Consider the following 72089-nt stretch of genomic DNA (forward strand, 5'->3'; position numbering starts at 1 on the left):
AAAAAATCCTAGAAGAAACAGTCTCCCTACATTTTCGTTCAGAAAACAGTGTGTCACAGAGTGACCAGCTAATTCAAACTCTACACGTCTTTTGCTCTGTGTGTACAACTTTCGCTTTTCCTACTGCAGTATAAGGCAACAAAGCACACTTTGTTGTGGTCACTTACATTCTGAGTGACATCTATGTTATCATCTTATTTTGAATTAGCCTTTTATTCTTGCCCTACTGGCATTCCTGAGGATCTCTGATTCATACTTTATTCCTTTGCTTGAGAAGAGCTGGCTGTCACAAATCAAAGCTACAGAGGTGGTATTAGGTCTCAGTCATTCAGGCATCTCTGCTGGTAGAAGTGGAAATGTGTAGACCCCTTATCAATGCAGAAGATATCACATCCCTCAGATCTCTCAACATTAAAACATAATTAAGACAGATAAATGTGGAGAAGGAGAAAGAGATTCATAAAACTAGGTGCAGGACAATTAGAAGGATACATTTGTACATAGGAACTAGTGTTTAAAAACACATATCTCTAAAGATATCAGGTGCATACGCTAGAAGGAAGACCTAGAGGTACACTGGAATTCATTGTTTCAGACAGAAAAAATGCAGCTGAAAAGACTGAACTGACACAGATTTCTAGCCTCTCTACTGGATCAAATTGAAAGCTTTCCCATTTTTAATTTATAGCCTGTACTAGTTCTGCTGTGTCATTGACTGTTATATCAGTCATGGGAACTCTTAGGAACTTACCTGCAGCACAGTCAAGACCTCGGTGTGGCTGAAAAATATAGCTCCTTTATCATGTGTCCAGGGATATGTCTAAGGGTTTTGAAGGCAAATACTTTATTTTATTTTTATTAAGAAGACTTAACTACATGTGTATTTTGCCTAGTCAAGTAACAGCCCCCATGTCCTTGACAGACCCTCATTGACCTTGTTCAGATGCACAGAACAGTTGTCAGAACGGTTTCCATTGGCAAGGGCTGACCGAACAGAGCATCTGAAACCTGTTCCACAGATGTCCTGATGCTGTACAAGGTTAAAATAAGAGGGCAGATCGTAAATTTGGTCATAAAGAATTTGCTCATTGGCACTGATACTGGCACTGTTCATTGGGCCTTCTCACTACCAGGACAATACTGTCACGGCTGCAGATGGGGTCTCTTTAGGCTTGTGAGCAGGTAGAATACACATTACTTTGTCTGTGATGACCTAAAGGTGCTAGCTTGTTGCTGCCACATAGAGCCAGCTGTCCAGACAGAGATTGTACCCAGAAGCTGAGATCATTTTCATAAACTGTGTGAGCAGGTGTACAGATGGTTAAATAAAGTGGGTCCCAGCTTTAGAGGGTTCTCTTAGAGGCTGCAGATCTGTTTTCCATGAGACTTATTTATTTTCCAGGTATGCTCTGATTTGCCTGACATGAAGCACTAGCATGCTGCCAATTTAAATAAAAATCAACATTAAAAAAAGAAAAAAAGCGAAATAAGGTAGTGCTGGGAAGGAATTTCCATGAAACTGCCAGATAGAGACATAATGACAAACACTTACGACTCCAAAAAGAAAAGAAAAAATGGCAAAGGAGAGGAGATGTTTCTTGGGCACAGCACCAGAGTGCTTGGCTTGGAAGTTAAGTTAGATATGACTGCTGCTGTGCAGGAAAGTATGTAAATAAATGTAAAGAATATATCTTAGACTCCATGTCAGCAAAGAAAATAGCCTCATCAAGTTTCAAATCGTGACTTTCCATGCACATTCTTGCAAGCTCTTTGGCTACAAGATCATAAAAGGTCTGAGGCATAAATAAGAAAAGTCAACTTGAAGAAGAAAAAAAACCCAAACAAACAGGATAATAAATACCTGAATGACTTTTTGTATTTCTCTCAAAATATTAACGATGGTATAAAAATATCTTTCTCAGCGTCTCTGAAACCCTTGCTCTAAGAAAAGGTCAGTAGAAACAAATTTATTTTTTTTACATAACGTGCTCTTGCTTCTAGCCAATGGTAATATGAAAATAGACTCAAGTGATAAACAATTGCTTGCTGTGAAAACATTACCTCAAGAAATGTATAAACGAGACAAGACATTCTGAAGTACCAATTCATTAATAAAAAAAAAAAAAAAGGTAAGGGCACAGAGGAATTTAGGAACATTTAGTCCTGTATTTTTAATATATATTTCTCATCTCATAGGATACTAGCACACACTTCAGAAATAACAATAGCTCTCTCCAATTAGGTATTTTGCAGGTAGAAAGTGCTTGGGGAGTAAACTTGAGATTTATTATGTTACACTGGGATTTTATTGCTTTTTCACTCTCAGGCACATTGGAGCAGTAGGAGTATCTAAAGGAGTCACGCAAGAATGCAGTCAAAAAAGTGCAGTCTGTGCTTGCTCTTGAAGTGGAAACTATGATCTTTATTCCACTTCCTCCAATTTTCCCTTTAAATCATATCTATCTGGAACACTGCTATCTAGGTGGAGGAAACTCATTAACAAATATTTTATTTTATTATCCTTTTTCCAAACTCCGAATTCAAACTCATTGCTACCCCTCACTCTCTGTCTAAGAGAAGGTGATGGCTGGACCCTGTACACTGGCTTGGCTTGGCAGAAGTGGTAGTGAAACATATTTACTTCGCCTGGCAGAGTGGTGGTTATAATGCATTTATGCTTTCCATCTTTCAAAAATGCTCCCTTCTCAGGGAGTTTGGCTCAGATATTGGTTCTTCTCAGGTATGCAGGCAGAGGGGACTGTCTCCTGCTCTCTGCTCCCCGAAAGGAACGGCTGCTTTATAAAACTGAGCAAGCTGAAGTTAATTGTTGAGTAAATCTTCAGACTACTTCACTCTGCACAGGGATGAAAAGGATGTGGAAAGCTATGCTTAGCAGCACCGCCTGGTGGTATTGGCTTTTGGCAGTTACTTAGCGCAGACCTGTGAAGCATCCTGCCTATGTCGTGTAGGTAAGAGGGGAATTGTATCAGGACAGCAGATGGAAACAGTGCAGGGTTGTACTACTGCTCTCAGCAGTGCCTTTCCGTGGGGAAGTGGGAAAACAGACTGCAGGCATTTGAGGCTTTGCACTGCGTGTCCTGTGAAATAACAGAGCCTCCTTCTGTGAAGAAATGTGTCCACAAAGAAACACAGTGCCAAACGTGTCATTCCTGAGGAAAAAGCAGATGTTTCAGCCCTCTTCTCCAACCTGATAAAGAAATTATTGTCAAGCAGGGTATGATGTTTTCAGAGAAGTAAAATCTGGAGTCTTTCAGCACCTTCAGAGAAAAAAATAAGCAGGCTAAACTCCTGTGAATTACACATGATGTTTGCTACTGACTTCTACAAGGCCTGTGAGTGACAACTAGAGACTAGGACCAAAACCAAAGATTATCCACAGAAACTCATTTTTCCTTCAAAGAAATGTTGTTTCAGGGGAAGCTTTATAACAACAAGGAGCTTATAACAATAAGCCCAAATTAATATGCAGCTGTTCTGTCGATTTACTGATAGATAACCATAGAGAAAGTGGCAGCCTTTAGCTGAACTTCACCTATGGTGAAAATTCTAAGTCAAATGCTTTTTTCCTATTTTTTAACTTTCTTCTTAACCATTTCTCAGGATGATCTATTCACAGAAATGAATGATTCACAAAACGTAACAACTTCCTTCATAGTCTATCCTGTACGATTTCCATGTGCCATGTCATGAAAGCTCTGTGCCAAAACCCAGAAACTGCAGAAGCCAGAAATGTTGAAGAGAAGGACTTACGACTTCCTTTTCTGAGGGAATGAGTTTCCCAACACCCATGGGAGTGAAGCAGCATCTTCCATCCATGAAGCACATCTCTAGAGTCAACAGTTCCTCTTCCTACATCCCATCTCCGCAATAATTTCTGGCTTAAATGCATTTCTTAGAAGGCAAAGATGATGATAATGAAATTATTTCTATGATCACAGAGATGCTGGATAACTCTCCTGGATTTGGTAGACTCAGAATGAATTAGTCTGTGCTGCCCAAAGGAGTTTGTGATGAACGTGGTCTAATCGCATGGGCACTCTGAGCTAGGAACTCTGTCATCTCCTCCTCTTGGTCTTCCAGTGCTCATGAAATAATTAAAATTCACTTTACCAAAAGGAAAGCTAGAGAAAGAATGAGTACACAGAGAGTCCAGAGCACCAGTCCCTGCCCCAGTTAAATATTAACTCAAAATACTTCCTCTTCTTATTGCTCTGTTCCAGGTAAACATCCCCCAAATCATTTGAGAGCCATTTTTCTTTCTTTACTTGTCCCAGACCAGACACAACATTTTGCGTGCAGCTCAGATCAGTTAAGGATTTGCTAACTTGCAGCATGTCACCGATGGTGAGTCAAGGTGTTATGAATCGAAAACAACCATCAGGTGTCCCTATTAAAGCTTAAGAATAGAAAGAAATGAAGACATGTATGGGTGTAGTTAAGACACACAAATAAAAGCTTTCACAGCCAAAAAATAAGATGCCAGAATTTGAGCTTTGTCACAGTAAGCGATAAACAGTGGGTTTACTACATTTACAGACTGACATGCACCTTGGTGAATTTTTCTAGATGTTTAAGCTTTCCTTCTGAAAGTAAAAAATTTTTAGAGTTGCTGTAGCTATACCTTGCCTGGAGCAAAGAGTCAAGCAGTAATAGTTTTCAGTAAGACATGGGAACTGTCTGATAGCCCAGCCTCAATTCCCCTCTTAGTCAGTATTTTCATATTTGCCACCTTGCTTGCTGTAAGGTACTCAGCATCACAAACTATCAGAAGTTCAAAGATTTCCATTCTGCCACTATATCTGCAAAGTCAAAATATATGAATCCACAATGACCCACGTTCCCCTCTCCCCCTCCCCTATAATCCTTTCCAAAAATATGACATCTCAAGACAGACAGCTCCACTCCCTAAACATGAACCACAGCCCTTGTTTTTGGCTGCCGGACTCTACATTTCCCCAGTTCTACTGGGACTTGTCTTCACACAGGTCTCCAACCAGTGCCGGGTTGTTGGAGTTTTTGCCAGAGATTCCTTTTCTCAGAGATCTGCAAGTGCTATGTGTAAAATTACCTCTCAGCTGGTTCTGTCGGATTCACGGGGTTCGTTTAAGTTCTTTTAATGGCAAACTTCTCTACCCCTGATCTTTTGACATGAACCTGGTGAAGGGAGGGATGAAATCGGCAGCTGCATTGGCACACCTGAGGCTGGAATCTCTTGTAGGAGTATCGGAGGCAGCTCAAGGCGACTGGGCTGCTCAGCCGCGGGCAGGACAAGGCAGCCGGCAGCAGCCTGGGAAACTTCCATTTCCAGAGCACAGGGCTGGAGAGGTGCATGTGGCTGAGGAACACACCGCTGAGGCTTGCTCTTTCCTTTGGATGTAAAACTTTCCCAAACTGATGATTTTTTTTCCTAGCAGCTGTTCTCACGTGTCCACTCTAATGAAACTGTTCATGTTTCTTACACTCTAACATGAGCTGCGGTTCTCTGAGAGGGTATCGGGGGAGTGTCTGGTTTTTAAAGATAGTTCAGAACTTTTGGGCAAGATATTTTTCTACAGGAGCTGAAATGGTGAAGTTGATTCTGAATCTAGTCAATTGAGGTGTGACTTTGTAATGAGAGAAGTCAGGAACCTTTGAGCAAAAACAGATTTCCGTCAAATTTGAAACATTTTTGCCAAAATTAAGTGTGAAAGACAGTTCCAACAATAATCTTCTGTCAGCACCACAGTACTGTAGTGTCTTGGCTTCAAGAGTCTCCCGTTCAGGTATTTATTGCATATATACAATGAAAATTTACTACAAAAAATAGGCTGACTCTACTGTTAAAACAAAGCATGCATGCACACACTTCTATGAGACAGGGAATTAAAAAAAATATTTAGGTCACCACCTTTGCGTGCCAGAGCCAGAACCAGCCGTTATAATTTGAAAAGCCCGAACCAGAGCCGTCCACTCATCTCTGCCTTAGCGCAGCGCAGACACTGCCGGCGTTCTTTGAGAGCTGCTGTGAGGTTATGCAGATACGGCCGCTTCCCTCTGCTCTTCCCTCCTGTTTCGTGAGCAGGGTTCCCTGAAATGTCAGCGCGGTTTAAAGCTGTGAAGCAGTGCGTGCTGCGGGACGCGGAGCAGGCAGTAAAACAGGTGTCATGGTTTCCCGTAATCTTTAAACTTCCACAGAACGGGGTTTTCTGTGTTTGTTTGTTCTCTCCAGGGTGACTTTGGTGCTGGGTTGGGGTTTTTTTGGTATTTAACGTTCGTGTAAGCGTTCGGAGGCGGGCAGACCCGCAGGCTGAGCTCCAGGAGCCGGTGGGAGCGGAGCGCGGCCGCCGGTGAGCTCCGTCGCGGGGAGCGGGAGGGCGGGGGGCAGCGCTGACCCCTCCGGGGAGGGCAGCTGCGGGGCGGCGAGGAGCCGGGATCCCCAGGCCGCCTCGGCGGGGCTCTCCGGGAGTCCTTGGACGCTGGGCCCCGCGGGAGCGGAGCGGCGGGGCGCGGGGGGGCTGCGGGCTGGCCCCGGGCCCCGGGGGGCGAGCGGCGGGGGCTCCGCGGGGGGGGCGGAGAGGGGGAAGGCGCTCTCCCCTCGGCGGGGCGGGAGAGGGGGGGATGCCGGACCGAGGATACTGCGGGTTTCTGAACTTCTGTGCTCCGGGTGGTGTCAGCCGTGAGGGATGTCTTGGGTTTTTTTCCTTTTTTAATAAATAAAAAATATATTTCCACTCTTGGATTGGTGCTTGTCTATGGTGGGAAGGCGTGCGGGTGCCCTCGGTAATTGCTGAGGAGGATTAGTTGCCTGGCAGAGTCAGGATCTCTCCAAGCCTGTCTCGGAGACAAAGCTGCTGTGGCATTGCTTAAGGCAAAGTGCTTCAAACGGCCGTTTTATAAAGAAGAAAATCGGAAGGCTAAGAAAAGGTTTGTGTGATACAACAGCTATGTTTTAAGTCAGCAGCTCAACTTTTTAGAAGAATTATAATTTTCCAATCATTCCTACTCTTTGGAATAAGTCAGTTACCTTTTCTGCTGGGCATTCATTGCCTCACGTTTATTGAAGGCGACACAAATATTTGCAGCAGAAATTTAGTAAAAAGTGAAACATAGAGCATGTTTTTAAAAGCTGTTGTGGAGCATAACCATCTAGCATTAAAATCAGGGTTAAAACCCAGATGAGGCTACCAAGTTTAAATAGTATTTCTCCTGATACTGAGCCTTTTTTTCTTGCATTTTGATATCAGACTTGTGTGAAGTCAAGTCATACTATGTGAAGAAAAATATCTTCCCTTAATAGTTTAGCTCAGAATTAGAGAAATAAACATCTGCTTTGTAAAGCCAGCTAAGGAGTAGCTAGGGATTTACTGAGAAAATCTGCAGAAGCAAATCTTTTGTTGAATTTATATTGGTCTTACACAGAAATCTCCAAGCAGAGTTTCTGCTACCATGTCCTTAAAACTCTACAACTCAATGCAAATGCCACATACTGAGCAACATTTTCAGTATTTTCTAGGTTTCTGTAGCTGAATTCCACCCTCATCCCCCCCCAAAAAAAAGATAAATGGGTCTATCAAAGGAATAGATATTTGTCTACACCACAGTGTAGTTAATCCAGGGTTAATTTGGATAATAACATGAAAAACTTAATAGTGGTTTGGAAAGTTATGACTGTTCTCTTAGGTGAGTATTTGCGAAAGGCGTAAACCTAGATTATCTGCAGTTATCTCTGATATAACTATGTGGGCAGTAGGCTGCATGGGAAGCCAAAGAAAGGCAAAGGGAGTCTGTTGTGAGTAAAGGAGGAACAACCAAATGATTTCTTACCTCTCCTAGTGGTAGGCAGTGGACCACACACAAAGACCAAGGAAGATTATACCTGACAAGCAGATGTAACATCACTTAGCTGTGACCTGGCCTTGAATTTTTGTCCATCAGATTGGTAACGTGGGGGAAAAAATACAGAGCTGTACATATAGTGAAACAAGGGAATACAGAAACTGATGTAGAAATTCCTCCGGTTCTGTGATAACCTCCTAGTGGGTTAAAATAGGACAGACTCGAAGCAGGCCAGAGATGAATGTTTCTGCGTTCTCATTTAACTTGGTGTCCAGTTCATTGCTCATTCTGAAACTTAGTACTATGTTCAAGTGATGGGAATTATCTTATATCCACTCTTATAAAAAGCCATGGAAACTGTTTAAACATATGTGCTGTTTCACATTCTTCAGCCTCAGTGGATGTAAATGGTTAATCTAAGCAGTAACGATTATTTTCCTTTTCCAGCACTGGTCTTGTTATCACGGTGCAGATGGGCATGTTGCATGATAGTGGAAGGGCCTGTCTCAGCGGTGCTTTACAGAACTGAGGCAGATATCCTGTGGTCCAAATTGCTTCTTAGGTTCTTAGGCCAAGTAGGTGGATCTCTGCTTAAGTACTTTCCTCCTCTTCTGCTCTTCATTTGAACACAGCTACCCTTACCAAATTGTTAGTACAACCCAGCCCTGTTTATGAACAATTTATTTTATTTTATTTTATTTTATTTTATTTTATTTTATTTTATTTTATTTTATTTTATTTTATTTATTGCTTCCTAGAAATAAGATAGAAAGTTGTATCATTTGCCAGAAGGGCATGGTTGATACACAGGTAAAGTGGTATTTCTCTCACACTTGTGTCAGTAAATTAAGTTGACCCATTCCACAGCTGCTCTTCACTTGGACTGCTTAAATAATAACCCTTTGCCTGGTAATGTATGGCATGCTGCTCACAGCAAACAGACTGCAAATTTTCCAAGGGAAACATGGTCAGGACATTTTTGTTAACATAGCAGTGTCCCAGCATCACCAGAGTCCTAGCATGCCCATTCAAACTCATTTATATTACAAGGCAACAGTTTTATTTAGGTGGAAGAGGACCAGGTTAGACAATGCTCAGAGCATAATTATTTTAGACAATTTGAAGGCAGAATTTTTTTTAAGAAGCTTCAACAGTGAAATCTTTGCAAATGCCAGAGGAAACGTGAGAAGGAACTAATTAAGGTTTTTCAATATTTCTGAAGTAGATAATGAAAAGGTTAATCAAAAGCAGGATGAATAGCATATTTCAGCGCAAATCACAGTCATTTCCTTGGAGAACAACCTTAGACAAATAACCAGTTAACTTTTTTTCAGTTTTGTTGCCACATCAACAAAAAATTAAAAGATAATTCTTAGCCTTTGTAAAGTCAGAGTTTAGCGATCTCATCTTGAAATGGATATAGTAAGTGTCATCAGTGTTCTCACTTACTCCCTTGACCGGGTTTCTAAACTGATTCAGAAACCCAGAGGACTTCTGGATGTCCCACATGCTTACATAACTCCTTCAAACAAGTTTGAATAAATTTCAAATTTCTGCTCTTGAGTTATGGTCTTCAGACTTGTCAGTTCAGGACTCTTTTCCTCTCCCACATCTCTCTTCCTCGTTTCTTCTTAATTTGCTGTCTTGCACGTTTTGTTTTCTTTTTTATTGTGTAAAATAACTTCTTTCCACGAGAACAAAAAAGGATTCAAATGTATCAGTCATTTACAGAATTCATGCCTTTAATTATTGGGATTCAAAACACTCTTCAATACCGGAGAAGTAATTTTTAAAAAGGAGTAATTTCACGGATCATTATTCCCCAAGCTACCACCATGTGCTTCCAAACCAGAAGAACTATGTTCCATTTCAGTCTTCCCAAAAGATGATGATGAATATCATTCTCTACCTGCTGATACTCAGCATCCTGCACTGCCTGAAACACGCTTACTTCACACGAGTTGCTGAAAGAGTGACAATAATTCCTAGCTGAGAAAGGACGTCAGTCTAAAAGCAATAAGCATATTTTCCAATAAGCATCAAAGTATTAGTTTTTATGAGTCCTTTATAGTAGCACAAATAAAACAAATCTAAGAGCTGAACCAGAATTAATACCTAGTTTTAAATGGATTCTTGCAAGATACTTGTCCAAGATACCGAATGTCAAGAAGCTTGCCCTTGTTCCAAACATCACAAATGCATTTTTCTCTAGTCGTAGGCTGTCCTCTTCCAATCTACAGGTTGCTGTTTTCTTCTCTGCACTCTGATGGTAATACTTTCAAGCCATATATTGGTTTAAAGGGAGTCAATTCAAATCATAAATAACTATTTTGAGAGAGATACAATGTACTAGAGAGGAGATAATCCACTACACGAGAGAAATTATCTAAACCAAGATATCTCTACCATATTCACTTCTGGCAGAAAACTAATGAGTTCTCTGGTAGGGTTACCTTTGTCTTTTCCTGAACATAGCCTTTTTTTGTGCCAGAAACTGTCTCAGTCAAGCTATAGGAATCACCAGAGTTTCTTCTATTGTCTTCTTTTTCATCTTAAGTGTGTTCAAGCATAGAGAGCTCATTTTCAAGAATCCTGAGGTACAGTTGCATGTGCAAAAGGGAGGCATTCAGTCAAATGCCTTAGAAGCTGGCTGGAATTTAATCTGATACTTCTTTTAATTAACGTATAATCAGCAATGTCCAATAAGTAATAAATATTGTAATTGTCAGAGTTAAAAGAAAGTTAAGATTACAGTTCTGTGTGAAGAACAATCAACTAATTCCCTAAATATATTCAAAGCTGTATATGCTATTTGAACAAGCAGGATACTAGAAGTAAACATGCCGGTATTTGTTTATTTTAATAAGGAATAAAAATCAAATAACTACTTAAGAACTTACAGTTTGTTACTATGAAAAAAGTGCCTAAAATCTGTTAAAGGCACTGTAAAAACTCCTACCGACAACAGCCTGTGTCAGAGTTCATGGTTGCCCCTTACAAGCACAGGTTGCTCCCATTACTCTGTGGTTTTTCCAGTCTTTATTAGAGCCCTTATGACTATGCAGCATTGTAGTTGAGACCATAGTGTATTTTTAAGATGTAGATTGAATCTCAGTATAGAGAATATTTTCTGTCTCTGGATCTTTTGTTACTTTACTGAGGTCTAAGAAAAACTTCGTAAGTGTCTGCATTTTGCAGATGGACTAGCTAAGCAACAAAGGACATAAAAAAACATGCCTGATGTTGGGCACCGAACCAGTGGCCGAAGCAAGAATTAAATCCACATCTAGTTTTTCTATAATATAAGCAATGGAGAAAAGGGATCAAAAAGCAATGAGACGAAAGACGCCTTTCACTAACTAGCAAGATAAGCTTCTGACTCAAAATAGTCCAAGTTCATGCTAAAATTGGTACCAAACTGCAGAACCTTGCAATGGCAAGATGTGAGTATGCCCTTCAGACAAAATCTGAGCATATTAAATGTACCAGAGAAAGTGAGAACAGTAGTAAATGACACCAGATCTAAGTAAATCAATAGTCAAATTCTACAGCTGGCTTTTTCTGTGTAGGACTCAGTCTGTAACTGGATAGAATTGAATGAAAAAGTGAAAATTTTTTTGTTATTTGATTAAGCTGTCACCAAGAATTATTCCTTCAGAATGCATAAACTATAGATAAACGAAGCTACTCTTCTTGATCAGTTTTGCCTCTAGTAAAAATGTGTTGTCTTACTAAAAACAAATCAGCGTTAGTATGCACTCATTCCTGTAAAAGTCCCTGGCAGTTATGAGGAAGAATAAATTCATGGTATAAATTCCATCTGGTTTAAATGCTTAGTAACAGATAAGATATTTACTAAGAAATACTTCTATATACAAGAAGTTAAATTAGACAGCTTGTATAAACACTTCAGTAGTGTAATTGTTCAATAGATACATGAGAAATATTAAAGACACTCATTAAGAATCACAACTATTCTATGCATATCTTGACATAGTTTCATTACGCAGTTTGATCCAGACCTCCCGAAGAAGCCCTACTCCATGTCTTAAACATCTGTTCTTCCATACTTCAGCAACCAAGGAGACGACTTCCTCTTTTCTCAGCTTTCGGCATGTTATTTTTAATAAAATTCACTGTCATGGTGAATTTATGCGCAGCTGGTTTCTGTGACCTTAAGCGATGAAAAATTACTGCTTTGAATTTCCCCTGTAATTCCAATTCTTCACGTAACAGAGTTTTGATGACTTTACTGCAGATGGTGGCTTGCCATGTCATAGAGGAAAGGACAGGATGGGTTGTAAGCATCAGTGTTCAGCATGTTACCCCGAATTACAGAGCCATCATAGGTCTTGCTACACTTTCAGGAGTTTGTTTCCTCATCAGAGTTTATGGGAAATGAGGTACAAGGGTTATGCAACTAGATCATTAGGACCCGTGAGATTACATCGCTTTGTTTATCTCCATGATGTCAACTATATGGGTTTCGCTTTTGTAGTTGAATTTAGGTGTGCCAAGAAGTTTCCCTCACTGACTCAGCCTTCCATTTTTGTATGGTGATAGCTTGTCAGAGGAAGTGCAGACACAGAAGAGATGTATTAAAAACTTGAAACTTCAGAGAGTATCTTTTAGCTTTCACAGTTTGCCACTGAAAAAAAGTTGATGACACACTTGTGAATAGTCTGTCCTTTCAGGGGGAATGTTAATTAAATTATAAGGCTTTTTTCTACTCATTGGCTGAAATTTAAAAGGTGATTGATGTCAGTAATGTTGGAGGCAAGTACTGATATAATGCTCTTTAATAAATCAATTTAGGAGTTAGAAAAAAAGAAGGGCTTATTAGGTTTAAAACTGGTCTTTTATATCTGACACTCCACTTACAAAAGTAAATGATTATCCTGTTCCCAATTCTTTCATTAACTGTTGATCTTACATTTTCAAACAGAAAGAAATATGATTGTTTTATTGGCTGAAAAACTCTCATTTGCTTGTTTTACAAGATAGCACTCATTTACTTCATCGAAGGTAAGCACTAAACAGACACAATTTTTTTTTCCCTGTGTAGCTTTATACTATTACATGACAATCACTCATTAACAATGGGAAGTTATACCAGTAACAGAACCAGTTAGGGGTTTTCCACTTTTTTAATTCCTGAAAAGTATGTGATCTTGATATAATATATATAGACATCATGTTTCTAATGTGTCTTATAAATGCCTTAGTAAGGCATGGTTTCATGTATATTTGTGAAGAGAAATTGTTTTCACTGCAGTAGCTGGATTTATCTTGTCTTCAACAATACAAGTAACTGTGATCATATACCATTCACTTGGGTTTCGTATGGCACAAATGGTATTTCATCATCAAAAGATACTTTCCCATGCCATGGCTTTGCTGTGAAACATAAAGTTTGTAAAGGTCTTGGTGGTCTCTGAGTTAAATGCATTATGCAAGTGTAAAAATTACCTCCCTATTTGTACTCAGGGAACATGTTGTTGCAGGCAAGTTTCTTCTCTGTAGACAACAGGAAACTGCTTTTTTTAAAATTTGATTTTTAAAAGTCTGTCCCTGCATTTTATTTTCATTAATTTTTCCTATTTCTGGTAGCTTCCTGGATCCTCTGGTCTCAGCAAGTAAATTAAGCATTTATTACCCACTGTCTTCCTTGTATCTTGAACAAGAAGAATGCCGCTACTGTTAACTTGATGCTATTGAAGAGCCGTGGCTCATCAACACTTAGTAAAGACTAAAATCTGCTTAAAGGGTGATTTTATTCTGAAATGCACAGAGAATTTTATACTATATAAAGGAATTTTTTACTTCACCCCAAACTGCAACTCTGCTTTAAGATACTGTATTTATTGACATAAATATCAAATTTGCTATAGATGTAAATTTGTCTCAAATTAGGATTAAAAATTAGGATTAAAAATACACAAGTATCTACCTCTCACTTTACTGTTATTTTTTTTAAAGTGGAGTATGGGTGCAACTGCAGGGCAGTCTAATCTGAAGCTGCTGGACTCTCAGCAGGGCTTACTGAACTATTTTGGGCAGAGTACCTTTATATACTTGTTCAGATCCTGCCAGCCTGAAGTTGCCCTAGGCAAATAAAGCAGAGATTCAAGCTACAGTTGCATAGGTGAACTGGTGGGAAAGAATAATCTAAGGAAGAATATGTCATCTTTACTTGAGGAAATATAGGATTACATATGTAGACAATTAAGGATCTTGAAGGTAAAAACTGATTTTGTTCAGTGTATTATGGAAAGTGAGTGTACAGTGTAGAAGACAGACAGTTTTGCTGCAGCAGCTGGAGCTATTGAAGAAATGGGCATCTGCAGCAATAACTTTGTCCTCAGGTATAACTTTTAGCTGAGAACACTGTAAGTTTCTTGTAGCTTCAGCCATCTCAAAATGGACACACAAGATTAGAGGTGATTTTGAATTTAAAAAAATTAGATCTAACATCACTGTCTCATATTTCGCATATTCAAGAAATCATAGAACTGGTGAGGTAGGAAAAGACCTCTGGAGATCACTCAGTCAAACATCCTTCCCAAAGAAGGATCTGCTCGAGTTCATTGCATGGGGTCACATCCAGCTGTTTTTTTGGCATCTTGAGGAGATATTCAGAGAGATGGAGATATGTGTAGACTCCACGATCTCTCAGGGCAATCTGGGTCCAGGATGTGACCACCCTCACAGGGAAAATTTCTTTCTTGTGTTCAGATGGAGTTTCTTGTGTTTCAGTTTGTGCCCGTTGCCTCTTGTCCTGTCACTGGACACCACTGAGAAAAGTCTGGCTCCTGCTTCTTCACTCCCCTGCAACCAAGTATTTATACACATTGCTCAGATCCCCCTGAGCCTTCCCTTCTTCAGGCTGAACAGCCCCAGCCCTCTCAGCCTCTTATATGTCGGATGCACCAGGCCCTTCACTAACTTCATGTCCTTCCGATAAGTCCCTGTCTCTCTTGTACCTGGGAGTCCAGACCTGGATCCAGCACTGCAGATGTGTCGCCACAGCTAAGCAGAGTGGAAGAATCACCTCTGCTGTCATGCTGGTAATGCTCTGCCTAATGCAGCACGGGATGCTATTGGCCATCTTTACTGCAAGGGCACATTGATGGCTTGTGTTCAACTTTTTGTCTACTGGGACCACCCCGGCCAAGAGAAAATTGGACAGTGGACTTGCTGAGAGGAGAATAAACACATTCTAAAATGGTGTGTCTTGGATAATTACAAAGTTATTTAAATTATAATGGAGTTATTACGTTTTATTACATCCAGTTGTTTTATGTACAAAATCTTCTGATGAAAGGTTTTCATGAAATTCAGATGATCATTAAACAGTAACGTACACTTAGATACCAGACTGAACTAATGATATTTAAATTATTAGTCCACATATAGTTAATTTTCTCTTGCTACTGCAGAACTAAGTCCTCAAGTCGCTGAAGAATGAGTGAATTTCAGCCTTCCTGTCAGAACAGTACACCAGGATTGTTTAACAGGTCTTGGAGTGGATGGCACCATTACCAGGTTGTCAGTGCTGCAGAGACAATCATCTTTCCCTCTCTGATTGGGATTATCTGTTCAACAGGCTTAGCTGGAAATATCCTGTTCACAATAATAAGGTATAGAATTGAATACAGTTTGCAATAAGATTTATTGCTGGAAAAATAAACAAGGACTACACTAAGGAAGTCAATTGGCCACCAAAGACAAGGATAGCCAGTTTTTCATGTTTCATTTAGTCACTGACATTTGCTTCTCACTAAAATAAAAACTAAATCATGACTACAGATAACAGTAATGTGTGCCTACTTAGCCTTTTCTGTTATGAGAAAGCACTTAAATGCATGCTTGACTTCAAACATATCCAAGGAAACCAAAATACATGCCTTCTTCCCTGGCTTCCATTACAATTGGCAGCAGTCTTCCCACTAGCACATGTAAAAGCAAAGAATGAACTTTAAAGTTTAGTTATGGTACTAGCCAGGCGTAACAGTGTTTTACAACATGCTTTTGATCATTTGAAATACAGCCTTTTTCTCCTTTGAAAACTGCATTTCTACTTCAGATTATTCTAATAGCAGAGCTGTATCTAACTTTTGCCTATCTACAGCAGCTTCCGAGAACCCATTGCTTTTTTCCACCATCACCTTCTGGAAAAAGGGTCTTAGTGCCAGTCAAGGATTCTCACATGACAAGAATTAATACCTCGAGATATTTTTGTTGTATTCTGAGAAGGTAAAATTGCTGAAATTGCTAAAGCATTTGGTCATAAAATTTCACCCTGTCCTCCTTTATGCAAGAAAATACCTTCTAGACTCTTAACAAGAGATTTCTCTTTCTGTATAATAAACAATTTGCTGCCAAGTGGCTGGTGCTACCACAAACTCCCAATCCATCAGCATGTATCTTGAAGAAATCACTTTTATCTTCAGTGCAAATTTAACATAGAGGTTTATGACAACATAAGGATAATATATGCCACACTATACAAGGATTAATAGATGGACTCCACCCCTACAAGCTGTGCTTTTGAAGGAAAGATTTCCAAAGGCCAGCCTAGGACTAAGTGCCTGTCAGTCCCTGAGCTGTAGTAAACTTCTCTTGACACTACCAGAAATCCAGTGCCTGGTACACTCAAGAATGATATAGTTTGTAATCTGAATGCAGAAGAGAAGAAATGTGGAAACAGTATGTCTGAAGTGAACATATAAAGGCAATATGAATTTTTAAATGTATGAATGAATAGAAAGGAATGAAGAAGTCATTGAGTTTCTAAAAATTACTTGTAGAGTCTCTAAAATAATAGAGTGGAAGGAAACTGAGAAGTAACAAAGATTTTTTCCTTTCTGGTGAAAAGCCTTTGTCTAGCTTAAATAAAAATATGAGAGACAGAGGGAATAGACACAGACCATGACTTGGAAAAAGAAGAAAATAATTTAAACCGTATTTGTGTTCAAAATTATGGGCATGAACATTTATACACAGGAAAAGAACTTGTAAGTAGTGCATTAAAATGTTAATGTGGTGGCTACCAACACTAAAAAAGACAGCCACAAACCTCAGACTCTGTAGATGAATGTACATTTAAAATGTAGGCACATTTGAAAAATAACCATGTCATATTCTTACCTTTCACTAAACAGATATGATTCTGCTCAATGGCTCAGCTTCTGAGTTGTGTCTTCGCTCTTTATTGAACACATCTGCTCATGCATACATTTAAATTTTGTTAGCATTATAGAGTCTATTCTTTTAGGAGAGAAAGAAGCTAGATTATCTCTCTCATTAACTAGACAGCTATTTAGTTTCCAGCAGCAAATTTTTTACTGGTAGTAGAACATGGTAAAGAAAGAACCTTGGAATTTCAACTCCCCAATTTCATCTGTAGGTCTGTCAGCTAGGGACAAACATTTTTCACTGTGAATTGAAATCATATTATCTGCATGTTACTGGTAGAAAATAACTAAAATCCTAATGTAAGTTACATGTAATATATGTCTATATGCTGAGATTTAATTTAAAAATTAGTAACTCAATGACTTTTGGCTGTCCCTCCTTGTGGTAATTAATTTCATCCCTAGGGAATAATAGAAGGAGTTAAGATATGTTGCTATTTAACTGAAAAGAAAATGGTGGAGAACATACTTCAAGAGTCCGTTGTCAGCCAGAAGTACCCAACAGGCTTCATCCCAGCAACGTAGAAAAACTGATCCCCACAAGAATTTGTGTTAACCTGCTGACTTTGGTGGACCAGCTGGTGGGAGAATGGCTATGTTTTTGTGTAGAGGGGGGAAATGTGATCCAGGCAACCCCAATTAGCTGCATTAGTCTGACTTTGTATTTTTAAGGAAGGGTATGTTACAGAAGAGAAAAGGAATCAAATACAATTTCAATTATGTGTAAGTATGGTTTTTCAGATTAACTTGCTTTTTAATAAGATAACTAATAACAAGTGCTATTAGTCATGCTAAGACACAGCATTTCCTAATGTAGAGATTGCAAATAAGAGTCACAACACTTATTACTTAAATTTTCAGTCTTTAGCTGGAGAAGATGTATTTGCAACTGAATGTAGTCACCAGCAGAAAATATCTACAACCGCTACATACAGCTAACCTATCTAGAACAGAGATTTAATGTTATCAGATTTTATATGTTATCATCTCGGAAGTCATTAACTCAGCTAAAGAACAATCTAATGAGTTCAAGAATTATAACATGAGACAAAAAATAGCTAAATGGTGGATAGTACTAGGCAATGTTGATCAGAAACGAGTTTCCTGAAAAGATTTTTCTGGAGAAATAGGTTAACATGGAATTTTCAGGGACTGATTGTGGGGCCAGCCAGATCTCGTATTTTCCCTCAGAGACCTGGGGCAATGTGTAGGAGTGTGTCAGTAATATTGTTAATGACATACGCTGGGGAGATGTGGCTGATGTGAAGGAGTGTAAGACTGTCATACAGAAAGAACCAGATGAAGAATAGAGGAGGGACTAGGACAGTCTAAATGAGGTAACATTTGATGGCACAAAGCACAAAGCCATAGATTTTTTTCTTATTATTATGTTTGCATAACAAGGAACCACTGTTGTCTGCTAGAAAACAATAGAGAAAAAACTCCTGGAACTACTGTGGGCTGTCAGTAAGCTAAAGGTTTGTGAGAAGCACGCACAGCTGTAATACATGTAAGGCTCTGCCTTTCCGGGAGGGAAGGAGGGAAATGCTAATGCCATTCTCCAGGCTCATAACAAGGTCTGAAATACAACTCTCACCAGATGTTTCCAGGAAAGATAAGATATTCAGACTGGAATAAGAGAATAAAAGAAGAATTACTAGAACCAGAAGAATGGAGAACCATGAAAATTCACCTAAATTGGGGTTTGGTTTTTTTTAAAAAAAATCTCAGATGTGTATGCTTGCTCACTAGAAATCGGGCTCCCATACAGCAGAATGGCTAGACTGTTTAAATTAAAGGCCAAAACTGTTTCAAGAGCAACTGGGTAGACCCCAGTTAGGAGGTATTAAATGCTGATAACTGGAAGGTGATTTTTACCTTCTAGAACAGTGATGTCATGTGAAAACTTTCAGTAGGAGTAGTGGAAGTAAAATCATTATTTCTGAGATGAAATTACTCTGTTATGTGGAGGTCTTTTCTGATCTTGTTGCCTTTGACAGCCAATGACTCAGTTCCGTGACAAGGGTTAGCTGTTCCAATCATAGGTTCCTGCTTTTCCTAAATCTATAAAAAAAAACATGCTAAGCTGTGGGGCACTGGGTTCATTGTTTATCTCAGCTGTTCTGTTCTTTATTCCTCTCTGAGATGGGAAAGCCAAGTGTCTCTGCACTGAGACAGCATGCTGACAGTTTACTCTGATTTTTATGATTCTGTTTTAGATTTCTTTCAGAAACAAACAAACAAGCTAATGTTAGAAATGTGGGACTTCCCACGATGACATTTGGCACAGCAACAGACACATGTCTCTAAGTGATGTTATCTGGCTTGACTGTGAGATTCAGTTAAACAGTAATGTGTTTTTAGACCAGAATATCTTGGACAAACTTCTGTAGCTATTGCTAATCTACTGCAAAACATTAGATAATGTTGTTATCCAGCAACAAATTAGATAGCTGAATTACTTGGGAGTATTAGTTGCTAGATAGGGTTACATGAGGGAAGACACAGAGGTATAGATATAGAACAGAAATTTCTCTGTGCAGTTTTTGATAATGGGTACTGAGAGAGATTCGATCTCACGTGATTTTATGGGCCTTATCCAATTGTACAGATGTGAGCAAAATTTTTTCAGCCTAATTTTGCTTGCCCAAGCCAGTCATCTGGGTCTCTCCATGGAGAGGCACTACTGAGAGTAATACTTATCATCTTTGTCGTATACCTATCTAAGACAGTATAGATTTCCCCCAGAGTTCTGCTTCTCTGCAGTGACTGTAGGAGCCAAGCCCACTTGGAGACATCAGAGGTCTGAATTTCAAACTGATAAAATTAGCTTAGAAGAATCCCACCCTGGATTAAAAGGAGAAAAGACACTAGAAGTCTTTCCTGAGAAATATTGAGATGTTTTTCAACCACTAGGGGAAAATAACATCTACAGAAACGGTACAAGAGGGAGCACAGTATGTGCTTACCACAAAAAAAAGGGCTACAAGATAGTGTTAAGTAGGTATAGGACTGCTGCTGTTGGTCCTCCTCTTCTCAGGGACCAAGTATCTAGATAAACTCCAAGTGAAAGCGGAAGGGAAGTGGACTAGGGTTAACGTCAGAGCTGGAAATCTAAAAAAGCTTCCTCTAAATCATGCTGGTTTGCTGGGAACAGTTAGATTTTTGTAAGGGAGGACAGGGCTAGGTAGGAGGATGACTTTAAAGCTGGTGCTACTTGCCATTGCAGGTGTACCCCATAAGGGATGCCATTTTCACCTTTCCTATTTGAAGAAAGGGTATGTGCTTGTGTTTTTAAATGTGTGATGCCTATAAATCAACTTGTCTTTGACCTGAAAGATCACTTCCAAATTAATACTTAAGCTTCTAGTTAATGAAGATTCTTTGTCCAGGAGGGTATAAATAAATTCTGATGACAGCACATAATGCAGTCAGAGAGGATAAATAATGACTGATGACAACACATAACTCACTTGTCATGTTCTTTGAAGTTGTTAATGGAGTGACAGTCAGTATATGGATTATCATATTGTCATGTCTGCTCGATGCTTCTTTTTTTAATGGATTGTGATCATTCAAATCCATTTTTAATGAGTTTAATCTGTGGAAGTAGAATTAAAGAGAAGGTAGGACTAAGCACAGATATGACATATTCACAGGTTTTGCAGAACAGCAATTGTGCTTTTATACATTTTTCACAGGGTATTTCAGAGATACAAATTAACCTGACTTGGGTGGAAGGATGAATTGACCAGCTAATATCTGTGGCTTGGGAAACTGCTGAGAAGCTTTCTCATCTGTGGCAAGAAGGTAGAAAATGCTGAAAGGATGAAATGAAAGAAGTCAAAATTGAGGCTATCACTATTATTTTCCTGGCTTGTTTTGGGTTCTTTTTCCTTTCTAAAGTGATAGTTTTAGCAGAAGGTAAGCACCACTGCCTTAATAAAATAGAATAAAGTCACAAAGTATGAAATGTGACCAAAATTATTTGAGATTATAAAGTTTACTGCATAAGCTACTATTTAAATATTGTGGTTCTGAGGTATCACAGGAAACTGTATGAAAATCTGTAAGAAAACACATGTCCTGGCCTCTGGACACTGACGTAAAATGGCACCGTTTTCTCAGCCTCAGTGTAAAGCATAAGACAGTGGATATTATCACACTTTCCTTTACATCAACCATGGGACAGCTGTTCAATGTATGTTCTTTGTTGGTTAAATTTAGGATAAAGTATGCAAGTTTAGAATTTGAAATTCTCATTCTGAGACCAAAAGAAATTTCTAATTTAGTGTTATTTATCCTGTTAGTGTGAATGAAATAAAGCAGATAAAGGCCATTTTAACTTTTTTGTAAATGACATGTACTGACAGTTTTAAGGTGTTTTGAAACCTACATGTTTGAGCATAATGGTACCACTTGACACCTTGCAGGAAACACAGTTTGGGGCTTTTCTTTTTCTGGAGATTTTGCATCCTCCAATGTTCACAAAGCTAAAGGCACTAGAAGAAAAAGATCACATAAGCATCATTCTCTCCACAATCTCCAGTCATTAGATGTTTGGCTTTGGTTTCAGCATCATAACCAGATGACAGTGAATCATACTTCATAAGTTATTCAAAATGTTTGAAAAAAATATTTTTTTCTAGCTCATTCCCTCTAGCTTAAATTTTTTTCTTTGGAAACATAGTTATTTCATAGCTTGTACCATGCACTGAAGGCAACGTGAAAAATATGAAATTAAGAACTCTTTTCACACAGATCCTTTTAGGAAATGATGGTCATAGAGTTGAAATTCTGAATATGGTTTGTGAGCGACCAGGTGGAGTTCTCCCAGCTGCAGGTTCTTCTGTGTCTTCCAGTAAGAATGACAAATAAACTGTTATTTTGTAGCAGATTGAAAAATAAAGTTATTAGAGATGCTGAGAGAGAGCCTAGACAAATAGCTTAGACTAAACACCTAATTTGTTAGTGAGTTTAGGCAAGGTGATTTCTATATGGAGACTGTGGATAAGGACATTTTTAATACACTCCTGTAATTAAAAAATATTTTATAAATATCAGTGCTTTTCGAAATGCTTAGGGCTTCTTTCCTCGATTTGTGTAGAATAAGGCAATTTAAAGACAAGAATTCTTTCAACTGCACGTATAATATTCTTCCAAGCCTAAATCCGGGGGTGTACTAAGATGAGGATTACGTTTTGGTAAAGGAATCTAGAAAAGCATGTGTATCACATGCAATATACACGTTATGAAACTGGCAAAACCAAACTCTCAGTACTTAAATGAAGACATACAGTTGTGCTCCCTATGTATACATCAGCTTCATGAGACTATCTTTAAATATTTGACTGCATTTTATTTTTTTCCCAGAGGATCATTCCTCTTTCAACAGTTCCCTTTTTACCTTGAGTGCTCAAGAACGTCCTGCCTGCGTCTTTAAGAAATATTCAGCCCTGGGTCAAATGTATTGCAGGAAGGCTCTGATCTCTCCTCCTATTTATGCTAGGCTGATATTTCTAGAGTTTCTACGTCCAGCAGACCTGTGTTTACTCTCAACACTTTATAGTTTTCCAAGGAGAATATAGATAATTGCACTGATGATAATAAATTAAACAGCCCATTCAATTCACTGGAAAGCAAAATTATGAACAATATGTTATTGTTAAGCCTAAAATGTTTAGCTTGCAATATCTAAACTCTAAAATAGTGTTTCTGATGGTGTACTTATTCGTCCACAGTTCCAATTTGAAGTCTGCTCTATCAGCAGTATGCATGGAAAGCAATACATCAACTATGTCAAGTAATTGTCTTCATGACTTCTAATTATTTTCAGAACTCAGAAGAAAACTACCCCAGATATCTACATCTGCAATCTGGCTACAGCAGATTTGGTTCTTATCATTGGCATGCCCTTTCTCATTCACCAGTGGGCACGTGGAGGCGAGTGGGTTTTTGGCAGCCCTCTTTGCACCATCATTACCTCCCTGGTACTCCCTGGACACAGGCAACCAGTTTACACGCAGTGCCATTATGACCACAATGAGTTTGGACACATATGAGGTTTCAGATTTTCATTCTGTACCCCAGGACAAGAATACCTGACTGTGTTTATGTAAAGCTGTAGTAATTCAAGAAAAAGAAATGCCGTCAGTTACAATTAATGGTTTTTTGAAAACTGCAGGAATATTTTTTCTGATGTTTGTGGAGGTGGCAAAAGTATTTTAAGTTTTGCTATCACATCTTGCTATGAACAAAGCCTTAAGGCATCCTAATCACCATCAGTATTGCTGTTCTGGGGTTTATCTTTAGAGGTGCAGCTTGTATTAAAGGCTTAATGTCACCAAAATTAAATTTCTTTTAACTATTCTTGTTTAAGATAAAAAAATTGGCTTCCAAGCAGACTGCAGAAACCTACTGTATTTGTTATTTTTTAAAACATTCATTAAAATGTAGTAAGAGTACAACAAGAATTTTAGATTTTATCATAACTACAGATTTCAAATACAGCTTCTGTATATTCCTGATCTGAAAGAAAAAGTGACCAACTTCAGGACAGAAAAGTCTACTTTGGACCAAAAAGGTCTTCTTTCACACATCAGAAGAAGAGCATGGAGGAAAACAAAAAGACAAACTTCCCTGCATAGCACAAGGCACCAGTCAATCATTAAGAAGACATTCAAGAGACAACTTTGAACTTAAGAGCTCGGATAAATAAACAGAGCCAATGGGAAGGATGTTTGCTCTTGGATTTGTAGCATACAAGATAACATGCTTCCATGGAAGCGGAATGTAGTCACTAAAGACAGGGAGAGAAAAAATATCAGAAAACAGAAAGCAGAAAGTTGCAGATTGAAAATTAGAAATAATTTTGAAATTGACAAGCTATGGCTATCATAAAGAAGCTACACTAATGCATGATATTAAAAGTCATATTTTGGCTGACATAAAGTTAAAAAAAGAGCCAAGAAATTATCAATTCCTTTGAAGTTTTGTTTTAACAGCACGGTTCTTATATTTGCATATCAATAATATGACAAATTACAGTCTTTTCCTATGTTCTTAAAGAATTTACACATAGCACTGTCTTTAATCGTGCTGTTTAGAGAAAATTTTTTATGCAAAAGACAGTAAGTATTAAGGCAGAAAAAAGACATGACATCTTAATGAGGAAAGACAGAACTTAGTATAAAAAACAGTTTGTGTCCCAAGTAAAGTCGTATCTTAAAATAGACATTTGGTGCTTTTCTCCAAGTTACTGAGGGTAAGGCTGTGCTTTCTTTTCTGTTTTAAGGCAAGTTTTTCCATCTCATATACACTTGTCTAGGAAAAACTCTTCAAATTACTTCTCTCCGATTTGTTTTCTCAGTGCTAATATCAATTATGACACTATAGCCAAGAGAGGCAAAGGCTTTTCAAATAACAAGCTCTCAAACCATCTAGTGCTTGACAGTTTTGGAAAATCACCTGTGAATCCACCCAGGAGCTTTCATTAAGCGAAGAGATTAATTCAGCTATTTTGTAAAAAATCAGCAGAGTTCACGAAATTTTGTTTCACTGTAAAATCATCTCAAATTCACAATAAAAGCAAAAAGCATAATTACACCTTAGTAAGTGCTATGGCTAATGCAGCATTCGAAAGCTTCATGTTCTCTTTCACATCTCTCAAAAATAAAAGTACTTCTAAAGAAAGACAGGAGCAGGTCAGACCTGGGAAGGCAATTCCAGAAGCAGTCTGGGCTGAATAAAATGACTACCCCATGCAAATTAATATCTGTCGTAGTGCTGGATAATGTTTTTGTTCCCTAAAATCCTCTACTTCATAATAGGAGTGAACTATGTCACGCAATAGTCCAACAGAGACTTCAGTATTTCAGGACTTCTTTTTGCAAATCAAATTTCTTCATAAGATCTTAAGAAGTGGCAAAAGCAGCTGTTCTCTCCGTGGAGCTTTAGGGGTCAATTTGTGAGGGGTACAATGTATAAAAGTTTGCTTTTCATTACTCACTTTAAAATGAAATAAAAAACACTACAGAAAGCTGTAAAAATCACGCAAGTTGAGTATGCGTATTAAAATTTATGAGAAAGATTTCTAAAATAACATTAAACATTTTTTTTTAAAAACAGATTCCTGTTATGCCACAGGCCAACTTTACATGAATTAAACCTCAATGAAACTGTGGTAGCAGAACTTTTGCCTATCCGTCAAAAGAAATCTTCCTAAGCAGCAACCCACACCATCTGTTGTCTGGATGAGGATGCACATAGGCACCTGGACAACAATCATGATATAATTCACCCCCATGTACATCACAAGTAAATTGACTGTTCAAGAAAAGTATATACTAGTCTAAGGGAAATCAGAATTGTGTACACTGCAGACAGCGTGTCCTCAATCCCAAATATTGATATACTCTTATGCTGCAGTCTCTAGTGAGGCAGGAGCGATGGTCAGGTGGGTGAAAAAGGGGTCTGGTGTGATGTCCTACGCAAACATTGTTACCTGGAATGTTCCAATAAGTCGCTTGACTTAAACTGAATATGAACATTGCAGTTAGAAAAGTTAGTGACTTGTTTGCAATGACAAAGGAACTTTTCAGCCTATGACATTTAAAGAAAAGGACCAAGACTTACATGGAGATTCAGAAGTCACATCATTAGTTATTCCTTAATGGCATACAAGGTGCAGTTGGTAGAACCTATGCCAGACTTTCTTTCTGTGGCAGTAGGCTGTGAGGTGCATCTCCTTCCCTGTAGCATGACTCTACTGGAGCATGTCATAGGAAAATGCCACCATTTGGGTCCCTTCTTACAGAGTGCACCTGCTTCTGACTACTTCTTCTGCAAACTTTCATTATAAGAAAAGGTGTAATCCTCTTGATAGGGGTTCAGTTGTCTGTGATCCAAGGCATACTTTTGGTATGGCACAGCTGTATAATTTGTCTCAGCCTCCTAAGAAGATTGTTAAATGTTAAGCTGTGTGGAAGTACCTAGAGTGGAACCACGTGTGCTAAGAAAGGTGAGACTGCAGCCAGAGATAAGATAGTTGAGGTGAAGACAGTTGGCAGCTCCAAGGTTCGGGAAGAGAAACACTGGCACAAAGAGGTATAAAATACTGACAAGAATCAGGGAGTCCAAAAATGCCCCTTCAATCCCATTGACAGCTGTACAAAGACTCAAGGGTGTATTAACACTTAGCCTAGGAGCTGTCTGTTGTCTGTTGTCTATTATAATAGTCAATAAACAATTGCTTTTTGTGAATATCCTGTTTGCAAAGTGTCTCCGTGCATGGAAAAAGTTCCCTGAGCAAATTTCCTGAAGTCTCAGAGTTACATAGGGTATAATTTAATTTTGGTGGCTGCATAAACCTTGATTTAGCCTATTCTCTTCAGGCTTCAGGCACATAAATGGAGAGGTGAAGCTGGGAAAATAAATCTGGAGTAAGCAGCTCCACGACGGCTGAGAAGAAACAGATAGGTGTTCCAAGTGTTTGCAGCAGCCAGTACTGGCAGGCATAAGTAAATATGTTCCAGGTTTACCCATTGTTGTAATGTTGCTCTAAGAAATAATTGACAAGGCAGTATCACTGGTAGGGCGGGGCCATATCTCTATGAATGTTATAGGCTTTCAGTTATTTGAAACCAGAACCACCTAATTTGACGTGGACTAATCCATTTACTTGTTCTTCACACTCCTTTTTCGGTCCCTCCTTGCTGCACTTCACACGCGGTCACAAACAGCCCAGCCAGAGGAAAAAGTAAAAGCCTTTTAAAAGCTCAGTCTCCGGAGCAGCCCTTCATTTGACGTTGAGCATTGTGCACTTTGCTGCTGCTTGGAGAAATCCTAATGGTAGTACATTTTAAGCCAATATAGATAATAGATTAATAATTAACTTTAATTGGATAATTTATGTTGATCAGTGATATTAATAATAATAGTGTTAGTATACTATACTGTGACAATATGCAATGCACAGTAATAATGTTAGACCATAGGATGTCAAATATGATAGGATAAGATATGTCCAGAGGCAGGAAGAGAAAAAGAGAGAAAAAATCCAAGCTGTAAGACATGTTTCGCCTCTACCTTTCCTATATGCTTGACAGAAGTATGACCACGTATTTATGGATTTGCTAGAAATCAGAGAAGATGACATACAGTTAGCTACAACATTAACTAGGAGCACATGCTCCCATTAAATACTTTCTCTTTGAAAGAGTCACCTTGGCTTTCATGATCACACCACATACCTTTGGTGACGGTTGGTCTCACAGACGTTTCTCCAGGCAGCACTGTAACAGCAAGTTTGGCAGAAAGGCAAAAAGAAATGCAGTAATAGGCATGGGTAACAGGCACCACATACCTGGTGCCTTGTGCTTTTTGAGAGCTCTGCAGGCTCCATCACTGTGCTTTCTCCAGCTCTCTGTGTCAGAGACACAGCTCAGACACTCCTGTTATTGTTTGTTTCAGGTAAGTGTTCTTCAGACTTTTCTCAACAAAACCCTCTTTTATTACTGATAATTACTTTGTCAGATGAGAACATGTGTCTGCCTGCAAGTTCCACACTCTGTCTGAAATGGAAATAACCCCTGATTTTCAATATAACACATTTTCCCCAATGTACCATTCATGTTTCATTTCAAAAATTTATCATCAGACAACAGGCAAAATTGAAAATTACATCCAAACTAAAACTGCCAATTGAAACCCACCGCTGCGAAAGAATGGAGACAAAATCTTCTTGATAAGTGTTTAGGATGAGATTAATTTCTTATTGTCTGGACAAGGGTAAGCTACTTCTCCACGTGAGTCAAAATACCAGCAAGCTTGAATAAGTGTGAGCTCTATCAAGAAAAAGAATCATTTATGTTGAAATGAATTTGTAGGGATGTTTTCATTCCATCCAGTCTAATCACTTACTTTTAATCTTTAAGTTCATTAAATTACTTTTTTTCTTTTGCTCAGATGAATATTAAAAATGATAATTAGAAACCCAGGGAGATTATCCTTTATAGTCACATACCAGTATATGAAAATGTCCAGAGAAATAATTGATCCAGAAAGTGTGAAAAGCCATCTTACAATACATAACGAAATACACATATATGCAGGCCAGATTTAAAGCATGTTTAGTAAACTGCCCTTTACTTTTGTGAGAATCGTTTGAGAACTCAGCTGTGTACCCAGGAAAACGATGTCTACACAGCAAAGGGAACCAGGGTCAGCCAACTCATAGGCAATGACAGGCACCCCTGGAGCTGGAAGATGTGGATTCAGCACCCATCCCAGGCTAGAGGGTCCCTTTGCACATGCCATTCCATCCCTTAATGATCTTCAACGTCCATTAAAGCAGTTGCTTTTGTTATAAACTACACTGGTCTGATAACCGCTAGACTGCAGCTGCTATCAGAATGAGTTACATTCACTGTTGATAAGTTTTGAGCTGCCCTGGGCTCTGGTTCTTTGAGCAAAGGCCGTGTCATCCATTAAGCCACACGTCACACGGTGCCTTAAGAGCCTCAGCCTTTTGCATCGCTAACAGCCCTCTCTCTGAAGCTCTGTAGCCGGCTTTCTGCTGGCAGCTCTGCGCCCAGTCACCCAAGCTGCCGCAGCAGCCTTTCCCAGAGCCCCTGGGGCAGCACTTTTCCCTTGTTCCCACGCTGTGGATCTTGCGCTGTTATCCTCCCGGCCCTGCACCTGCAAAGCCAACGGCATGGTTATGGTGGGTTCTCATGGGAAGTGACTGCCACCAGCGTGAGAATCCACCCCTTCTTCCCCTCCCTTTTCCTACTCTGTGGTCAAAGCTTCTGGTTGATGTTAGTGGACCCAAAAACATGATTGCCCCAAAACTTCACAGCAAGTTGGCATGCAGCGTCAGCTAAGTGTGCTCACAGCAACACAAACCGCATCATAGGAAGGAGCAACTAGTAAGAAGTGAGTCCTGATAAAAACTGTTGATATTGTGGAAAAAACATTACAGGGGGATCCGTGTATGGCGCTGGAGAAGAGACCCAGAGAAGGTTGCTTGTCTGGAGACCCCTCCATTGCTTCTCTTCCCAGCTGGCCACTCGGGACAGCTTTACTTTTCCACACATTTTTTGCTTTGATTTTTCCCTTACAGTAAATATATGCTGTCAGCTACAGACCCTGGTAACAAATCTCTGTGCATGTGAACTTGCCTCAAAAAGCTTTGTGCAATGCACTGTTCTTAATGAAAGAGCTAATAGGAAATAACCAATGTTTTTGTGGTCAAGTACCTTGTGAGCTTAAGCAGCTTGAAACAAAAGAGAGGGATCAGTGAAACCTTCATGCTAAGGAGAAGCATAGGAAAGCATTAAGGCGTTTTCATGTCACTCAACTGCAGGCACTGGATAAAGTTCTGACTCTCATTAATGGCAGGCAGAGGAGTGTCTAAGAGGTCACTCACAGGTGTATGGAGAGCACAGCAAAGGATGCAAAATCATGTTCTGTCACCTTTCTTGCAACCCACGGGAAGAGGGGTGGCTGGTTAGGTGCACTTCTTACTACACATCAGCTACTAATATCACTTTTCTGTGCTTCCCTCATGCACCCTACTTCCATCTTACACACTTTAATTGTCTCACAAAGACTTCCTTTAATTCACAGTTTATTCACTGTTTTATTTTTTCTTTTTTGTAATGTCCATTGTAACTTTCTTTTGTGTTCATTCTTTGGAAACATCTTTGCTGCCAGTTCTAAAGAAAGTTGTAGTATTGCTCCCTTACTTTGCACGGAGATGTTGTTCACACAACTTGAAAAATGACAGCAAGCTCAAAGCATATATAGTATATCAAGCTACATGAAGAATAAGAGGTCAAATTTTGTGTAAGACAGGAGTAATCACAAGTTTTAAGAACCTGAGAAGCCTGTAAATTACTCTCAATTACAGTGATCCTGTAAGCAATATCAGTGTCAAAAGCTATTTCCAAGAGGCAGCCAGTGAAATAGGAGAGGTAGCTGTACCAAGAATGGTACAAAGCAATTCTACCACTGTAAATGTAGAGGACTTCTGGTCTTTCTGTCACCATCACGGGTATTGAGAATAACTTCATGAAATTAGACATAGCTTTTCAAGATATCGTATGCCATAAAAGCCTTTTGCTGATTCTAGCAATAATGGCCACTACTTTAACCTTATTTAGTGAAAAGAACTTAGTGGTTGCAAAGCTTGAATAATGAAAGAAATTTGTTTCATCCTCCTATTCAAGCAAGACTGAAAATAATTTATTATCACGTGAAATATGAATCTTTCTTGATCTTATGCACTGCTCCCTGATCTTCATTGGCCCAAGGCCAATAGTATCAAGCAACTGCAGGCACCTTGTTCTGACAGGCTGGTGAACCTGATCTGTGAAAAACAAGTACGCGACCTCAAACAACATTCCAAGGTCCTGCAGGCAACACACTGCAGGAACCTACAGGCAAGGATCTTCTGATTTGTATCAGATATTTACATCATGTAAAATACGTAAGTATGGCTACGTATTAATACAGATGTAGCAACACAGCAAAGGAGTGACAGGTATTGAAAGTCACTGCTGTCCAATGAATGATATTTCTGCTTATTTACTGGTACTAGTACTGGACTATTTAATCCACTGTCTAATTATTCTTGAGATTTCAGCCTGTTGAACACATTCTTAAGCAGCCAGTCACTTACTAAACTTCTGTTCTCAGCTGCATTGAAGAAAAATCACAGCAGCGTTCCTTGTTTTAGACGACTAGATGTAGATGCATATCAGGGTATCTGAAAGAAAAATGCAGCATTCAATTTGCACGCGTTGCAGTTGGTGTTATATAGGCCTATCTGGCTTCTTGTGTTTTTAACAATGTAAGTCTAGAATAACTCCACCAAACGTTGTTCCTTTATTTCTAATAATTTAATCAGCCTAATACTTCTCTACACCTGTTTTTCTTTCATGAAATGCTTTGAAGAAGGATTCATGTTATTATGAAGACTGTTCTTTGCAGGCTTTTATTGTGTTTTTTCTGCATTTTTCTCACTTGTCCTGTGAACAACACAAATAATTCACTGATTGAGAAAGAGTCTTTCATTCCTAGCTAAGATATATCTTGAGAGCAATAGATAATTAATCTCTAATGGCCCTTGTTCTGAATACACCAAAAATACTACTTTCTGGGAAAAAAGTCTTCTGGAAGAATGATGTACTTTTCAAATCAGCTTTCTTAACTAGGTGAGAACAAGTGCTATGAGATTCCATGTGTAGATGATAACCCTTTAGAAAAAGAGTGCCTTCTTAGGCAATACCTGGAACCATCTTAACATTCATATTACAGTAGCTTGGACTGTCTTGTTTTGTTGGGCTGACATTGTTTTCTGCTCTACAAGCACTAAAATTCAGTGAAAATTTCACCAGTATTTAAACAATTCTTAGTTTTATCTTTTCAACTGTACAAGCTTTAAATATGCTCACGTGAAGTCAACAGGATGGAATTTGGTAGAGAAGCTGCTAATAGCCAATCACTAAGAAAGTTATTTTCAAGTATTTTTTAAATTCCTGTACAAATTGACTTTGTCATAGCAGCTCATAAATCACTCATTTTCAGTTGATTTCCAAAAATTACAGTTTCAAAAGATTTCTGTGACTATGATTCAGAGTCTTCATTCTTTTTAAAAGAAACTGAGTCAATCTAATTCCCACAACAGAGACGTGTTTCACTTCTACTACACAAAACTTTTCCAGTGTTATGCACGATAAAAGACATGTGTCATATAGTTGAAGAGGACAGAATTAAACTTTTGATCCATTTTGTAGAGGCTGGTCAAAAATTAGATGTTTTCTGCTGAAAAAAAAAGCCCAAAATCTTCCTCTCTCCTTCTTTTTGCGTAAAAATTTGACATTCAGGAGCTATCATTTAGCTATGCTACTTGTTAATAATTTAAGAATTAGGAATTGATAAATAGGTGAACTGAGCTTTCTCCATAAGTTTCATCTCACCCATCTCTCTTCAGCATCATGGATCCTCAGCCAGTTGGTGGACGCAGGGCCAAGACAGAAGCATAAGCCTCCAGTCACTCACAGTCTGGGTGCAATGGGTACAGCTGCCACTAGCAGGGCTAGGACCTCAGTGGTAGACCTCTCTTCACATATCAGAGGGGATCACAGTTGATCATATCCTTAAGCTGGCAGAACTGTGATGAGAATCATCTGTCTACCAGGGTCTAAACTAGGACACTCCATTGACAAGCGCTGTATCTGCTGCAGATTTCTTGTGGAGCACCAAAAGGGAGATCGGTTGGTGCTGGTTTCTGGTTGTCTCATGCATGTCTCATGTCTCATTTCAAAGCCATCACAGGGTAGTGATGCAGCTCCCATCAGACTGAATCACAGAGCACAGTGAGTTTGGCAGACGCAAAGCAGTACGAAGACCCAGGGCAATGGAAATATTCAGCCTCTGTTGCATACTCTCTGCACCCAGTACATTTTGGCTAGCCTGGAGCTCGTCCCAGTATGCCAGATTATGCGAGTACAAAGGATGGAAAGAAAAAGGAATAAATTAATTGTCAGGTTTCTTTACCTTTGTTCAATTTATTCCAAGATGATCTGACACTATTCTTCACAAACAAGTAAGCTGTGAATCAGTGGCCATGTTAGTAGGCGGTCTGATCTCATCTGGAAATGAGAAGGTGTACCAAAATGCAGTGGACTTTGTACCTACCCTACTCACTCCTGAAAAAAATAGAGGAAAATACACCCCCCTGTAACTTCCCCTTTTTTTTATGACATGTGAATTGATGAATTTAATATTTTGCTTTCAACTCAAAGATTGTCCACTTTAATCCATTTTGATCGGATAGATTAAAGTTCACCCCAACATTTTACAGAACGTAAAGGTCATGAAAAAGAAGTTGAATTTGTTTTGTATTATAAGACACTGCTAACTGAAGGTTACTTCTAAGGTAGTGAAGTCTTACAGTTGTATCTTCAGTTATGTGGAGACTAAACATTTAAATTACATCTACAACAGACTTGAGCACTCTTAGAGCTACTATATATCAGAAAGTTTAAATAGCAGTCTTGCCTGTATTAAATTATCGCCAGTTCTTTTCCAGAACTAACTTCATCTCACATGATGTCTGTTTGCTTCTTGTATGTCTGAGTTTTTAAATTTTATCTTCTACAAATTAATCTATTAGAATTTATTAAAAAATCTCATCGTATTAATTAAATAATGCTGTGATTGAAAACATGATCAATTATAACAACACTTGTTGAATATTCAGGGGATCACTTGAATAAAAGCCATTCAGGCATGTTGTACTAGAGAACTTTTAAAAAATGCAATTTCCTTCCCATGCGATGGCTATTCTTAGATTTTTTATTTTGTGGTCAACAATATTAACTTAAATATTTTATTATTTTTCTATTATATTGCTGTGTTACCTGCTTTTACATGTACATTGCTCTTGTCCAGCCATTTTGCATAACCCACTTGAGAACAAGACCAAAGACAGTTCAAGTCAATTTATGTTTATGGGTGGCATTATTTATTCTGATGTTTCCTGTGTCCGTCTACTCAAAAGTAATAAAATTCAAAGATGGTTTGAAGAGTTGCACTTTTGATCTAACCTCCCCTGATGATGCTCTCTGGTAAGTTTTCAAGGCTCAGAGGATCATGTTGAGGATACCACCGATTTTGTCTTTGGCACCCCTGACAGGCAGATGGATGGATGGATGGGTGGATGGATGGATGGAAGGAATAGAATTAAAGGCTGAAGATGTGCGTTGTGTCATTCAAATCACTGTACCTCACATGGTACTGGTAATATGGAGGCAGCCCCAGTGTGATCAAGTTCAGCAAGACAGCTCATATGTAGCAAGTGTAACAGTGAAAGATTTCTGTTTCTCCTTACCTTCTCTTTCTGCATTTAGGTAACTTGTTCCCAGCTGGGGTCTCATTGGCTTTTCTGACCTGCCAGACTGTCATGTTTGGAAGATATACATCGCAGAAGACATTAAACACTTCTCAAATTGCGTACATGACTTTCCAGTATCTCATGGTCAAGAAGATTCCTGCCTATTTGTTAATTCAGGCTAGCTTGTTGAGTGATGACTAGCAATGGACTTAAAAGAAAATTTTAGAAACCTTACACAACAGAGAGCAAATTCTGGCTGATACTGGGTGGTTTTATTTTAGCATATGCTTTCGTATAAGGAAGGTGTTTTTGGAGTGAATATCCCAATTGTCTCTAATTACCACACTTGAGTTCACATTATTCAGCAGTCTCAGAGCACCCGATCTATATGCTTTTCAGGTGAAATCAGACTGGAAAAAGTGCTCCGGGAATTCAATGAATGGACTCCAACCATTGTTGTGCACTCAGTCCTCAATCCACAGTATCCAATTAGAGAAAATTCGAAGTTAAACCCCCTAACACGAGTATAATAGGTGATGTCCTAAGCACCAAGTACTTCACTCTAGAGATTTTCACTTCTCATTTGTACTACTTGTTAATGTACACAAAGCCTAAAACAGTGTATCATCTGAGCCTTTTTTGTTCCAGCCTCCCTCCCCACCTTCTTGCCCCTACATTTGAATTGCAACCAGATTTTTAATGGAATTAATTCTAACTCCGGAGCACCAGAAAGAGAGAAAAAAAGGTGAAACAGTACAGTTAAATATTTTAATGTCAGCAAAGCTTGATGATATTCACTGCTGAAGACTTAAGATATTAGTAAAAATACTCCCTGAAATATGACTGATTATTTTCAGGAACTTGTGAAGGACATGAGACCCAAATAGCCTGAAATAAATCAGAGAAAATAGGAGAAAAAGAAAAACAGGGTTGAAAGGATTTTGGGAATTCAGCCTAGTCCATCCTCTCTCAGATGGCATGACCAGTTGTGTGAGGCTTCTTCAATTCCACATTAGAGGTTTTAACATAGATAAGTGTGAAGACAAGTAAAAGGAGACTCTGGTAGATTGAGTTAAAAAACAGTGAACTTCAATAACCAGGACATTTATCTAATTATTAAGCTCTCAGTCTGTAAGGTGATAAGAGAAACTCGATGTCTATTTGACAACAACAAATTATGACAAAACAATCTAATTTCCTCCTTTGATGGAAGTTCTCCAGTTGCTAAAGAATAAATAGAAACAAAATAACTTGAATTGTAATAAAGTACCAGCCAACCAACTAGGAAAGATGATGTACATTAGATTACACTTACAACGCAAGAACAGTTGAAAAAACTGTGCTCAGAAGATGGTCAGCCCTGGCCTACTGTCAGACTAGCAAAGTATCACGAGACTAAACAGTGTCCTGTATAAATGCGCTCAAGAATTTTCACTCATTATACAGGTGCTGGAAGAAGCACACACATACAAATTCATAAAGCCAAGAGGTATAAAATTGTAGTTATCTTCATGTAGTCAACAGTATTGCTAGAAGTGCTGAACACAGACTTTTACACTTCAAAGTGCTTGCAGTTCTAGGTATTTGCTGCTACCTAAAATAGGCTCCACATATCACTTATCAAGAATCGCAGATCAGAGGCCACTTTATTAAAACTGTCATTTATAATTTTTTAGATTTATAAGATGGTCTTTGTCTAATCACCTTGTCTACCCTTTTTTTGCATTTTCTTTTACAGGTATACTCTTTATCATACTACAACAACTTTCTTTTTTCCTTTACCACTTATATTTATTTGCTATTTTATTTTTTTATGTTACACGTGGGAGATGTATCAGCAAAACAAGAAAGCAGGAAGGTAAAGTATTATTCATGCTTCTTCCTATTTCACATGCTTTGCTCAGACTGTAAAGGTTTTATATGCAACAGGCCAAAAGGAACAGTCCTAAAACATTTAGGCACTGCATCATGTAACTTTCAGTACTTCAACCACTGCATTAACTTCCCAGGAAACAGACTAGGGACAAGGTTCAGGGGAGGGAGCAAGATAATGCAGTTAGAAGGAAACACCGTGGAGAAAGTAATGGCTGAAGTTCTCAGCTTACCTGAGGACTACAAGAAGGCACAACTCAACCCTGCACTTCTGGCTGCAGGAGGCCACCTGCCCATCCGGGCCTTGCGGCTCCAAGCTCTCAGTTCAGGCATTAGGAAACCCTGGGAGAACATGGGTGCCAGGTCTGGTACCAGCTGCCATGCCCCAGGGAGCTCCAGGTTGGGTGCCTCCAGACTGCATTGCCCCTCCTGTGGGAAGGGACTCCAGGCCCCACAAGGAACCCTAGTCACTGTTCACTGCCTGGGGAAGTCTAGGCAATAAAAGAAAATTGACACATGAAACAGACAAATTACAATTTCCCAGTTTTTGTGACAGCAGCTTCTGGTCAGCATGTTTTGGTTCTAGAACTACATGCGTTGGATTTCAGCTTGAACCAACTTTCTATGAAAAAAGAAATTGATTTCCATTTTAGTGTGGTTTTTAATTCCTCAGGTAGAAAGGTCATTTGCTTCTTTGCTCTAAGTCTCTTTTAAGCTCATAACAGTCATGTTTTAACCGGACGTTTCTGTTCCAGTTGTTAGCAACAAAAATGTAGTCATAGATGAAAAGGAATGCAAAGGTATATAGCTCCCATGTTGAAAGAGAGTAAGGATTTTTAATGAAAATAATTGTTGATATTTCATCAAATACACATAAACAATTCTCAGTGGCTCCTGTGTGTGGCATAAGATCAAATTCAGCCTAAGCGAAAGAAACAATAATGTGCAATCAACAAGATAATGAAGTTGTTGAGAGCTGGCCTTTACTTGTACTGTAGGTGAATTTGTACTTATATAACTGCCATTCATTAGTATACTTAATCCATGCCATCATTTCCCACCTTGACTTTGCATGCTAGGGATCCTTCTTTGTTTTGCAGTTACAGCACCAGTATCCCCAGGCAAAGAACCATGAGGCTCACGAAGATGGTGCTTGCTCTGGTCTGCGTGTTTGTGGCAAGTGCTGCCCCATTCCATGCGATCCAGCTCATGAATCTTCAAGTTTCTCAGCTGACCCTGACCTTCTACGTGAGCTACTACGTCTCCATCTGCCTCAGTTACACCAGCACCAGCATTAATCCGTTTCTCTACATACTGCTTAGTGGAAGTCAGGATGGCAGAACGGGGTGTCAACATCATCAAAAACACCCTCAAGTCAAGTTTTTGAAAGGAGGGTCTTCTCCCAAGAAAAATGCAGTATCTGTGTGTAGAATTTATCGACTGCAATAGATTGGCCTGATCTCACTTCCATCGTGAAACTGTGACTCAGAAGTGGCTTTGCTGCTGGAATTGCACCTTGTCAAGCTGATCTAAGAAGAGGATCCGCACCAATGTTTCAAAAGTCAGGGCTCCTAGAGCAGGGATTCTCTGCAAAAATATTCTTCATTGCTGTGCCATTGCCTTTTTTAAGGATGATTTGTACATAGACGAACAAAATGCATGGAGACAAAAGTGGATTTTAAAAAAAGTAGTCCTCTGGTAATAAGAAGGTAGAATGACTGTGGCAGGCATTTGGGATCTGACACTGTATGTGAAGTCATGGAAACTGTAAGTTAATGACCTAAACAGACCTAGTTACTGATGACTCAGAAGGGGGTAACTATGGATTTTTATCCTATCTACAGCTGTCTCATCTGGCACTCGCTTCTGCAGCTATTAAAGGCAGGGGAGAGACATAAAAGACCTTTTGGAGGAAAACTACGTTTGAATTAACCTTTGTACATGTCCTTGCAAACAAAGAAGTGAATTCGCATTTTGTGTCATTGGAAATTATTAAACCTAAGTTTTGAAAATAACTGTGTTTCAGGGATGTCTTTGCTTCTCTTTTCTCAAAATCCCTGCTTCCAAGACAGCCCCAAGAAGGGTGTTCAGTCCTGAAAGAGCTCAGTGCTGGTCTCCTGAGTGCCAAGAGGAACTTGGTGCTTGCCCCAGGTGCACTCTCATTCATTTCAAGAGGGGTAGAAGAATATCTGCTTGTTGTCAACACTTAATCCACAAGATTTCTAGTAGTGGGATGTAATCAAGCAATATTATTAGGACCTTGCCACCTAATACAGAAAATTGGTGGAAAAAAAAATTCTGGTGAAAAATCTAATGTTCTTCAGAGACATTCACAGTTTTGGTATTCACCACACTGTGGGTTTATCTGTGTCATGTTCTTTTCTCAGACCACTTTCTCTTATCTCAGGATTTCACTTGTCACTTTATTGGGTGAATACAACATTTCACCAGGACCAGAGTTTTTATGGCTACAGTATTCTTATTATTCAGAGAACTGATGAATCTGAAACACTTACCATACACCTTCTCACACTTGCATTTAGCTCCCAGCTTGTTGTCCCATCCCAAATAGGCCTTTTATTCATTTATTTGCAGCACTGTGGAGGTCAAGTTTTATGATCCCACTCTATGGTCTAACAACCCATGCAGGATCTATGACACAGGGAAGAAGAAAACGTCTTTCACCAATGGAAGGCTGGGCTGCACATTCCCAGACTGTGGGCTGAGATGCTGCCCTGTCTTCCCCTGCCATCACATGGCATCTGCCAGTCCCATAGGGTCTCACACATACAGAAAAAGGAGTTTAAGTGATTTGAAATCACTATTCATAGTGTAAAGCCAAAGCTTTACATAGAAAATGCATCATAAAACATTTGTGATGGTGTTCTTGTAACCATAGTTGTCTAAGTGAATACTCAAGATAAACATTCTGAGCAGAGAAAATGTCGTCATGAAACTCCACAGGATAGCTGCCAAATGATAAGATTTCAATATGTAAGGGTTTGTTCAGATCTCAAAAGGTTGTCTGCTTTTCCTAGCTGTATGAATTAGTCTATTTAAAGTCTTATATATATCTACAGGCTTTGTCATTAAAAAGTAATAAATGCATAAATAAATAAAAAGTCTGCACTCCAGATATTGCCAAAATATGGCCCTGCTAAGTGCAAGTTTGTTAGCTCACTGTTCCAGCCTGTGCCTGTGTTTGTCACCTTTTCTTCTGAGTGACAACTGTCACTTTACAAGTTTCAGGTCTTTTTCTTCTTTTTTTCCCTTTTTTATTTCCCTTGTCTGGCCTTTTGAATCAAAGCAGGTCATTATATATATGTTCTCCCCACAAAGGATATTTTTCTCAAACTTGTTTACATGTTCAGTGAGCTACATCTGTTACTCAGTAACTCGGGATACAATATTTAAAACTTACAACAATGGTAAAATAGTCTTATAATAGCCTTGACTTTTTTCTCTTTTGCCTGTCATATCACCACTTTTAAAGTTTCTATGCTTCCAAGGCTACGAGAGTGAAACGGAACCACAGAAGCACAACTTCATGAAACTGTCCTGACAACAGCAAGGTCAACAAGATATTGAATGTCCTCTTGTGTAGGACACTAACAAAATAGTTTACAGTTCAGCATTTTTCTCACCTTCTCCATATTGCTTCAGTTCTCCATATCTGAAAATTAAATGGATGTATTTTACTCATCTGTGTAAATATTCAGTCTTTTTATTTTCTATTTACTAAATACTCTGTGTTAATGAAAGTCCTTAAAGGAATACAATAGAAAGAATTCTTTAATATTTTGGAGCATTTGATCTTGTGTATGTTGTTTCCCACACAACTGCAATAAGCAGTTCATTGAAAATTAAAAACAGCTTACTGATACAGGGGAAAAAAAGGAAGATATTGCAATCCTACTGAATTTTAAATAGCTCTAAAATCTGAAAAGTAGGTGATCTAGCACGTCTTTCAGTTGAAATAGTACTGATGAAGAAAATCTGGATCAGAAGGAAGAATTTTTGGGGGGTCTAGGGGAAAACTGTAGAAGGTCGTGTAAAGGCAAAGTATTGCTGGAATCAAACTGCAACATTGAATCCGTTTCCTGCTAGGGACATGTCATTTCTGTGTAGTTTTGCCACTACATCATCACACATAACTATAAGCTGCACAAAAACTGTAATTTCAAAGTTGCTTTCAAGATACTTACAATCTGGTGAGTAGTATGTATGTACAGATAAGGGATACACTCATGCCTTTGGATAATTTATTTATTATTTATTTTGCATGCAAAACTTGTTTAAAATGCAGAACTTTTGATCAGGGCTATTATTGTTGTGCTGCAACCACCATCCAGTACAGCATTTCAATCTTTTATTGTATTTGAACTTACGGTAATAGGTTGAAGGAGAAAATATTCAATCATTAAATCAGAGTGCTCCAGGTGAGAGTTTCCAAATCATCAGGAAGCCAGCTCTTGACTGTACTCCAGGGCACTGTGCACCTGAAACTGCTTCCAGAAAATTCAGTGTCAGAGCTCCGGGATTTTATAACGTATCACCTGTTACATACATTGTGATGAATACTGTAATCCCACCATCCAGTTGAAAACACTGGTTGCAGGAGCAAACTGGATGCCTAAGTGAAATTGGATCGCTTGAAGTTGGTAATGGTACGATATATGCAGCATTCCCCATCCAGTAAAAACACTTCACAAACTTCTCGCATTTTAAGGCTGTAGATAGTCTCACAGAAGTGAACGTAGTCATGTGACTATATGATTTGCCTTACTGGGGCCCAAACCTTCTGTCCAAATGCCACTACCATCTGGAGGTGAATTTACAGGGCATACTGAACTTAAAGGTATGTGCAGAGGGAGAAGAGGGAGAAAGCAGGTAAGTATTTGGAAATAGACGCAGACATAATTAGCACTCGAGAGATGATCTTGCTGAGGAATACAATAGGAAGACTGTTCTTACCTTCAGAAATATTTCCTGGAGCTGGATTTCAAAGCACCGAGTTTCAGTCCGTGCATGTAGGTGTTTGGGCCATGATCATCTATCGTAGCCATGCTGCTGTAGAGCAGTAGTGACTTCTGTCCCTTGTGCTCTCTGTTAGATCCTTCCTACCTTGAAAGAAAATCAGCATTACCTGGGTGGCCCTGCAAAGGAAAACACCACCATCCAAATCAACAACAATCTCAGTAATGCAGTGATTTTCTGTCCAAGGGTCTGTTACCACAGGTCCAAGGCCTGGACCTCCACGTTCAAACTGTTCAGGTTGCAGCCACTTTACGTCTCAAACCAGACTTTTTAGTCTTTCGTCTTCAGTTTTGCAGGACGGTGTGGAATAGAAAATGAGTTTCGTGGCATCGCTGGCAAAACTAGAAAAACAGAAGGAGCTGCCACGCGGCACGAGTTCTCTTAAATTGTTTGCTCATTCCAAAGAATATATGAATTTCATTAAAAAACTGTTTTTTTGTGTGTTTTGTTTCTTCTTTTTATTTCCGTTTATCAGCATTCTCTTGCCTTCCCACTCAGGAGGAACTGGCCAGTCCTCATTGTGTTCAGATGCTCTTTGCTGCTGTACACGCTGGTGTGCCATGCGTTCTTTCCTCACACAATGTAAAGGAGCACAGACTGTGTCCAAGTATCAATGGTCTTGCTGCATTATATTCCAATTTGCCATACTTCAGCACGATGGTAGCTGTCACAGCTGTTTAGCAGCAAGAATACAGAAGTGCCGGTCTTTCTCATCAGCTCTGGATCCATGGAGAACAGCAAATTCAGTATAACACATTTCTTGGCCAAGAGAGACACTTCCATAGATAAACTACCTTTCTTCCAGGAGTGCCGCTGGGAAAGGTTCCCTGGCTGCACTGTGGAGGGGTCAAATCGCCTGGAGATATATATTTGGGCTGCAGTGGGACAGTACTGGTAGGAAATCATTAAGTATGATAAACATACAGACAGACAGATGGATGGGTAGAGGATACCTGCTAACGTGGACCATACCACACTATATAGGTGGCTACCTTCTCCATACCTATAGGGAAGGCAATGAAATTGAGGGGACCATTAGTTACCACTGTACTTTCCCATTTCAAAGAATGTAATTGGAATTAATCACCAAGACCTGTAGGATATACATCAGAGAAGGCCCCTGATACTAAAGGAAGTTCTAGTTTTGTCCTTATGCTGATTGACTTTGTACTGATGAACCTTTATCACATTGTTAACAATGACCCAGGCCTGTTCCTGATGTTAAAGAAAAAAAATAAATACTAGATTTTTCCCCAGTTTGTTTGGAAGAGAGATAATAAAATATATTTCTTATTTGGGTGTCCTACCCTAGAAACTAAAAAGAAGCACTTCTGAAAGTAACACCATAGCTGTATGAACTGCTTGGTCCAATAGCTTCAGTCTCATCTTAAGATTTAAACTTCACCAGTATGTCTTTTCTGTACAATACTGTACGTAACAGAGGCGATATAAATGCTAGCATGCTTTTATTTTGTTTAGGCCATTTGTACTAAAAAGTAAAAAGTACTAGAAGTCTTAGTAAAAATATTTTTAATAAGATCTTTAAGAAAAAACTATTGGTTTCTTCCCTTTATAATAAGTCTTCCTGTCATTTTAGTTCAATGAGATTTTTATTTTAAAAAATTCTTTCCACATGGGATTTGTATAACTATGTCTCTACACTTCCTGGTTTTCTTCAGCAGTGCAACAAACTCTGCTGGGGGATATTCTCAGTGGTCAATAAATCATGTTACAGACTGTGTTTTGATGCCCTTTACCCTTCTGTGGATACAGCCATTTTAGAAAAATAGATCTTCATAGGTTGCAAATCTTGTCTTTTCTAGATATACTGTAGTTGCAGCTCTGATTCAGCAGAATACTTACGTACCTGGTTCTGACTATTTAATTCACCCGGATTTAGGAGTATGTCTGAATACTTTGACAGGCTTATCTTCTGGTCTCCTGTAGACAAAGAAAAATATCAGAGCTATATCCTTAGCTTTTGGTAAATCACCCCTTGAAAACAATGACACTTTATCTTTGCTTTGTGTTATGATGTACTGCTTTGTCTCCTGCGTGCTTTGAGATTTGGAGGGGCTTTGTCCCGCGCTGGAGCCACAAGATTAAGTGAGAAGAATGACGACACTTCAACCTGCACCCATCACTTCAGCAAATCGGTTGGATAAAGCTGACATTTGAGCAAAAATGCACCTGACTAGATTTCTAGCCATTTGTCTGGCTTGAGATGTGGGATCAAAACAGAAATATTGCTTATGAGGCTGGATTTCCTAATTCCTTCACATACAAACACCTCAGAGAAAGATAATTATGAAATACGGCCCATTGTCAAGAAGTTAAAAGCAATGTCCCTGAGGGGTAGGGAAAGGAGCACACATGAGGACAAACAACATTAAGTGCCCCAGGCAGACACCCTTTCCCAGCACGTCTTGTACCCACCGAGGGGTGGCGAAGGGTTTCTGGCTGGGAATTTTAAGGTGGGCAGAAGCACTGGGATTTGGCAGGGCAGGGCAGGGCAGGGAAGGAGCCGGGGGCTGGCACCCTTCCCTGGGCTCGGGGAAGGGAGCAGAGAAATGCCTGCTAATCCAGTTCTGCCCTCTCCCTTTTAGCTTCTGCCCCCAGAATTCATCTCCCTCTCCCTTTCTGTGATTCAGAAATCATGGCAGAGGACAGGAGAGAGCAAATAAGACAAAGTAAGGAGGAAAATGCAATTCTTCGGTATTTGAAGAATCAGAACATGGTCTTCTTGAAAGCATTTTCACGAAGGAAGATGGAAAATACAGAGAGAAAATAATTAATAACAAATGTATTCATTTAAACTGGAGGACTGGTTTTTTTCCATTTTTTTTATTAGTGATGCTTTTAACTGCTGCCATTCATTAGACCAGCAGCAAAAGAGAATAAAAGTAACTTGAATAGTCTCATAATCTGCTCTGTTTAAATAAATTGGGCTAAAGTCTCACAAACCAGAAAAAACAAATTAAATCCTTGCTTTTAGCTGGAGGGAGAACTAGCAGTTGCATTCCTGGGGCATAAGCTATTTTCTCTAAAGTTTATATGCATGGTCTAAAAATTCAGTAAGCATTAGTGGCATAAAGAAAATTGAGAGGAGGGGAGGGTCTGGCTTTTTCAGCACTCCTTTCTGCACCTTCTGATTTGTGTGGATGAAAAAAAGCAATTTAACTACTGAAATAGCAATATTCCTGCTTTGGAAGTGAAACTATACGAGTGGAAAGAGAAATGCATTTTCTTTTTTTCAATGATAGCTCATTCAGGATCCTGCTGTACAAGAAACCTGTAAGAATTTGGACTTTGCAGCCTAATCCTTATAAATCTACAATTGCATTGATGAAATATTTAACCTCACAATTGTTCCATTTGATTTTAGAGGAGAAAAATTAATTACTGAATTGTAATCAAAGTTTTGAAAAAATGTACACACTGCTTGGCATTTTCTCACACATCCTTGTGAACACACATTTGCTAGACTTTGCCTATACTTTGACTTGAACTACAAATAGACTTAACTGGACTAACATGAGTACCAGTTGTATTCCAACGGTAGCAGCATAGACTGTGCTCATCGGACATACTTACTGTGCCTTTTGGCCCTCTGCACTGCTTTAAAGACCATCTCTCTAACAGAGCATATTAGGCAAAATGCATCTGACCTGTTCTCCCACAGTGGGGACAGAAGTGACAGAGCAACTGCGTGGTTGTTGCCAGCTGGGGTTAAACCACGACTGTCTTTTTTGGCACTCACCTGGTGGGGCGGGGAGCACAATCAGAAGAAAAAGGTGAAAATCCTGGGACAGTTTAACAGAAAGGCAAAGGAAGAGAACAATAACAATAATACTGATAAAAAGAATACACAAAGCAAGAAACACACAGTGCAATTTATCACTGCCCGACGCCCTGCTCACTCAGAGCAATGATTACCCTTCCCCAGCCAGTTCCCCCACTGAAGTCCTGAGCATGATGTGACATGGCATCGAACACTCCCTTTGTCTGACCAGTTTGGGTCAGCCCTCTGGCTGTTTCCCTCCCATCTTCTTGTGGAAACTAACGCTATCGCAGTTAAACACAGGACAATTTAAAAAACTAGAGTATTTTCGGTGAGTCAGCTCAAAACTCCAACAAAGTGGAAAGTTCCTGCAGCTTAAAGAACTGTTCTGTTTCACTAGAACACATTCCAAAAATGTTGATAACTATTTTCTGTTGAAAAATACCATCTGTTTCTTGGAAAAGAAACAAGTTGTAGTGAAATTTGCTGTGAGTGCAAGCTGCAAGCAACAATAATCAACAGTCTGGTGACAAGCACTCAGTAAATCTGTGAAAAACCTTGGTGCAATCCCAATCTTCAAGCAGCTAGAAGATCTGCTGTGATGGGCTCAAGTGATTGAGCAAGGGACTCTGCCTCTTCTACTTTATGTTTAAATAGTATTTAAAAAGTAAATTTCCCCCAGGGAGACCTGAGTTTGTAATTCAATGCCTATGATTTGCTTGGGTATATAGGAAAGCCATTCTTAGCTTGTGACCGACCACCATTTCACAGCAGACTTTAACCACGCTGTCCCCCCCATAAAAGGGTGACCAAAAGAGCAATAATGAGTGCAAGTATGTCGCTTATTCTCAGCCGTAGCTCAGCAATATTTTATGAGTAACCTAATATCATGCCTGGCCATAGGTCAATTTATACTGAATTGCATGAATGATCCTATTTATTTTAAAAGGTCTGCTCAAACTACTACACAAAGTCAGTAGCACTGGGAAATAATTGTTTGCTCCTATCACTACTACTAGTACAGAAAAGCAGCACTACATTTTGAATCAAGTGACTACTCGTTATTTCATGCCGCACCAACATGTACTTGAGCATACTGTAGTAGAATATTTGTGGTGAAATGGGCAATAAGGTTTTGTCATCCTTCTGCTAACCTTTAGAGCCAAGGAGAGAAAAATCTATGTCTGGGGCAATTCACACAATTTTTTGTAGACATCTGTATTAGAATGAGATGAATCACACCCATGAACTGTTCTTCCACTGATTATAAAAAGGGTCTAAGGGCCCTGTTCTGATTAGACACATGCATCGCAAATGCAGTATTTGATTAGATGAATCACACCTAATATGTGTATTTGAGTAGAACATGTATGTACTAAATGGCATGCGGTTTACTGCACTATCAGCATTCAGATGCTATCTTGATAGCTCTGAAATCATAATAGAATAGAATACAATAGAAGAGAATTTACACTAAATATGCAGTTACAATTATACAATGGCTATAGTGATTCAGCTTTTTTTAAGCAAATTTTTGGGTCCTGAGAAAATCTAGCTAACAAAACAAAAACTGACTTCTTATCTGTTTGAAACATTTGATCCTTGAAGGCTGGGATTGGATTTAAGCTTGACAAAGCAGATTTTACAACATCGCATTTACAACAATGCATTCACTTTGTGAAATGCATTTCCGCATGCACATAAAAATGATCAAGTAAATAGCTTTTAGAAGAGTCTAGCCAATACAAAATCCAGTGGTTCAAAGGAACTCCTGTACTCTCTAGCATAGAATAATTATGTTTGATTCAGAAAATTGATTGAATGAAATACAAATTTAGGAAGTACACTTAAAATTTTTCTTTTGTGTATTATTACATGCTTGGATGAAGTTAGGTCCATGTAAGTGTAACAGAAGAAATTGTATATGACACCTAGAAATAGGTAAGCACATTTTAATTGGTTATATGAGTAAAAATAGCTTGATTTTTAAGAGCTGGTATTTTACATTAGTATATATTATTATTTATGATTATTTCAAAGAGACTCTACAGTGGCTCAGGACCTACCGCCCCAAAAACAAACCAGAAAGAAAAAAAAATTTAGCTGTGCATAGACTAAGAAATACATGATTAATGAGAAAATAATAGATCACATGATACGCAGTAGTTTCAGAACCACAGCTCACTTGAAAATCAGTCCACATTTTCTGGAGGTCTGATGTTAGGCACAGTGAGCCTGTGAAAATCAGACACTTCTGGCCTTTGCCTCCTTCCCATTGCATGGTCATAGTAATTGAATATGAGAAGAGATATTCTTTCCTCTCTTTAGTCCAGAAAAATATCTTGAGTTAATGGACTAATGCAGCATATTAGCATTACATATACTGTATTGAACACAGAAATGTTTATTTGTCTGTCAAAAATCTACAGTCACTTCTCTGCAGCTTTTTGAGAGAAAATACAAGAATGTCTTGGCCTCTTCCACACTTCCCAGGATCCAGCATTAGGTTTAGTGATTGCTAGACTGGAGAGGGGGATCTTTGTCAACTGGAGGAGGTCCTTTTAAGGGCTAGATCACAGTTTAGAGTCCCTTCTTACAACTGTAATCGTGGCAATGACGATTTCTCTGACTCTGTGTTCCTGGCAGCCGGGTTAAGGAGAATGTTTACCTTCCCTCCCTCCATCTTCCTTCCAGGTTCCCTACAGAAAGTAGAAATGCCTCCAGGAACCAAGATCAATGCTGCAACTGCTTGTACATTCTGCCGCCCAACAGCTGCTTGCCTTTGCCTGTGTGGTGTAAACTAAAATGCCCTGGATTTGGTCTTCCAAAGTACTGAAATTTCTGGGACAGTTCCAAAAAAGAGTTTAAGCATATGCTTGCTGTTACACATGTGACTTCAGCCGAGCTGCTCAGTGACTTCAAAGCCCGCAGGTTCTGCAGGGTTTCCTCCTTCGTCAGGTGGTGCTGGTCAGGCACAGCACCTAGACTTCTGTGAAGGGAGACAAGCTGTTTGTACCGTGGGGCAAATGAGGTGCAGCGCTACAGATTTATGAGGTAAAACAAATTACCCAAAGAAAGATACTTTAAAAATGTAATTCATGGTAATGTATGCAACCAGTGGAAAAGTGTAAGCTGGTGAAGTGAAAAGAAATCATAATGCTAATTCAGACCTTATGAAAAGCAAACTGTATTCAGTGACAGATGGAACAAGTGTTGTCAGAATAAGAACTAATCTGCACTGTGGAGGATCAGAAGACTTACCTCAGTGTTCCTAAAAAATATGGGAAAGTAAATATTGGAAAAGACTGGTAATGATTTCAATGACTGTTTGAAATTAGTATTTAGATTTGAGCAGAATGTTATGATAAACCTGCAAGATATTTAAAAGGAAAAGAATATTTATTGGCAGTGGGATATGCAGTATACAGAAAAACCTCATTCAGACTTTCCTGTGCATCATAAGCTTCAAGGGACACCTGTCTTGCAGCTGCAGACAATGCTGCACACTGGATTGTACACCACTAGACTTCATGCTACTTAATGACTAGTCACTAAACAACTGGTCAGGTCTGGGGCTAGCTTCTTCTATCAGAATGCCCTGGCAAAATCCATCAGCTGCAAGTGTAGGCAATTGTGCACTTCTCCTTTTTAACTGTCACATTCTGCCATATCCATTTTCTGCCTTTTATATTTTTTGTGATGTCCATTTGCTACAATGCTTTGTGAGTTTCCTGAAATCTATAGCCAAATCCACAAAACAGGATTGTCATAAGTCATTTAGATGTGAGTATTTTGACTTGACATTTGAAGATAAATGGCCAGGGTAGTCTTCCTCTGTAAAAACACAACTCTGGAACAAAGATATTTTGTGCAACTTGAACCCAGGAAAATTTCTCCGGCATCCTGACTATTCAGCAATGTTTTGCCTCAGAAAAATTCCATGAGATGCTGTAAAAAAAAGGAGGAAAAAACAGAACTTGATCTGTTGCTTTCCTCTCCCATAGTGTGCCTTAGGTCCCAGATAAATTTAATTTTCTTTGAATTTCCCTTGAAGGACATCCATTGACAGGAATGCATGGCTCCAGGAGAGTGCCCTAAATAGCCCCAGGGTAAGGGGGCACCAGGAAGTTCTGCACTGGTCAGCTTGCACAGGAATCAAGCACTTCTGGAAATGCACAGAAGAGACACCTGGAAACTTCCAAGTGAAAAAAGGAAACAAGGAAGCAGCTGACTCCATCACTCCTACTGGAGATCTTCCACTTGCATGGAAGATTTCAAGCTGGCCTCTGCCAAAGAGAAATGTGTGGCCAGGTGTTTAGGGACCTGTGTTGGAAGGGGAATCTCAGATTCCAGCATCTGCTTCTGGGACTATCAGTGTATTTTGTATTAAACAGGTTTAGAAATGTATCAGCCCTAAGCTGTTCTGAAGCCACCAGATTTAGTGCCAGTGCTCATTTTCTCTTTGTCTCTGGCCTTATTACTTCTGAAGCTCCATTTTATCTTCCTCACACCCAAGCTCACCTACAACAGTCTACAACTTCATGGTTAGGAAATTTTCTTTGAGGGAAGTATGTCTAATCTCAAGCAAATAAACTTTGATTCCCGTCTCTCTGTTCCATGTGAGTAGAGGCACAGGACCAGACATCTTTTGGGAAGAAATAGCCACTCTGAGAATGCCTTCTACAGTAGAAACAGCAGATGCTGGCACCTTCTTTTTTTAAGAAAGGTCATAATGAAATCTCACGTTGTCTGGTTATAGCTGTATGATGGGTGCTTTCCATAGTGATCAAATAGAGTCTAACAGGATGCAGATATCTTGCCACTGCGTTGCCTGGCCTGGTTTTATGACATTTGTAATGCCCCTTAGCCTCAACTAAATAGTGCTGCAAGTGATTAGTGACACATGGTAGATCTCAACATTACTTAGTCATGATCAATTCTCCTGGAATAATTCACGTTTTAAAAAATTATTCTGCAGAACAGATCAGCATTTCAGAGGGACGAGTACCAGGAAAAAAAGTTATGAAGTATTGTAAATACATTAAAAGGGAGAGGTTTGATGTCAAGACCTCAGCAAGCATGAGTTTTGTACTGAAAAACTGGCTGAAGAGCATCTGTCAATTTTTTTTAAAGACTTCAAATGATTATCTTAATGAAAAATGTTTAGAAAACAAAACAAACGGAGCAAATAATTACTTACTATGTGGCATATACTCGAGCTGTTTGCTTCCAGCTTAGTTTGACAAAGTTACAGAGGAGTTTTCTCGCAGCCTGAGGGAAGGGATTCATCACACTATATGCCAGAGTAGTCATAACCTAGAATGACTGCCCTGAAATCAACTGCAGCAAAACAACATATTTACTTCATAGTCCTACCCCCAGGGCCAAAAGTGTTAACGTTAATAATCTCATAATTTTTTAGATATGGAAATGTGTTTTGAAAATGAAAATGTTTTTTAAAAAATAAATGAACCATTTCATCTGATGACAGCTTAATAGGAAGATAAGGCACATAACATTCCTCTTCTCTATTCATAAGAGTAGATATATACATCTGGTTTTGTTCTTTTGCAAAATGAAACCCCGGGGATACACACATTGTGCACCTAATGAAACTACGTGGCATTTATCTTCTTTAACATGCCAGGATTGTTGCACCATTGCTGAATCCAGTTATGATTTTCCTGACACCAACACTATTTCACACTCCTCCCTGTTCACCTGGACTTTAGTAGCTGTGTCAGTTGGAACCAGTCTTATAGCTGAGATTGGTGTACCTCGTTTGGGTAGACTTTTTTACCCTGCCTGATTCAGTCCCCCCTACATGGTGACAGCCACCACACTCCAAGTGCAAATCATTATCTGTTAAATCACTTCTCTGTTTCAAAGGTCTTCGCCAGCATTGGAACACTGAGCCCTCACCTACCATTTTGGAAGGCCTTACAAGCAAAACTTCTTTATACATAACAGTTTGTAGATACTTGGAACTACACACAGGAACCTTGACTCTCTTTCCAGTAATCATAGTAATACAAGCATTATGTCATTCAAGATCTGATTCCATTTCATCTGACTGAGTGGTACTTCAGTGATCCATCAGGTTGACTGGCAACACAGCTACGTGTCTGAAGACAAACTGAAAGCGAAGTCCTACTTGGAGTCCTCCACAGCATGAATACGAATATTTTAAGTCAGCTACTCACTAATCAGCTAGAGCTCTCTGAGATGGGTCAGCTGCTCTGTATTTATTACTCCCCTCAGGTTGCTGCTCCTTCTTCTCCAGTTTTCTTGCATACTAATAAATAGCATTCTGGAAGACCCATGCAACATATTTAGCCTTATCGTACAGATGAGGATGATTAATATACCATTGCTGAAAAAAATTACATGGAAGTGAGATAAATTCTAAGAATGTTTGACTTGTGTCTCAGAAAGATCATAGATTCATAGAATGGTAGATATATCGACTTCAAAATAGTTCTTGAGACATCACCACAACCACCCCACTCCATCAGGATAAGCTAATAGCTTATGTCATGCTTGACGGGTATTTGCTGAGAGCCATGTAATGATAAAGAGTCTACAGCTTCTTAAGTAACCTCACTTACTATTTTATTACTGTTACTGCTAGTTCATACTCCTAATCTGATTCAATCTAAAACCATTTCTTCTTGCCACTTTCCTCTTGAACATGGAAAACAGATTGTTCCCTGCGTCTTTACAACAGTGTTACATAATATAAAACTGCTTTTCTTCTCTCGATGCACACCATAAAATCACATTTTCCCAGCTTCCGTTGATTCCGATTTCCTCAGGACATTTTTCCATTTGGCTCCAGTTTTTCTTGGAGTGCAGTCTCCAGCACTGAGAAAAACAAAATAACTATTTCTGACGCCTTGCAAGTTGTACTCTTGTTCATACACAAGAGAATGATGTCAGCCCTCTTCAGCATATGTTACTTATGTCTATTTTGTCAACATCAAAATCACTGTTGAAGAGCTACTATCTAGCCAGCTGTTCCCCAACTTGAATATGGGTATCTGGCATCAATGTAATAACCTTTATTGGATAAGATCATGTCACTTTTCAGATAATTTCTCCAAAATTTCTGTCTAGTGAGCATATTAGTGAGAAGTGCTTATACTAGTAAATCAGACTATTGTACCTTATTCCAGAACAGATCATTCACCACAGTGAGGATTTGAGAGGGATCCAGTTTTTTGGATGAGTTCTATGACTCTTCTTCAGAGATGCAAATGTGCTACCCTTACCAGGAAGATCCCATTAGACAAGTGCCAACAAAAAGCGATTTCTTGAAACTCCTTCCCAGAATTCTCCTTTTCGAGAAGAATAGGGGTACAGATCTCCCTGCTTGCTTTTTAAAGCAAAATATTAATACAGTATGGATTTGGCTTATACTCTTGGAATATGCAGCTCACTGAGCAGGACTGAGATTTCACGACAGCAACACCTTCTTCCAGAAAGTGAATATGTATTCCATCGTTCACTGAAGCAAAGCTAAGTGTTTTTGTACTTGTCCTTAAAAACATCACTCTTTCAACCTTAATCTGTCAGAGCCACCATTCCCGACAAGTGACAGATGGGTTTTGTGTTAAATTTGACACCATGGATCCTGCAATCTTCTTTCTTGATTTCGTATTGTGTTAAAATTGTGCTTCCTACATGCACAAGTGGCTTGAACAATCATGTTTGCTACGCTCATTTTTATCAGTATTGCCAGTAAATCGAGGGAGGTTATCTTTCCACCCTGCTCAGCACTGCTAAGACCGCACTGGAGTACATTATCCAGTGCTCAGCTCTTCAGTACAAGAGAGATATGAACATAGTGGAGAGAGTGCAGTGAAAGGCCACGAAGGTGATTAAGGGACTGGGGCATCACCTGTATGAGGAAAGGCTGAGAGAGCTGGGGCTATTTAGCCTAGAGAAGCAAAGGATCAGCGAGGTTGGGAGGATCTGATCAATGTATACAAACACCTGAAAGGAGGGTGTAGAGGAAATAGACCCAGACTCTTTCCAGTGTGGCCAATGACAGGACCAGTGGCAATGGGCACAAACAGAAACACAGGAGGCTGCCTCTGAACATTAGGAAACACTTCTTTACTGTGAGGGTGGCCAAGCATTGGTACAGGTTGCCCAGAGAGCATGTGTAATCTTCATCTTTGGAGATAAAAAATGACCTGGACATGGGCCTAGGCAACCTGCTCTGGGTGACCTTGCTTAAGCATGGGGGGCAAACCAGATAACCTCCAGATGTCCATTTAAATATTCTGTGATTCTAACAATACAGGATAGAAATAACTGAATAGACCCTGAGAAAAATCAGGGATTCTGTATCAAATAATGCAATTTCCAGAGTGATAGACCTCTGCAATGGGCAGTGAGGACTTAGCAGTTGAGATAAAGAGAGCCTGTGTTCCAGCAGGCAAGCTTTAATGGGTATTCACAGAACCATTCCTTATAACAAGATTTCGGCAACATGTTGGCTAAGCTTGCTGCGTCTCAGGAACGTCATTATGTTGTATTTCATCCTTCCATGAATATTCTGTTATTTTACACTCCAAGTCTTCACAAAATCATAGTTTCTTTATTCTGGTCACCTTTGACAGTCTTTCCAGGGCTTTTTGGCATTGATAAAACACCTCTTTCAGCTTCTGCTTCACCTGTCTTAGCTATTACATTTGGGTTTGTGCCTTTCCAAAAACACTTTCCTGAGCTTACTTTATCTCCTCCTGTTTGCTTAAGGAATCATAAATCATAGAATGACAGCTACTCTTCTGGTTATTAACAAAGGTCTAGGAGGAGTTCAGTCATAAATGACTTTGTGCTATAGTTGTTAATCATGCCAGCTGCAGGTTGCTTGGCCAATAGAGTACCCAGAGGAGAAATGAAGTTCAGAAAGTCTGGATAGCAAGAGGAGGAATTTGGAAGCTGTGGATTTTCTGTGCTCAGGGTTAGAAACATACAGGTCCACTTCAAACGAGCAGAGTAATATGAGTAAGAGTTTTTTGCCATTCCCATCCCCACATCTGTGCAAGATGTACAATTTGAAGACAGATATTTTGATGTCCTTCTCCATAATCCCATATACCTCAAGTCAGTGATCAAGGCTGTAAGTGTAACATAGCCAAAAAAAATCTCTTTAATTTTATAAACAAGAGGACAGTGCTTTATGAGTAGCTGATCATCCAGCAGCAGTGCAGTACTCTATATTGTATTAGATCAGACAATTTCTTCAAATTTCTGTCTACAGAGCATGTTCGGGAGGAGTCAAAGTGGGACCTGTTTAGCTTTGATCTTGATGAGGTGAGTTTGCTACACTGATTTAATGCTTAGTGTCATATTTGTTCTGCTAATTCTTTCACTAAATGTTTTTAAATATCTGGGGACCGTGTTCATCCTGACAAAGAAACCATTGTATGTTTAGGCATTAGTGATCCACGTAACAGTTAGCCTGAACAGGCACAAGCCTGTGCTGTGCTGCTTGTACAGCATGGCTTTCAGGCCTCTGTTGTGCTGCACAAAGTCCTTGGCTGCAGGACAAACTCAGCCACTCACTGTGGCAGAGGAGCCTGTGGGCAGCTCCCACTGGGTGCCAGCAATTATGCCATCTGCACTGCCTCGCCTTTATTTAAAAGCGCAGCAAAAAGTTCTCATGGGAATATCCTTTAGGAGTAGTTGTTTTCTTGTAAGTAAATAATATATTATCTCAATGACTGGGAGTTTCTCTCCGAGAGGATCTGCACTGCTCCACACAGTGTGCTCTGTAAGTACAGTCACTGTCTGAGAGAAGCAGCACTGGCTTGTCTATCTCCTCATTAAGACTGGATTCTTTCCTGAAAGATTTTTTTATAAGATATCCCTACATTGCACACAAGTTACTATGTTTAACACAGGAGTGACTAGATGAGGCTGAATTATGTGTGAGATAACAGAGGTTAGAGTAGCTGATCTAAAACATCTTTTGACCTTGCATCAGTGAATACAGAGAACTCTATGCTGCAAGTCATCACAAAGAAGGAGAAACTACCTGTAAAAACTTTCATTCATTCTTGAATATGTTCTCTTGCCTTCTGGACAAATGGAGATTACACTCATTGATGATATTAAAACAATAAGCACTTCATACTTGTAGTAATTAAAGAGCCATAGATCGTTTCTTGAATGGGAGAAAGTCTGAAGTATGATGCACCTTCAGGGGAAAGCAAAAATAGTCATGAGTTTTACAGTAATTATTTTTACATACACCTACTTTGGGGTGAGATAAACCTTGTTCTGGACAGGGTTGTTCTTTTTTTTCACTTGCTCTAAAATTAGTGCTCAGTAATAGAGATAGGTGTCTAGTAAATTAAAGTGTGTGTATGGTTGGGTCACACCCACTGGTTTTGTCTGGTGCTAAATGCTACTCATATTGCCAAGCAGGAGAATGGAGTCTACAGCTATGCTCAGCAACAGAAGTTATGAAGGACTGTCATCCTGTAAACCATCCTGCTCTCCGCTCCCTCCAAATGAAAACAATAAGCGACTAAAATCTGGGGGAAAGATAATTTCCTTACCTTGACACAAATCTGCTAAAGGTTGAAACAATGCATTTACTGAGATCCAGAATGAAGAAAGGAAGGATTTCAGGGATTTCAATCTGTACCTGGTACAACCTACCTAAAACCAGATAAAATTTTGCATTCAGAATTCCTTTATTTTTTAATCTCATAGATATGTTTACAATACTTTTTAAAATAAAAACTCTTCTAAAAATGAAAAAAAGTCTGTAACATTGTGACTAGCTTTATACAGAAACCTGGTCTCAAACATTTCCTGTTGTTTAAAAGGTTCGTTCTGGATGCGTATAAGGATTCCAAAAAAGGTTATGTTGCAGTGTCATTTAATACTCTTTTGTCTCAAGAAACATTGTAGCTGCTCTGTATTACAATAAAAATATAGCTTAACAGAAAGAAAAACAATTTAAATTGGAAAAAACTGGACTGAGAAAAATACTCTAAATTAAATCCCAAATGTCAAAATTGAAAGCCAGGTTCTATTTTTTTCGTGTCTAGAGGGTTTTAATAGATCATATCTGATAATTACTAAAATGAAGTGTCATACTGAACTTCTTGTGATAAAAGTACAAATAACAATAGAAGGTTGTATTTTTGCTCAAGTGATTTATCTTCTGTAAGAACTAATTATAAAGCAATGAGTAGAGAAGAGCGTGAGTCTTCTTTTTCAGGGCCCAATTTAGCTCCTTTATAAGGATTAGTACAATTGTATACAAAAAGACAGTCTTAAATGTATAAAACTCTGTGAAAAATTACAAGCATCAGGAGAGGGCAGGTGGATGCATAGCAGAGCAATTAGTTTTTAAGACAGAAGTGGGTTTAAGTCAAAGCCATAAAGCCAACAAAGGTTACGCCAATGACTTTAACAGAACGGCGATTTTATCTGAACAGTCTCTGCCCTTCTTGAAAGAATATGAGGACAGAAATTGGTAAAATATTTTCTCTGCGTGTGTTTTTCTGACTTTGCATGGAAGAATGCAAAGTTTAGGGAAAATTAATACTTGTATTTTAGTACACGTCATGCTTCTTCATGGATTTATTATGATGTTATGGTTTCAAACACAAAGTTATTTTCCACTGACTCTAAAACTGCTTGTGAGCAGTAAAACTCATTCCTGTGCAAAGCGTAGAACTACACAAAATTTATAAATAAGTGTCCTAACAGTGACTCAAAGGACCTATAGGACTCCAGGTAGCTTCTGAATGTGGAGAGTCTTCTCTTCTTTAACATACACAGTTTTTAATGTAATATTTTATACATACCACACACAGACACCACACACAGGTCAAACGTCAGTATCTAAGAAATAATCCAAGTTGCTTTTCTTTCTTTTTCTCCTAAGCTAAATATTTTTTTTAAAAATGAGTTAACAACTTTAACAAATAAAACAGTAAATGTTCAAAAATCTATAGTTCCTTTCTTTGAAAAGAATGTCCACTTTTATGTACAGAAGGACTCGTGAGCTAATTTTCAAAACTGTTCCACTTAGTTTGGTGTCTCTGTGTTTTGGACTCAGTATACTTCAGTTTTAAACTTTAGCTGTCTACAGTTAATTCATTTAATATTCTGAAATTAGGCAAAGTTTCTTGAATTTGTTGAAAACATTAGACAAAGTAAATTTCCAAAAGCATTATAGATAGTCTTAGGAAAAGGAGGTTCTCTCCTTAGGAAGGGAACATCTGAACGATGGAATTTCTGTCCAACAGGAACAGCACATCTAAAAATTTTCTTTGAGATATTGCTTCTCCTGTCATTAGGTTCCTGCAAGATCTTTTTCAGTTTTGTTGAATCAGCACTTTCCAAGAGTATAACATTATGTTTGAAGATTCTTACCCATATGCGATCAGAAGTTGAAATTATAATCCATACAATAACTACTAGACCCTGTGAGATAGTCTTCTGTTGTATGACTGATATAAATTAACGTAAATATCATAGATAATATATGAAAATCACATGCAGGACAAATAGTGGAAGTTAGCAAGATGATAACTGCATTTTTTTCTGATATGTCGATCAAACAATTAAAGAAAAAATATAAAACTCAAGCTTTAAATGTAAAAACAGACAAAAACTGTTCCTGTCCAGGATTGTGACCTGATTGGAGAAAGAATGATCCATAAATAAATGCAGCAATAATCATATGGGGTCTTTTCTCCTCCCACAGAAAACGGCAGCACTACTTTTATGAACACTGTGGGAAGTCCATGTGCCTAAGCTCTGTGGTCAAATGAGAGATTCTGCTTATGATAATCGAGGCTTCATTTACACTGATTTGTGGATATTTTCTTTGGCAGTTAAAACTGCTCAAACACTTCAAGTGCCAACTGACAAGTCAGGCTAACTGGAAATCCGAGGTGATATCTACTACTCTTCTGCCAGGGGTTTTTCCCTCAGCCTTCTCAAAATAAGCCAGATCAAATCTGTGTTCACTCCTCTATTACCACACTTCCTGGTGTTCATTAAAATCCCATCACTGTCAGGCTGAGACCCATGGAGTATTAGACATTTGTGTATATCTGCTTCTACTTGCTCTGCAATGGGAGGTAAACTGGAGGGCCATAGTTTCTTATATCACTGTGCCCCAAATTGTGATAGTTTGTCTGGAAGTCTCCTCATTCACCTAGTAAGAGCAGTGCATCATATAGGGATATGAAAGCATCCTTTCAATTTTCAAATGCGATTACTACAATTTAGATTAAATAAATGCCAAATCAAGGTTAATGCTGAGAAAAAAGTCCCCTTGAAGGAAGTTCAGGATTTGCTACAACTTCTCCTGCAATGTGCTTAAAAATTGGCAGCATACCTTTGGACAAATCTGTTTTGCAATAAAGAATAAATCTAGCAAAAATACATCCTGCTTTCTCTAAAACAGACATCTCTAGATGAACAATTCTTTTGAACACCTGCACTGAAGACATCTTCCGCTTCAAAGAGGAAACCACTGACCCAGGTCAGTGCACAAAATTTGAAAGATTTATTATACAAGGCTGCGTAGCAGCCTTAACTAAGTAGATTTGAGAACTCTTTTTTCTGGAAGCCAAAACAATTAAATCTTACACGATTAAAATCTCTATGACTGAAAATTGCAGGTGTGGAACATACCTCGTGTTCTTTGTTATGTATCTGAGAAAAAGTTTGCCAATTTTATGGTAGTGATTTTTCCTACAGTTCTGCATGCTGCTCAGTAAAATCAAGGAAGTAAGGATTTTCTCTGGCAGCAGGAAATAAGTGTAAGAATTTAGAGCTATCTGTGTCGCCTAGACATGTACTCTTTTAGGTCTTGCCTTGGTTTAGTCCTATACCTGCAAATTAGTTCTACTGTTATTTTTACAATACAGAGGTAGTTGAAACATTTCTGTTATGACATGGCATCTTTCATATAAAGTTATTTTCTTCTAAATGTCTGTGGGGAATTTTTGTAACTTTTTAGAGAAAAGAAGTATCTCTATTATTGTCACCTTCTGCAGAACTTTCAAACAAAATGAGGAGGACTTTTAAACAAAAATATCTCAAATAACTTTCAGTCTTCGAAAGAATAGACAGAAATACCCAGCTGGTTTTATATACAGAAAACAAAAAATGGCCAGGGGACAACTGGAAAAGGTTGACTAAAAAGCTAACAGTGTTTTGCTTGAAACCAGATAAAAGATTTTGACCATCTATTTTCATAGCCTCCCCAGTGGCATCTGAAATGCAGATAATTGCTGCCAACGTCCCTCTTTAATTATGCCTTCAGCTATTTTTAACTAGAGAAATTTATCTCAGACACATACTAAAGGCTTTCCATCCTAGATCTCTGCTCTGGTGAGACCCCACTGGGAGTCCTGCATCCAGTTCTGGAGTCCTCAGCACAGGAAAGACATGGATATGTTGGAGTGGGTCCAGAGGAGGCCACAAAAATGATCAGAGAGATGGAACACCTCTCCTATGATGAAAGACTGAGAGAGGTCGGGCTGTTCAGCCTGGAGAAGAGAAGGCTGTGGGGAGACCTTACAGGAGCCTTCCAGTACCTGAAGGGGGCCTACAAGAATGCTGGAGAGGGACTTTTGACAAGGGCATGTAGTGATAGGACAAGAGGGAATAGCTTTAAACTGAATGAGGGCAGATTTAGATTAAGTATAAGGAAAAAATTCTTTACTCTGAGAGTGGTGAGGCACTGGAGCAGGTTACCCAGAGAAGCTGTTGGATGCCCACTCCCTGGAAGTGTTCAAGGCCAGGTTGGATGGGGCTTTGAGCAACCTGGTCTAGTGGAAGGTGTCATTGTCCATGGCAGGGGGGTTGGAACTAGAAGATCTTTAAGGTCCCTTCCAACCCAAACCATTCTATGATTCTATGATCTTTGCTCACATCCATACTTCAACGCCACTGGAACACCTACCCGACTTTTAATGCACTTACTGTCATAATGCTGTTATGGGGTAGGGAAATCTTCCCACATCATTCAGTAACTGGTTTCTTCTACTCAAGATTTTAAAGGAAACAACAGATGCTAAGAGGAAAAGGTAAAGGAACACAGCATAAGCAAAGGTTGCAAAGCTGAATATGATCTTGTTTTACAATGCTTCAAAGTTAGTTATGAGAAAACATAATTGCTCTGGTTTTCAAGCTGTTGTTAGTAGCTGAGAAGCACTTTACACATCTGTATTTATATAGGTCCAAAAAGCATCAGAGTCCAATACCTGCTATCTTTACAAAAGTATCTGAAGAGGACGTAAGTAAATCCCCTATAATTTGTGTCATCCCCTTCAAATTGTGAGTTACCCATGGGTCCCCTTTGCTATAGCCGCTGTTTTTATTAGATGATGACGAAGATGACAAACTATTTTAATCCATCTGTCCGTGTCCCTGTAAATTCATGGAAAATTACAATTCCCAGAATTAATGGTTTAAGCTTTTTGATATGAAGTGTCTTCTTCATGTAATACACCCTCACCTATCTTCAGTTCCCCTGGCAGCCTTTGTCCCCTCTGGGAGCAGTGGATAGAAGGCTAGACCAAAGTAAAGACTTTTTAAGATTAATATTAAGAACAAACAGGAGGACCTGTATTGGAAAGACAATGGCAAATCTAGACAGACTTCTGTTTTCAACAAAGTTAAAGATGAATCTGCAGTAACTGAAATCTCTAGTCTTAAGGACTCTCAGCAGCAGTTTTCCCCCCTATAGTCAAGTGCCCCTTATCTCCTCTGATGAACTGCAGAACTTTGCTTCACGTTTCATGGCCCTTTCAACTCATATCCCTACTCTTTCACTCCTGCAAACCCTGCCGACCATGTACGTTTCCCGAGCTCCTCAGCCTCCCTTATCAGTTTTCTGTGTTTCGTAACTTATAACTTTTGAACACTTCCACCATTGTTTTCTGCTTGTTATCTGGGGAAGGTTATATATGTATATAGATTTATTTATGGCTATAAATCACTGTGCGATGACTTAGAGCAAATGTGTTCTTAAAAGACTGGAAGTGCATGGTGTCTAGGGAGGGAGTATCAGCTGGCGATTCAGAAATTGCAGTGAGCTATACTAACATGAATGGATAAGAAATTTTTTTCCAAGTCATTTAAGATTGTCTGGTAAACATTACAAGCACACAAATATTTGTTTATAACATTGAATGCACATTGATATGCATAAATGCAGCAAGCTAGCTGCTTCATTTCATATGCAAACTGCATAGCTTTTAATGCATACATAAAAATAAGAATGTTATATTAGAAGTCTTCTGTTGAAAATTGGAGAATGTTCCCTACGGTGTTCTGTAACTTGAGGATATTAAAAGTTTAAATGAATTTGTATGTCACAAGTATGTATCCAGACCAGTAGTTTTTGATCAGGAAACCCAAATAAATTAAACTCACTTCAAAAAGATTATTTGATTTTCATAATTTTCACAAAATCCAATGACTTGCAAAAAGAAGTCAAACTTTTAAAGACTTAGAAAAATACATATATTTGTTATAAAACATAAAGTACAGGAATCCAAAGTCCAGTTTGAATAATGATGAATAGTAGCCTGTGTGAATTTCAAAAGACACAGCTGGTAATTATTTCAAACTTTATGGAAGCAATTTTTCATGTACAGACAAGTAGTTGGCAAGGCTCATTTCTCAATAAAGTGAGTTGGACTACAGATGCAATAGGAAAATCACAAGTTAGATGAACGTTTTGCAAAGTATGAGCAAGATGGGGCAAAAATAGATATGGAATGTTAGTAATGATCTCCGAATGAGTTATCAGTGGAGCATGGTGACAAGTAAGAATTTAATGGCAGCAAGTAGTTATCCCTGGGTTGCAAACCAGGTTATCGGTACTGAGCCCTCCTGATTAACAAAACACTTAAGGACTTATTCAAAACTCAATAAAACACTTGCTATGAATTTTAATGGGCTCTGGGTCAGACTCCTCACTAGCTTTTCACTTAAAAAACATGAGTAATCCCACTGATATTAGCTAGACAACTCTCATTATGCCCTTAACACTGTTGCTTAAATAGACACTCAGTCTTACCATGTGCCTGTTGACTGCTGAAACCTTACAATACATCTTGCTCCATCAAAGACGAATACTTGTAGTTCAACATAAGTCTGTCATTTTAATTATTTACCATTTAAAGCCTATTTTTATAATGGAGATATCTGAAATATCCGTAAAAAACAGATAAATTTATTTTATCGAATATATTTAACTGAGGTATTTAAATCTGATCTATTTAAATGGAGATGCTCTGTATTATTTAAGCACTGAGGAGGAGAACAAATTAGATTTATCTTCCGTGCACTGCTAAATGCGGGATAGCTGGTAAGCTTAATCTGTGCTACCGTGCATCTCCCCCCAATTGCCTGAACTACTGCCCCTCTTTTGAAGGACCTCCTGAACTGCTGGAGTTTACAGCCTGGCATAAGAAGTCAAACAGATCAGAGACTGTTTTGCTAGCAGATGTCCATGCCAATGTGGTATTTAGCTGAAGCTGGTAATTTTGCCCACCAGCTAGGTGTAAATCATCCTGTCAACAACTTCACATAATCACTTTTTTTACCATTATGTGAAGTGAATTTATCTGTTTCCTTCTGCAGGCAGCTGCATGGGGAATAAGAACAATCATACCCACCGTTAGACTAGTAAGAACTTTTGTGAACAGGCATATGTAGTCTGCTATTGCTAAGGACATTAATTTATCATTTTGTCATAAGTCTTGTGGACTAGAAAGTGTAAAGGAAAACAAGTTGTGTTTCTTCATGTGTTGAGAGAAAGAGGCATGTACCTAGCTCAGCCTTTATCAGCTTGCTCTTCTGAAGCGTTAGGAGCACTCAGAACTACAGCAAAACAAAACATCAAAATACCTCAATCCTAGTGGTAGTGGTAGGTCTACTTATTCCTAAGGCCACCATATTTACTGTGCATGCCAAAAAAAAATGCACTGTGACTGCTCAGTGGACCCAAGTGATTTTCAAAAACAATAGATCAGTGCAGAAGTATGACACAGTTCTGTACATACAAAACACATGCTGTGTTTCCCAGTCACAATGGATTAATTATACACACACAGCAGAGAAATATTGGTACTTATGCATCACAGGCGGTTTGCATGCATATAGTAAATCTGGTGCTTGAAAATGTATTTATGCCTTCGCAAAATGTCTTCTACATATGTATAATAGTAATATGAAGGGAGAGGGATAATGAGAAGCAAGGAAGAGAAAGAACAGAATGCCACTATAGGAACCATTATGCTAGCTTGTCACCAGCTCTCCAAAATTATATCCAACAAGTGAAAATCTCTTGCTGAATTAATTGTGTTCATAGTGTTCATGTGGTCTGCTGTTCGGACGCTGCCTTTAGACATCTGTTACAGTGGACAAGCACAAGCTGTATGGTACCGTGAGTAAAGTGCTGGGCAGATTTATGACATTACAGTTCCTGTGCTTAGGCAAGCAGAGACCCTTTTGCCTTACAGTCACAGTGGCAGGGAAGGGAAGAAGCAATCTTCTGTATTTTGGGGTACTCCTCTTTCTTGCCGTGGTTTCTGAAACTAGACCTAAACAACATGAGACAATTCAGAAAATTCACATACTTTCAGAGAAAACCGAAAGCCAGCCTGGAAAAACTGAAAGCAATAGAGACCTCTCTCCCATCACTGGATGCCAACAAGCAGGCACTGTCCTACTCCTAACACATCATCTCCAAACCAAGGGACCTTCTCTCTGTGTATTTCTGAAGCTTTCTCACATGAAATGAACCTGGACACTTGGGATGCTGTAGCGAACATGCTCAACGAGTGTCTACTTCCCTCTTCAGTACTGGGTCCCAGAGTCAAGGGGAAAAAGAATTGCATGTGTGTTTACATTCACAAGAGGCTCAAATATCTTACTGATTTGACATGCATATGGATTACACATTACCACTCGATTTGTTGTACCAATATAGGTTTTTCAGACTCCTGGAATTGAAAGATTTTTCATCTTTCTGGAAGATTAAATACTCGCTTAATTTCATAGACTGTTTCGGTAAGGTCTCTTTCAAATGAAGTATTAATTTAAATGTAAATCACAGTGATGGTGAGTTTGGGGATATAGGATGCCATATAATTGAGTGATATAGACAGCTTGTTGTTTTCTAATACATCAGTAAACTGTTTTGTAGAACTGGAAGTGAGGAATTGGAAATGTGGAACTGGAAGCTTTTGGGGAAGGTAAACACTGAGCATTTGACTTAGCAATTACATTGAGAAGTAAGGACAAAACGATACCATCAGATCATTCAACTGCTGGTGACAAAGACTTTTTTATGGGTTAGACAAGGTGCAACTAGTAAAATTCAATACAAACAGAAAAATCCAACACTGAAACCCTGAAAATCCACAAGTAACCTCAATAGCAGTGGTGATCTCTACTGTCTCTTTGTGTCTACATATCCTGGAGCTATAAAAAGTCAAAAAGAAAGGAAACAATTGTACCCACAGTTGCTTGAACCGACTTTCATCAAAAAAGACAAACCATTCCTGGTGGCGGATGCCTATGCTGAAATCACATAAGTTCTTCAGGTTCATAGCTTCTCCTGTCTTTACAGCTTGCTGCTATAACATCTTAGTCACTAGTCCTGCACCAGGTTCAGTACCTGCTACCAAAGCTCTAAAGCATCATCAGGCTGCCAGAGGCTGAACTGATCACTGAGCCAGGATGGACAGATGTTCTACAGTATCTGTCCCCCTAAAGCCCTATTTCGGTTCTTCCATCGGTTGCAACTGATGTTCTAATTTTCTTTCCCACCTGCAATGACTCCTTAAACGGGGCATTCTCTCTTTAAGAATGTTAGCTATACCCTTCTTTTCTCCTCTAGATAACTCTGCCTCCAGATCTTTAAACATTTGCAGTAATATTCACTAATACATTTTAGTCTCACAAGACGTGAATTCCTCACATATTGCCGTTGGCCAGCCGGCATAATGAAGGCATAACTTGCAATGTTTATAATTTTCCTATATTATTTGCAAGCTGACTCTCTAGGCTTTAGATAGATTATATCATCTGACTGAGTGTTATCAGAATATGAGATGTTTTTTACTTTTATCTCATCTAATAGACCAAAGTGTCAGGTGATGGAAAAACTTCCCTTTGAGCATCAGAAACATCTGATGAAATTTTGTTCTGAGTTCACTGTGGTTGGAAGCAGAGTTGTTGCCGTCATATTCTGACACATGGTACGTTTTTCCCTCCACCACGCTGTAAAAAAGCTCCCATTAGAAAACCAAAGTTTTTCCTCATGCAGTCTCAGTGCTTAGAACCTTACAGACAACCACATTACAGGCCTTTGCTTAGCAGGGCATACTCGTTGCCAGCATCCTCTGTGTTACAGCCAGGATGTGTGAGCTCTTCAGCACACTTTCCAAACCATCTGCCAGGAAAGCCGGCTTTAGATGTCTTACCATGACAGCAACTATTTCTGCTACTATTGCCAAACTTGTGACTTGATCATCAAAAATCTTTACATACGTCCCATCCCCCACTTCTGCACATCAGAAATATCTTCATATTGGTAAAGAGATAAGGATTTCAGTTCTATGTGATAAAGGGCAGTATCTGCTTCCAAGAAGTAATGGCGTTGAAACAGAGGAGCTGGAAATTGCAGTCGTTATATCAGAGCAGAAGGTATTAGACTGTGCTTATTCTAAGAAACACCAAAAGGAACAGCAATGACAGAGCATTCGGTCAAAGGTATGAGCCCAGAAATTACATACATGTACACAGAAAAAGAATTATTTGAACATTTCAGAAGAAGGTCTCCTCACCATTTCTCTTGGCAGAGCTCTTACAATGACTCTCAATAGATTTAGTCTGTTTAGATTTGATGCAAGAACTCACAAACATTATTTACAACGCACCTGCACACCTTTTTCTCCAAAATTTCATTGTTAAAAGAAGGGCTGATAGTGGTCACCCTTGTGATGCTTTGTGAAGGACCAGAATATGCAACTTACACAAGACAAGTCTCTGTCAGAACGAGATAGGTGCTTTGTTTGTTCCCATTTTTATATTTGTCCCATTTTATTTTGGCTTTCAGGTGAGATATTGGAGGACTGCTAGGTAAGAAGAGAAAGCTAATTTAGATGCACACACAGATTTTTGGCTGATTGCTTTTATTTTACCTCTTTTCCCTTCTATTTCTGTGTAAACCAACATTTGTGTTGTAAATACATGTTGCCATTTGTAGGAGACACCTTTTTCAGTCATTCACGATGTAAAAGGTAAAGGCAGGAGCAGTGGTCTCTTTCCATTCTAGAAGTCTTTCCACAATTGTTTCATTTTCCCGGTCTGGAGCTCAAACTCTTGTCAAGGAAGCGAGACCCGGACTCAGTTCTTCCCATGGCCTGTAGGGAGACAAGACATCTGCGAAGATGGTGCCCTAACCACCATGCTATGCTGTCTGGGTTAAAGATTCTCCATCCTGACTGAAGCTGTGCAACTACACAGAAAAATATTGTGATTCATTGGACCAGAGTGGTCTGGTCCCTGTATAAACATAGGGCACTATTTCTTCTTTGGGATACCCTTTAAAAAGAACTGACTGCAATCGCATTTTTTGGGGGCACTTGTCCTAGTGGCAAGCGTGCAGTTTGTTCTGCAGACAAGCTCAACAGAGGACCAATGTGAAGATGAGTCTGGATTTAATTCATAATTTGATTAATGATTTCTGGATTATGATTAGACAAGAGTTTGAACAAGGCACTGGGATATTTAGACTGGATATGCACAGAGGTGCCACTGTAGTTTCAATAATAAAGTGAAGGTTTTGAAGATTTTGTGCTCTAAGGACAGGCAGCAGCTGAAAAGGCGGTGTGGATTTTTTTATGTTTCCCCAGTTTTGGACTTTGGCACATCCAGCTTACTCAAATTTCACTTCAGGAACTGGGGGACTGGATTTGAGAGCAGGTTAGATTCAGGTGCCTAAATCCAGGACTGCAGTTCAGCAAGTCTCATGCCTCATATACCAGTGAAAGTTAATGGGTCAAGGCTCGAGGTTACAGAATACACGACTGCATGCAGTAATCATAGCCAATAGCACTTCAGGGAACTGCAAGAAGGCAGTAAGCGTGACTCACAGCAGTGGGCCACTAGGCAGGCTGGAAGATGTGAGAGGAAAACCATTTTGGACACTCTGTCTTGTCACTTTGAATTTTGTTCTTTCCTTTCACTAAATTAGTAATAATGTTCCTTTCATTACTTTTCTGACTCATTTTTTCTTGTATGGCTTTATTCCAGATTTTGTCTGTGTCATATTCCATCTTTCATGGCCCTTTTTGCTCTTCTTTAAATTACCTTCATTTCTCTAGCAATATAACAACTGCCTTTTACAGTGCTGGCACATATTTTTTTCTTTCTTAGAAAGCTTTATAATGGTCTTCTTAATTTCCATTTTAAAGCCTGCAAAATTTTGAAGATAAAAAAGTATGACATCAGCAGAATGTCTTAGCAGCTCTGAAATACTGATGAGAGATCCACTTCCAAGGAACAAGTTATGGTTTAGTTCCACAAAATTTGTGAACTTTTAAAGATCTAAATGCATTACAAGATTTCATGTTTTGGGGAGGAAAAATAATACATTGATACCACTCCTTGGACAAATTAAAGTAATATATTGCTAGAAAGTGCAAAAGCAACACATGCTTTTGCAACACATTTGACCTTGCCAACATCATTAAAATAGCATCATCAAGTTAGACTGCAAATATACAGGGTCCAGCTATAAAAACAAAAATAAAAATAAAACCCATTAGGGTTCTTACAGTACCAGAAAGACTACCACAAAGTATAATTTACATCAGTGCTATCCCAGGACCCAGAACATTTGTGCTGGCCCACTGGCTTGTATTATGTGGGTGAAGTGCTCCATCTGCTGGGTACCCCGCCAGGCAAGCCAGGCACGTTGTGCTGTGTGTTCAGACACCCCTCAGGGCTCTTGCACTCCTTATTCGCTGCATTTGGAAGCACAAGAACTGCAAGTGCTCAAAGTCACCTGGTTTTCAGCCAAAAAAACAAAACCAAAAGAGAAGAAAACACAGATGATAGGGTTACTTGTCTTGTGTAGAGAGCTTCTTTAACACTTTGCAGTTAGCAAAGAGGGCGCTTGGGAACATCACCTATCTGTATGACTAAGATATTTTTGCATTAATGTTTTAAACATGATGTTCATGTGCAATGATTTGAACATGCTTACGTGCAGGAAACTATTTTCCCACTAGACGTCAGATCCAGCACACCAGGTGTGCAACAACCCAAAATTCAACTGGCACCTGAGTTCCAGCGCATTTCAGGAGGCTGCAGACTTGAAAATTTTTTCTTTATTTTCTTTTGTATAGTTCTCTGCATTTAGAGCTGATGCATATTTCAAGGCAGGTCACTCGTCTCGGTTTATTCTGAGATTCTTATTTTTACTTTAGTAATTTCTGAACTAGCAACTTTTCCATTTGTCACAGTAGGTTCTGCTACGTTGTTCCCTTTGGACTGGCCTTGCTTACCTCGCAGACACAATGATTTGGTCATAGGAAGAAGGAGATTCTTTCACTTTTGCAGGATAAACTGTTTTTCCCATTTAAAAAAAAAAAAAAGGAACAGCTATCCCTCCAAATAAGTAAGTAACTGCAGTATCGAAACACTTCAGCAAATTGTTCTTTCCATTAAAATTACAACTATGTTAAAATAACAGTACTCCACATCGGAAACAAAAGATGCATTTTGTGTTTTGGGATCATATTAAGGCTTGGTAAAGATGACCTACTTCTTTCAATAAGGCCAGACCTGGCAAAAGCCAGCTGGTTAACCAGATTTTCTAAGGTGATTTGTTTGTTAAATGTTTGGCGATGCCTAAAATGTGCTAAGCAAATAGTTGACACTGTTGAAAACTCACTTTTCTAGCTTATGAGAAAGAATTATGACTGAAAATAATTGGTGTATTTTGTTCACAAACCTAGGTAAAGAAGAGTTTATGTTTTGAAACCAAGGCTGTCAAGTCCTTGCTATGGTTCCATTTACCTTTGTTGCATTTCGCTCTATATCTTGAACAAATCCACACAAAACAGACCTCTAACAAGTCCTCCATCTTTTGAGAACTTAGAGGGATCAGAAATGCACAAGCTGCCAGATAATAGCCATGGCTGAGGACCCACCTACAAGTCAGAAGGACTGAAAGGACTGGAGGAGGAAAACCAAATAGGGGACTCTGTCCAGACCTAGACGGGCATTTTAACAGGATCTTAGAGAAACCTCCTCCATACACATTCCTGTCAGATCTTGTCTTTGCAACGTGCCGAAGGATTTCAGTTTCCCACAGTGAATGCAGCCCAGCTCCAGTGATGGGACAGAGCTGATGTGCGGCCCTCTGCTTAGCAAATTCTGATCAGATTGGCTGAACTTGGGCCAACTATGCAGTGACTTCAGTAAAAATTAATTGAGCAGAACTGACCTAGTGCACTAAAGATTCTTGCTAGACCTGCTGCGGTATTGAAATGAGAGTTTACTTGTGTACTATAAATACCTCAACCTGAATGCCAAGGGTAGAGGAGCTAGGGAAGATTTGGACTGGTCATTGACAGGAACATGTTGTGAGAGAGCAATGACAGGTATTCCCCTTAGAGACAGCTGTCTGTGATATCGAATGCTCTACTCGTGTTTGATACACAGTATACCAGATACAGGGAGAAGACACTGCTGAACAGCCTCGCTGGAAATCTGGGACTCTCATTTTTCTCCCACACCACAGATTGCACTTCATCTTCTCTCCCCCTCACCCGGACATTACCAGCTTCCAACAGGCTTGAACTCCTCTCTCCTGTGTCTGTACATCCCAAGAGCCTGCAAGCTGTTGCTTCCAAATTGCTTAGCAGGATAACCAGCAGGCTTCTTCATCCCCACCAGAGAGTTCATGTGTGCAGCCAGCTGGTCTGTCTTCCTAGTTAGACCTTGGAAAAGAGTGGGAATTTCAGAAATGCTTAGCAACACGAGAGAAATTTGTACATTATTTGTCCATCCTAAAAGTGATTCCCCCTCTGTACTATTCTTTTAGATTCAGCATCAAGACCCAAACAGCTGTATTGGCTCTTGATAGTGACAAATAAATTATTCTGGGCCCAAATAAACCCCAGAATATACCACAGTATAGTGAATTCACCACAGTGAAGCAACTTTACAATTACTGAGAGGTTTTCTTGGAAAGCAGTAGTACAAACCTGAAGGAAACATAGGCCACATCTTAGCAGAAACCCAGGCTCGTTTTTAACTCAGATTTTAGCAATTTGACTGAACAACTCCTGGATCACTGTGATCAACTCAGTGGATCTGTAACAGGCAAGGACTACGAGACATGATGAGTTTTCTGCTTCCCAAATTCCTAAGCCAGATAAAGAACAAGACTAAAAGTCCAGATCTCGGCTCACAGATGCTATTAATCTCATATTTGTATAAACTACATGTTTTTCCTGAGGGTCCTTCTGTAATGTTAGCATGATGCAGCAGTCCTTCTTGTTTTCTCCCCATAAAGTTTTGGATTAAATCAGTTTCGTACTTGGAGGAAAATACAAAAACTACTAAATAAAATAGTGGTGATAATAATAACAAGCAATATGCAAGCTATTGGACAACAAAGTGTCCATGCTGTGTTGTGGTTGTCCTCCAGGGAACACGGACGTGAGCTAATTGTTCTGAAGCCACAATTTTTTCATGAAACAAATGTTTGTAGGAAAAATAATAGTCCATAAATTCAGCAGGTGGAAAAAACATAACAAGGCAGAGAAGCAACTGGATATGCAAGCTTTCCTTCAGATTTTAACATCTTTTCTCTGTTTCAGTAGAATTTTGTCATATCCAATAAGCGTCCTCAGGGAGAGGCTGTAGTAAACTTCTGAGAACCGCTATCCCAACTTTGCATTTCACCGTAGTTAACTGGGTTTGATCACAAGACTAGTACAGTCAAATGGCCATAAAACACGTGAATGGAACTAATTCTCACCTTATGCAGTAGTGGTACAGCTGCATCCTTTACAGTAGCGGTTGCTGTTCTTTCTGGATCTATAGATTTCAGATAAAATCTTCAGATGGCCAAGACCCACCAGATACCATGTGCTTCAGAGAGGTAAAATGCTGGACACACTGCATTGGCAGCCATGGTTTCACACTGGATGAAGGTGTCCCACCACACCTTGGTGCAATGGGGTTGGAACAAGCCTTATCCCTTCTGATGACCAACCAGAAGCTCCTGCACTCTCAAGGCCCCTGCGTGGAAGCTGTACTTCAAGTGCTCAGGACATGGCTCAACATGCCAGCCCTGGGGCTTCCCAGTATCCTGGGTTTGTTCACACACTGAACCAGACCTTGATGGAAGTAATCCTCTCCCAGAAATGCCAACATTGTGCCTTATGAAGGGATGCTAGCATGTTGCAGATAGGACACTATTTACGACTTGGGACTTTTTCATTACTTTCCCATGGATAACTTAGGCTGAACGCTGAGATGGCACACTTTTTCACACATCCAGAAAAATTCAGCAAGCTAAGGCCAAATTCCAGCACTTTGAGAGAGCTGGGCTTGAATGAAGAGGAAGCAAGTTTGGACTCTGACAAGCTGTATTTTTCATATAGATTCACTATATACTGAAGAAATTCAAAAGTCTTCTATAACCAGTGTGACTGGGAATGTGTGTGCTGTAACTGAAACAGACAGCACACAAGTGGATGGGAGTCACTGTTATTGATACAATTTGTCTACTTTGACTTTTCGGGAGGGGTGAAATGGAGAGAGAGTACAAAGGTGGTATGAAAAACGGCTTGACAATAGTTGCAAGAAAATTTCTGAAGAACAGTGAGTGTGATTCAATTTAAGGTTAAAACACCCAAGGTTACATGTCCACATTTAGATAACCAAATGTGATGCAAGTACCTAAACTCACATCACAATCTGCAGCTAAATGATCAACAGCATTCAACAGTAATCAGCGAGTAATTCAGTTGACCAGTGACTGATAATCTTATCTGGAGATTAGATCCCACCCAATGACTTCAGGAAAAAAAGGGGCTTATTGATAGCCATGAAAACTGGTCTCCGCTTAAATAATACCTCCAGGGACCAGGACCTCACAGCAGTGCAATAGCAGTAGTAATCACTATCCCTGAGAAAATACAAGCATGCTCTTTGCCTTTCCCTCAGTGACAAAAATCCTGTGACAGGAGCAGAAAAAAGATACACAATCTTTTCTATGGGGATCTGAAAAGTTGGCAATATTCCCAGAGAACAGAGATACTCTGGGCAGAGACAGCGCTGCATGTACATGCATGCCATGGAGAGGAGGGTCCTGAGGGATGCTCTTGAGGCAAGAGAACCCACACATCCTTGAAGGCCAGCCCCTATC

The 72089-nt window shown here is 39.1% G+C and overlaps 1 protein-coding gene across 1 annotated transcript; it reads left to right on the forward strand.

The window, feature by feature from the left end:
• Window positions 1–15300: 15300 nt before the first annotated feature.
• MCHR2 (melanin concentrating hormone receptor 2) lies at window positions 15301–37192 on the forward strand. Its single transcript, XM_075447214.1, is given in 7 exon segments — window positions 15301–15476; window positions 22870–23017; window positions 23019–23094; window positions 33478–33667; window positions 35672–35791; window positions 36906–37130; window positions 37132–37192. Coding segments are annotated over 7 exon segments (996 nt in total).
• The last annotated feature ends 34897 nt before the right edge of the window (window positions 37193–72089 follow it).

The sequence above is a fragment of the Opisthocomus hoazin genome, chromosome 2 (assembly GCF_030867145.1).
Source record: "Opisthocomus hoazin isolate bOpiHoa1 chromosome 2, bOpiHoa1.hap1, whole genome shotgun sequence".
NCBI lineage: Eukaryota > Metazoa > Chordata > Aves > Opisthocomiformes > Opisthocomidae > Opisthocomus > Opisthocomus hoazin.